General features: G+C 38.8%; 1 long non-coding RNA gene across 1 annotated transcript; it reads right to left on the reverse strand.

Annotated features, from left to right (window-relative positions):
• Positions 1-11,822: 11,822 nt before the first annotated feature.
• On the reverse strand, positions 11,823-59,167 carry LOC143693947 (uncharacterized). Its single transcript, XR_013182046.1, has 6 exons — positions 59,110-59,167; positions 53,280-53,350; positions 53,123-53,200; positions 41,965-47,428; positions 38,272-38,405; positions 11,823-12,247 (listed from the first exon to the last, which is right to left on the reverse strand). It is a non-coding gene; the product is annotated as an uncharacterized LOC143693947 (long non-coding RNA).
• Positions 59,168-66,851: the final 7,684 nt, after the last annotated feature.

The following is a 66,851-nucleotide window of genomic DNA, read 5'->3' on the forward strand; positions in this document are numbered from 1 at the left end:
GGTCATCTTATTCTTATTCTTAGCAACGGGATGAATGCCACAACTCTGCTGACATAGACAGCAAAGCAGCCATTTATAATAGTAAGAGAAGCATTCAATTTAATATCTGTGTTAGCTGCACATAGTTAGGCTTTTTGGACACGGTTGTTACAGGATCCTGCTCTGCTAATACTTCAGGACTTTACAGCATTTAGGCAAATTTTCATAGCATGTGTACTGGCATCCAGGTGCGACTTCTGTGCTATGGCAAATGAAACTGAGCTATACCTCTCTATATATACAGCTGGCCTCCAATTGAACTCTAATCATAATAAGGCTTTATGATGTGTATTTGAGGTAGTGCCGTTTTGTAATCTGTCCACCTCTCTCTTCTCTTACTTCAATTTTCAGGGGCATCCACACAGTGCAGATGAAATTCTGGTTCTGGATCAGAACCGATGAATTTGAGTGAATTAAATGTATTTAACTATTTCATTGTCAATGGAATTAAGGAGATGACTTGCAGCTTCCCTTTTGTTTCAGAAAATATAGATTAAGGGAATTTCTGGTGCCAGCATGATACACAAAACACAGTTTCTCTGTTCTAGGGTGAGAAGAGTGGCAGTGAATTATTCACGGCAACTAGTGGAGTGCCCAGAGACTTGCCCTCTGATAACCAGCGAGTTTGTGGAGAACAAAAATATGGCGTTGAATATTAAACAGAAAGGGGCAGGTGTTTTCTAATAAGCACCCTGCTGGATCCTGCCAAAGGGCCCCCACAGACCTTAACAGCTGAATCTGGAATGGGCTTCATTTCATCACAGAACCAGCTATTGCCACAGCAACGACTCTTGACTAATAATTCAAAGAAACAAAACAGAGATGCAAGTCAAATCCAGAAATTAGAGTATTTAATCGTTTAGAATAAGGGGAGATTTACCTAGCATTTTCAGTGGATGGATTCAGAGCAAAAATTCATCCAACATCTGCTAATGCCACATTTTAGTATTGCCTCTTCAATCAGAGTAAATTATATAGCTTAAGTGTTCATATCACCAATTAATCTCTTCTGAATCAGATCTGCATATTAGTTGCTTGAAATAGGCTTAATATAGCCATAATTGTACAAAACATGAATACCATTTTTCATAATAATTAGGTAGTCACTTTGCCCTTTTTCCCAATTTGTCTAAATGTTCATATTTACATTAGAAGTTAGCAGTTAATTTTATCTATATAACCCTTCTCAATTACTCCATTGATCTGTCAATAGAACCTTCAGCTTAAGGCACCAAACCTGTGCAAAGCACAAGGACTCAACGTTCACAGTATCAATTTCCTAAGAGGTCCATTTGAGAGGATTGGAACTCTGCTCCAACAAGCACACAGCAAGGAAGCAAATAAGATATTTCCCACTTTGGAAAAGGCTCAGTGGGAGGAACCAGGCACACTGACCATCAGATCCTTTCCTCCTAAGTTGAGAGCAGGCCAGGAGCTTGCTGTGAGAGGGCCATGGAGCCTTGCAGAGCAACTGCCTTGTGCCAAAACTACCCAAGCATTGCAGTGCTCTTCCATAGCACAATCTGAGTGCCTCATTTGCTACAAAGACCCCAAAAGTGACTAGGAGATAATTACTCTGACCTCTGCTTGTTGGACGTTGATAGAGAGAGAGTTGATAGCAGCACCACGAACTGTCCTCATGTTTCATTTCTTGATGTGCTGTAAACCTTTGACTTGCTGCCAAAATTTAAGGTTGCTTTATGAGATAATCCCAGCTAAGTTCACTTTCTACGCATCCTCCTGCCCTTCTGCTGGAGACAGGGGCATGATGTAGTTAGCTAAGAAAAGAAACACAAAAGCTTAAGGACTATGAATAATGATCTTGAATAAGTTCTTGCATTTGCAAAACAGAGATAATACTATTTGCCCTCATATTAAATTTATAAAATAGTTTTCCCCTGCTGGAGTCCCTAAATCCCTTATTAGACCACCAAGAATTCTCTTATACGTTTCCTGCTGGTTTTAATCGCCTATTCTCAATTTCAAGGATATTTTCCTAAAAAAAGAAACAACAAAACCAAACAAACAAAAATCTGCATTTCAGAAACAAACACAGTAGCACTCAGGAAGAGCATGAGACTTGGCTTGCAATATTAACTTAAAAGATACTCTAAATGCTTTATTAATCCATGGTGTTGACAGCTCGGAATGCCAAATTATCTGTGTTGCATTGAGCCATGAAACTATCCCATGAGATACTGAAGTCCACCTTGAGACAGCATTGAAGCCAAAGCTTTGATCCTCAAGGCTGACTTGAGTAAATCATTATTTTTAAACTCTTTAATCCCTCATGCATCCGTAGCACATAATTTTAGTAATGCATTTGACTTAAAGTACTTATTACTTCAGAATTCAATCCAACTTCTACTGCAAATAAAGTCAGAGCTCCCAGGGGCTTCAGAGAGAAGAATTACTCCTGCTCTACTGACAATTCTCCATTGAACTGATGAGACGACAAAAACTGGATGTCATCAGGGACCATCATTTTACATTCTTTAGGTGTTGTTTACTCTTTTACTGTATTTCAGTGCAGCATTTTCTGCAGAGGAGGAGCACAAGAATTAGAAATCCAGAGGTCTTTAATTTCAGTTCTTGCTCCCACACAGGATAATGAGATGACTGCTAGAAAATAACCACAGATATCACCCTTAGTAGCAGACAGCACCTTCCATCAGCTCAGATACACCAAGCTAAGGTTTGGGACCTTACCCACACTACTAAATAACGTTCAAGCTGTGTGGCATTGCCTCATCACTCTGCATAATGTTTTGCCAAGAGTCCCCCTTTTGGTCACCTGTGGTTGCCCCATAGCCTGATTTAATAAACATTATTTAATTGTGTATTATTCTCAATTCAGAGCATTTTAAATAATGCTATGGCAGTGTCACAACTCATCAAAACAACACTTTATCAGTACAAAATGCAGGCTATAGGTTGCATTATCTGTGGTTTAACAGAAGCCTTGAAGCTGCAAAACATCTTAGGATATCATTAGGGAGAGAGGAAAACAAAACTGGTCCTGACAACACAAAACAGTGCCAGACTGCAAAACAAGCATTAGCAGCCCCAAGGGTACATTTCCTGTCCCTAGTCTCTCCTGCAGTAGAGACACAGCCCTGGATCCCTACACACTCCAGCTGCCCTGGCCCATTCTGTAGGCTCTACCTTGTACAGGGCTGCCTCAGGCTGCCCCTCCCTGTAGGCATACGTCTTGTGCAGCCAAATGCAAGCTCAGTTTCTGCCTGTAATGCAATGATAATAACATTTACTCAATTTCTCTCCATAAAGTTCACCTTATCAATGCCAATATACCGTTCATTGTATTGAAAAAATATATCTTCTTTGTGAATACATATCTTCAATAAAGAGAGTAAACAGAGAGATGCTTTATATCACTGCAATTGCAAGCTGTACCTGTGATTTAGGCAGTCATTTGCCAAGTGCTGTAAAACACACCCACTTCTGAAACTGCCCTATCTATTAAGTGTCAGCTCAAAATCAAAGGCCAAAATGAGCTCCTGCTGGCAAAAATAATTAGTGCCCGAATATTGCTGCAGCATTCTGCTCTCTCTGCAGTTCCTGGAAGGACAGGTTGGAGAGGGAACACGGGGTGCTCACATGCAGGATAACCCCTCAAACAGAAGCTGCCTGTGGAAAGTATCACCAGCAAAGCTGAGAGGAGATGTCTGTGCATGATCAGAAATCCTGCACACTTACTGCCTGGCTGATCTATGTGTCTGTTAATTTTCATGGTGGTGGTGCTGTAAGTCAGACATCATTCCAGTTGAAGGAAGCTTATTTTGTACGATATGTAGTGTCCTGAAATAAAGCCTGTCACTGCTGTCTCAAGCTTACATTGCTACCAGGAGTCAGCGAATCTCAGTGAACTTGACAATGTCTTTGGAAAACAAATTTCTTGCTTCTCAGAAAAACATCACGTGCTGAGTGTGAAAAGGATGGATAATGCAATCCCTTGCTTTGCCTGCTCTGCTCTTTTCAACTCACTAAGTCTTCAAAAATCTCCTTGCTGGAAAAAATGAACTGAAATGTGGATGATCTGGTTCTGTTTACCAGAAGTATATAATTGCACATATGTGTCAGGGAACCTGTTTTCTAGATAGCATTTTTAAAAATCACAATCAGCTAAATGTTTCAGATTTTTGCTCTTGCTTTCACGGGATGAAAAATACAGATTTAGGTAGAGAAAAAGAATAATTTAAAAATAGTCGAACTTTACTAGCTTAAAGCATCATTATTATTCAGGGAACACTGTTTTCATTTAGTACTGCACACAGGGCAAGGGCAACAAATCCACTTAGATCAAGCAAGGGAAAGCATGTTTTCACCTGCCATCCTGAAAAAAAAAGATGAATGCTTGTCCTCTGGGTTATGTCAGGTAGACATCAACCCCTTAAAACAAACCTGTTTATATCAGCTGCAGAAAATTATAGTTCTTCTTTCACCACCACCACATAGTGGTGAAAAAATGACCCTCAATAGAGAGAAATAGTAGACACCAACCCTGCACTAATTTCTCAGTGAGCAGGTCAGTGTGCCTGCTTTTAGGAGTTTTAGATGCTGTACATCTCCCTGTTTACTTGAGAAGGACCTCATTTTTACCAAAAGAGACACTTCAGTATAATTAAATGTTTTTCATGGACTGCCTCTCAGTTGCTCTTTCTGTCACTAACTTCTCCTGTGGAAGATGCAGAAATCAGTGCTAACAAAAATTCTGACATCATTTCAATACATTGCAAACCTCCCTGCTTAGACATGTGTAGCTTAGCAGCACCTTTCAGTCTAGTTTTGCAACAGCAGGTTAAAAATATGACCTCTGAATCCTATTTGGCTGGCTAACAGACTGAAGGGTAAGAGGGAGACAAAAATCAGAGCTCTCCAGAAGTTTGACATGCTGAATTTACATATTGGTGGTATTGAAAAGATAGAAATAGGAAGGTAAAGCAAATGTAGTGAGACTGTCCTTTCACAGCTAAAATGAGCCATAAAATAATTATTAATGAAGAAATTCACTTCCTATGAATAAAGAATTAGCAACTGTAATTCTTATGTGAGAATCAATTAAGATCAGAATAATCGTAGTAATACATAAGTTTATATGACAAAAGAATTATCTTCAGCAGTTCATTAATATTAAAAAGTGTCATTAATATTACTTTAGAAAACGTTCTTGACATGTTTGTAGGTATACATTTTTATGTTTTCTGTGTAGTTGTAAGTCTTTAGCACTATAGAATCTGAGCACCCTACAACTTCCAAAGGAAGTCCATTGTTTTTTTACTTACTTTTCTTCAAGGATGGGGGAGTGTAAAGATCATGAAAAACAGTCAAAATGCTCTATATTTTGTCTATAGCTTTGCATATTCACAATAAACACAGTCCTAGTCTTCCTAGCATAATAATGTCAATCAAAAGCTTTGTTATTTCACAAAAAGAAATCCACAACCAACAACTGCTGAAGTCAAGTGAGAGAAATAAATGTGGCTCTAGATTCTATTTCCACCCATAAACTCTGCCACGAACGCAGCAAGGAGCAAGCTGAGCATGACCCAGAAATGATCGTGCTATTTGTACAGGGAGGTGCTCACCAGTCAACACACAGCAGAAGCTTCATGCTCTGCATTCTGTGCAGCAAGGGGATGCTGCAAGCTGCCATTCAAAAGAGTCTTTGGAACTGCAGGCAGCTGTGGGATTTGGGGAAAGCAGCGAGGTTGTAGAAGCCAGTTTATTAGCAAAGGCAAAGAAAGAGTCTGTGCAATTATCTTAACAAACTATGGGCTCACACCCATGTGAGGCCCAATTGCAGCCACAAGCTGAATGGAGAGAACTGAAGGCTGGTGAGACATTTCTTCTGTTGTTGGAAAAAATGTCACTGACTATCCAAGAGGCCTGAAGGACCAGGGCTAAATATCAACCAGAACAGGAAGACTAAGCTAGAAAGAAGTGCCAAAATTTCATAATGAAAATATGTGAACATGGGCAGCAGTTAAAGAGATTTATAAAATTTCTCTTCTTTTCTTTATCATCTCCATCATCCCTACTTCCCTCACAGTTTTGCTTATTTGAAATACCCTCTACCTCCAGTCATTGTCCTTCACTATTGTCTTAAAAATGCTTCAATCTTTTAAAGTCCACAGAATCTTACCGCAGCTAAGATATTAAATACATGCATCTTGAAGATGAAAGAACAAGTGAGAAGCCAGAGATGGAATAAATTAAATAATGGGAAAAATTCTGGCCATGAAAACAAAAGGTGGGTGAGCTTATCCCACTCTTAAAAATTCATGCACTTTTCCAACATCCTCTTTAATTCAGATTGCCTTTTGTGTCTGCTCTGTGCATATAATAAACTAAAAGATCACTCTAAAAACTGTTGTCATCGCTCCCATGAACCCTCTCAAATCTAAGGTAGCTTCTGCATTCTTTGTAGGATGCTGCTTAGAAAACAGATGTGATACATCATGTTACTTGGGAAATCTGAAAGATAGGGTGAATAGGGACATTCTTCACATTAATACTTGGCCAGCTGAAGCTAAGAATTGTACATGCAGAAATGCAAAAAAAAAAAATTTTGAAACACTTTTGAATTTAAATCATTACAGGAAGGGATGTGGGACTGTAGATTTTCTCCACTGACTTGGATACATAGATACATAAATCACACTGCTTTTTCAGAACCACCTCATAAAAAAATCAGACTCACATGTGCATCAAAGTGCCTTATTCAGAGTCAATAAGTTATTTAGCAATAGCACATTCTGAGGTGTGTGAACTCTACAATAGGCAATATATAGAAAAAGGGTAATATCCTTTTAAATAGTCCATGAGCTCTTTAACAACCTCCTTCTTGTTCTGTGTCCAGAAGGCTCATGAGAGCAGCTGCACACAAAAGGAGCTAGCCTTCACCTGCTCTGTGTGATTAATAAATGCATTTAGTGGTTATTACTGTAATTATCCATATAGGCAAAAAACTGTTCTGTTTGTGCAAGTCCTTATCAGGATCATATATAAAAAGAGAGTTAGATCATGCTAATATAGGAGACTATAGCTAGTATGACTATTAATATATGCTAAATTAATTCAATTTAATTATATTATAAAAGTACAGTATTTATATAATTGTATGATAAGCATATATTATATTGCAACCATGCCTATAAATAGAATATCACCCAGTTCCAGACATCAGTGTTTGCTTTGAGCTGCTCATGTTTGCTTGGAAAGGATGTTCCTGAGGCTGCTTTAAAATACAATCTCAATTTTGCTTCTTGCTCTTTGGACTCCTCACAGACCTTTGAATCTCGAGCAGATCACAGCATTCCACACTCTGAGAAGATTTACCACTTATAGTTAAAAGGCACCTCAAGATAAACTGGCCTTTCTGCTTAATTATAGTGCAGCATGGATGAATAATTCTGCACACCATGCAAGTACAGACAAGTATAGTGGAATATGTTGTCATCTTTTAACTACAAAATAATAATATAATGGAGGATGGTCAAGTCTCTAGTTCTTTTTTAGATGGATGGAAACAAAGTAAGGCATCTTTTTACACACAGGAGAAACACATCCTGCAGGACACTGTGTAGGTATTCTGTAGCTTGCACTAGAAGTGCACTCATATAACATGAGTAAATGTGAGAATTGTGCCTTTAGGTGAGTAGATGGAAAAGAAAAGCAAAGTTGGGGTTTTAATGGTGTTTGTGGCATCTTGGAACCCCATTCTGTAAAATGTGTATTTGAACTTGAACTTCCAAAGCTTTATTAGTGCACTTCTCATCTCAAAGCAAGGGATGACCTGTAACAAATAACATTCAGAAGACATTTATACACCCACTTGCAGTATGCACAAATAAAACTGATAGAAATATAATACCATTTTTAAGATTCTAATACACACATATCTCAAAATTGAGTTGTGCAGAAAAGAGACATATGGTTAAGAGCATAATTTCTTTCAAATGACATAAATTCTTATATTGGAATGAAAACATGGCATACTGTCTGTGCTAGATACTAAATTAATTCTATTTTTTATATACACAAATATTTCATAACTTTGCTAATTTAAAAGGTTTCTACCTTTCCAAGTTTCCCAGTTATTAAATTAAATACATTACTTACGAAAGGTTATCCATTGCCAAGACTGTTCACACAGGACCTAGGACTGCGTTCTTTATTAAGCATCAACCATTTTTATGTGGGCCTGGATGGCCTGAAAATAACAATACCTGGGGCTAGATCTGAGTTAGAGAACCTCTTCACAAGCTGGGATATCTCTGTGTTGCATCCTGGCAGTAAGTCTGAGTCTGCAGTAGAGGTGGAGGCCACACATACTTTGTCCTCTCTTTTCCTATGGAGGTAGCTGGTGCAGTATAGATTTTAGCCCTGAGCTGGTACAGATGTTTGACCAGCAAAGTAAAACACACTGCCCCAACAGCTATTGCACACCTCTTCCAAGGGAGAATTGGTTAGCCTCATGGAAATATCTCACAACTCCCACAAATCCAACACTCACAAAGCCAGCAGCACTATACTGCATATTTTGGACTGGAAGCATCAAAATACACAAGGAATTTTAGGCATGTGAACTAATGAGATCTATGCATAGCTCTCTTCTGGGTGAAATATCAGAAAGATACTTATAGTGTATCAAAAAATTCCCTAAGCTTCTCATGGACATGCCAAAATTTCAGCATAGAGACGCTAACATAAGAGAGTTGTTCAAACTCCAGCTATGTTCATCTTTCAGCTGCTTTGTTTACAGTTTTCACAAAACTCTTAGTCTTATTAGCATTTCTTTTTTATTATTAATTTGATTGACACCATATCAGTCACTACGAGACACCAAAAAATTACAGTCTCTGTTCCTAGAGACTGGCAGGAGCCGTCCTTTCACTGGCTTTAATATGAATGTCTCAGATTATTCTGTACAACAGCAAATACTTCATCAGACCCCAAACTGCTCACCAAAGATGCATTTGGAATCACAGAAAAAACTGCAGCTGCTTCAGAAACAGAAGATACATTGCCATGGTAGGAATCACAATACAGACAATGCTGAAAGAAAGAGAAAAAAAAAGCCAGTAGGGTTAAATTAAAAGTTCAGTCCAAACACTGCTTAGCAGTGTGAATACAATTGTCTGTCAGAAAAGGAGCATAATTTCCAACACTGTCAGTCATTTACCACAGAAAACTACAAAGTTGTGTTTTGAACTGGTCAGAGCCCAGGAGACTTCACATGAAATGAAAAGCAGAATGAAGAAATGCCAAGGAGGCAGCGAACTGTTTAAAGATCTTTCTGTTCAAGGAAAGGGAAAAAAAGGCAGATTGAGAGATATTTAAAGGTAAAAATAAGAAAAAATCAGAAAATAAATATAATATTAAATAATTTCTTATGTTCAAACATTCTAAGTGGCCTTGTGCACATAGTAATCTCATAAGTGCTGTCAAATAATGCTCACCAGTCAAAGCACTTTCCCAAGTTTTATTGCAATTCCTTAAATTTTATAGAGGCAGTTAAAAGGGATGTGAAGCAAAGGCAGCATTCTCTTAGCCTTTTATGATAGACCTCACAACTTGCTTTATTCTAAGGAAATAGCTATACCCATTTCCTACTATATACAATAATGGTGTTTAGGAAATAGTTACTTGAGTAAAATCAATTGTAAACCAGTATTCTTTTTATTTTATATCTGAATTGAACTCCAAAGATACATTGAGCATTAAATCCTCAACATTTCTTGGCCATGTAGAAAATTAGTAATGGGTAGGAGTATCATGGAGTAATGGCTAGGAGTAGCTGTTTTACTTCTAGAATTACTGCAAAAGACTTAGTAAGCCTGGGAAACAAAAAACAAATTCTAAGGGGAAAAAAAGCTATTTAGTCCAGAAATATAATCAGAGATAGAGCTTGGTGTTTAGATGAAAGATTCAAAATTTAGTCTTTCTTTATATTTATCTAGTCATTAGAAAGAAAAAATGCTTCTGGAATATCTTTACAGAACATAAAATCAAAGCACAGGTGAACAGCAAATCCAAACAAAAGGAGGAAGTGTTTGCTATTCAGATCTGCATCTCTGTGAGGAAGAGGCACTCACTATTCCAGGATGTGTGTGTCAGATGAATGTTAATCTGCCTTGTTAAGATACCTGGCCAGGTTTTCTTACATGTGACCCAAATAATACGGCTCTAATTTGCAGATGCAGCACTGTGCACAGGCATTCAGTCAAGGATTTCTAGAAGGTCAAACAAAAAGATGCCAACTTCTGCAGAACCTTAGCAAGAAGGGGATGCCTAACTCATCCAGGTGCCTTGGCAGACCCAGACTGGGGCAGAGGCAGCCCTGAATGCTGATGTTTCAGTTGTACATCGCAACAAACTACTTGAAAACAAAAAGTTAGCCTTTTAAACTTTTGCCTTAATTTCTTCTGCAATCATTCAACAGCTACCTAGTTTGCTATAAAAAATGCATCTGTCCTCATGAATATATTATTTTTAGAAAATGAAGTTTTTTATCTAGATAGAACTTTTCATCTCAGGAACGGAGTAAATTTCTCATTTCTAGCAGTGATATTGATTCCAGGACACAGGAATGGAAAGAACAGCTGCACCATGCTGGATCTCTGCCACATCATCAACTCTGCCACTGGCCAGTACCACTCTGCCTAGACCTGAGTGTAAGAAAATAAACATTTACCCACAATACTTCCCCAGCTTCCTGCAGTTTATTGAGGCAGATGTAAGAATTTTCTTTAGGCAGCCTTGCTTAAATTTTCTTTCATGAATCTATCAATTGCTCTATAAAACCTTAACATTTTTCAGTATCTTGTGTTGATAGCTTTCTTGGCTGAATTACCCATTATATTCAGAAAGGTTTCTTTTTGCTGTGAAACTCACACCTTCTAATTTCATTTCAGGTCTCCATGTTTTGCACTGGAAAGGATAATGAACTCTCTTACCTTCTTTATGTCAAGCTTCAGGGACTTCTAGCTTGTTGTCCCTTAGCCAGCTTTTCTCCTGACTAAACAGTGTTAGCATACTTAACTTCATATTATGGAAATTTTTCAATACCCATGATTATCTTTGTTATTCATCTCACTAACTTTTTAAGCTATTTTACATTTTATTTGAGACAGGGGAACCAGAATTGTTTAAAGCATTCAAGATCCAAGCCTAATGAGGATTTATACAGTGGTATAATAGCATTTCCTTAAAATTTTGAAGACAGCTTGCTTTCATCATATCAAAATATAGAGATAAAGCATCAGAACTTAGAATTCAGTATCTGTAAATAGATTTAGACAATATTCTTAAATATCCTTGCTGTCCTTAGGGCAATCTTATTTTCATATATATCCAAGAGAACCTACAAATCACTCCAATCCAATAACTAACAGAGAATGACCTGCATTACTCCCTGTTTTTTTCATAAGGCAAGAATCCCGGTCCTTCTGCTAACATCCATATTGTAGTTGCTGCTAATTTTTTCAAATTATTAAGTGATGAGATAAAACAATGATCAGCACATTAGAAGAACCATAAAATCAGGCAGAAGACAGTAATAACTCAATTTGTTCTTCACCCAGCCGCTGCTGAGGTCCAGTGTGGGACTGGCGTGGAACAACTGCTTCTCCTGTCAAGAAAAGTCAGTCAAGCTGATCAAAGACTACAAGGTTCATGAGTAAATTTCCCTTGCAAAGCCCTGCACCCAACAGGTGGCAAAAAAAAAAAAAGTGTTTCAGTTCTCATTCAGTTCTTTCAGGTATTTGCATAACCGAAACAAATTTTGTAGGACTGTTCTGCCTGGGCTCTGTAGCAGCTCTGGCAAATGGCAGAGCAGGTAATGCTCCACACTGAGGTGCTCTGGCTGTGACATTCCTCATGAAAACCTGATGAAAGTTGTTACATCTGCTCTATCAAGGCTGGCAGCAGCAGACTACATCTTCCACTGTGAATGTTGTAAAAGTGTTATTAGGTTGAATGGAGTATTTCATTTCATAAGCAAAAGGTGTTTGTGGTAATACACTGAATCATAATGCAGCTTCTCTTCCATGCATCCCTTCCTCGCAGCAAACTGCTGAGTTCTGTGTTGACAGGCCTCTTCAGACTGGAACTTTAACATCATCCTTCAGTTATCAAGCCCTCAGCAAACCACAGAAGGAATAATCAAAAGCCTTAAGGCTTTGTGCTGGAGGGAGAAGACAAAAGAGCTTTACTAAAATACACATACAGATGGTGTTCACACATTTATAGCACATCCAAACTGAGGTTGTCAACTGGTCTGCAAGATATAAAACCAGACTGTGATGTTCCAGGTTGCAAGGTCAGCCAACAAATACCCTGAGAACTCAGGGTATCCCTGAGTACCCTGGGTACTCCTCAGCACTGGAGAAAATCAAAGGGAAAATTAGCCAGCATTTCTCAGCTTTTGTGAGCTGCTCAAAATTGTTTTTTGGAGGGACATACATCATTTCTTCTTGTAAAGAATATCTATGGTACCAATTTCCTACCAACACTATACAAACTGAGACAAGAAGCAAATACCTGGAACTAGATATATATTATTTGGCTGAGCTGACTAAATGCAATAAAACTGAGCTGAATCCCAAGAGTATTTTAGTTATTGTGTATACACCACCTTTAACCACTTCTCAGTCCTTCTTCCAATAATTTAATATAAGTTTAAAGATTTGTGGGTCTTAAAAGAAATAAAAAAGTTAAAATTAAACCTAGCACTATGAGAATGTTTTCTAGAGAAAGAATAGTCAGGATATCTATCAGGCTGTTCTTACTCAGATGTCTAACAAATAAGGATTTATTTTTGGATGAAGCCCTGCACTGGAACGGAGAATGCTTACATTTAATCAGCAGCACTACCATCAGCTTCTTGCATGACCTAGGGCCAGTCAGTAAATTACTCTTTTATTCAATTCTAGTTAGTGAAGACAATAATAGCTAATTTTTCCTACTTGTGTTTATTTAGCAAGCCATTTGAGGCAGAGACCCTTTCCACCCTCATATATATAACGCACCTATTGCAGAAGAACTGTGATCATTTGTGCTGCTGTAATAGGAGTAATTGTACATATTATTTCCTCCAGGTATTCCCCTGTTCTTTGCAAGTAAACTCCTGGATCTACAGGATCACCATGTAGTCACCAGTAGAGGCAGGGTAAAACTGTGTACAAAGGAAAAAGCCCTGAGGCAATGTGAGTGTTGAGGAACATTCACAGTGTATATGACTGAAGCACATCTTGGCAAGATATTCCAGTTCATTTAAGCACCACATTAGCCTTGATTAACAGTCAACTTTTGCTATCAAATGCCACCTATTTAATTAAGTTATCCTGTAAATTACCCATAATAAGAAATGTTGTGGCTTAGATACAAGATGTAGCAGCTGTAGAGAAAGAATCTCTCAGACTGGTGACTGCAGTACAAAGGCTTGATGTGTGAAGATACCACAGTTACATGGTGGCTTTTATATTATTTTTATCCATTAAAAACAGAAAGCAGGTCCTAAAATTTACCCACTGTTTAAATTATTGTTCTTGCCCTATAGTATTTCCTTTTTCCAAAATATAGTCAAGAAATGCCTTCAGGGGTAATTTTTAGATCCTAAACAAAATTTAAGAAAATATTATTCTGAATGGTAACTACTATTAAGTATACTCTTGACAGTCGACACAAAAGAGCAAAGAAAATTTTTCAAGAAACTGACCTATCACTGTCTTCTCTATCTAGAAAATGAGATAAATGTGACCAAATGTCTTAGACAAAAGACTGGGAAGTAAAGGAATATGGATTCTTAAAATATATCAGCATGATTCTGACTCAACTTCCTTTAACTTCCCCCCCCCCCTCAGTAAGGCAGATCCCCTTCAAATCTCTGAAAATCATGTGGTCAAGTAGTTTAAAATCCTGTCATCTATATTTAGAGAGCTCAAAAAATTTCCTGTATAGACTTTCTGTTGTCATCAGCACAAACGTATGCTCTGGAATGTTACTGCAATGTCAGTCAAAATTAAAAAAGAAAAAAGAAAGGTGAAGTAAAAAAAAAAAGAAAAAAAGAAAATTTTTAAACTATGTAAAATATGGTATGATTTAATCTTATCAAAAGTTTGCAAGACTCATGAGCATTTTTACCTTGACTCATTAAAAAAGGTATTTTGGTTAACACAAAAGACTGAAATTAAAATACACCTGACAGGATGTCAGGGATTTCATGTTTGTAAAGTATAGGATATATTATTGACAATTGGCCTTTTGTATTTATATTTTAATGATCTCTAGTTGTGCTGATTCATTTCAGAATCCTAGAAAACTGCACTTGCAGAAAATCTTTTTCCTTCAGAATTATCACTAGCTGATACTGAAACCTGTATCCCAAGAGTTTTGTTCCATTGCTTCAGTGGATTTTCAACCTCTGTTTGTGATTGACTCTTTTGTCAGAATTTATGTAACCTAAAAATTGGATCTAAAAAGTGTGATATCGCACCATATTTTCTGAAACTATTCCTAAAATAACCCTTCACTAGGATATTCTATGTGATGAGAGTTTATGATACTATTTTAGATTGTAAGTTGTGAAATGAACTTCAGCATTCAAGCATTGCTTCTATATCCTATAAAGGGCAATGTTTGGAATATGAACAAAATTATGGTCTGTCACTACAAAATGACATTGTGTTATCAAGTAATATCTGGTAAGATGAAACAGTTGGATGGGGATAGAAACACTTTTGATATTCATCCAAAGTGAAGAAAATCATATCTGTTCTGACTGGTTGAAAATTGTTTTGAGCAATTTATCAGACTATCAATGTCAAAGTTAGTGTTGTGAAGTACAGATTGAGACAGTAATTTTGGTCTCAAAGACAAACTTTAATTCCAGCTATAAGAAAATATAATATTAACACACATTGTTGTAATTTAGACAGCTGTCAAATCAGTTGTGCCATGAAATGAGCTTTGAGAGTCGTTAACATGCGAAGATACTTTGTTAATTACATCAATGGTAAATGATGCACTGAGTATGCCTACCAATGAGAGCATCCTTAATGGAAAGCTGTAACATGTAAGCTAATGCTGTTTGTTTCATCTGAATGGCCCTCTCACTGAAATAGCTGACATATAAAATCACAATTTGCCATCAGAAAAGTTGCTTCAGCTGTTACTTATCCAGCTCATCACAGGCCTTTTTTAGGACATAGAATTCTGGTATTTTATAAATTTGTGTTTATTTAAGTAGAGCAATAACCTATGGGCAAACCAAATTTTGGTACAAGTGGTGACCTGGTACCCAACAAAACAAAAGAATTGCCTGACCCCAAAGGATTAATGATAGTAACCGTAAAAGACACCAATTTTTACACTTTTCTCTAGATCTGTCATAGCTATATACAAACTGAAATAGGTTTAAATCAGAAGATTTAGTGTTACATGCTTGGTAGAAAAAATGAACCATAGCTCATGTGATGATCACAATCATAGAATGTTTCACATCTTTGACATAGCTATGCTTTCTACAAGCTCTTTTGGCATTTATCAAGCTTTCCTTGGTACTGTTGAATTAGATTCTCTGCTTTGCTCTCCAGTTGTGCTCACCACCCCTTGTGAGTTCCTCAGACAGTCCCATTCTACAACTAGAACAAATTTTATAATTTTCAGCCATTTTAAGGTTGCTTTGCCTGCCTGTATCATGGTTTTCACAATACCATCTTTTAAAATTTCTTTCCATTTAATGCACTTGTGTGCATTCAGAAAAATCCTGTAGTTCACAATATTTTTTCATGTTTGTCCTTCTCTGTAAACCCACAATCTCTGGGCCATTTGTCCTAATGGTTCTCTACACTTCCTCATGCCCAGAATGTTAAATCCCTTCTATCATGCCAAAGGGCACCATTTGTTCTTCCTAATCCTATTGCAAATATCCCTTCTACTGCCACCATCTACCCATCTCATCTGCTGTTTTCTCTCTGCATCACTTAAAATAACAGTCACATATAGAAGACAAGAAAACTAAAATAATGCCTCAAAATTAACAAGATCTGTCCATTCACCTACATGAATTATTACTTTTATATTCCATCCCATAAAGCTGCTTTTTATAACCCCTTTCCGTTCTGCCACATAAAAAGGCAAAGTTCAACCAGAATTCCTCTGTCACCACTAGCAGCTCACTTTTCACATACTAATTCACACTGCAAATACATTGAAGCGAGGATTGTTGTATTTAAACACCTTTTACAGGTGTTTGGGGCTTAATTCCTCTCTGCCATGCCCTGATTCTCTACCCTAACATCACACAGCCCTTCTCTTTTACCTGTGAGAAGCCACAACACTGTTTCTACCATTGTCTCCCTGTTCCTTCTCAGAAGCAATGAAAATATAATGTTTGTTTATTCCATGAGCAAAGGTGAAAGAGGATGTCGGTCTAGAATTAGGGTGAAGAGAAAAGACTTTAAAACTGAAAGATCAAAAGGGTAGGCATCTCATTTAAAAGTGAGGGCTCATTTCAAAGCAATATAGGTCTCAGTTATAACCCTGTAAGATTTTTTAATTGACAGGGACCTAAGGAGCTGGGGAAGAAACCCCTCCCTTCAGAGAAACTGAAGTACCTAAAGGTGCTTGCTTATTTGTGTTATCCACCCAGTAGGATGGAGGCCAAGCACCCAACATAAAAGAGCTGCAGTATTAGAATTACAGAAAACAAACTATTGTAATGCTCCACTAAGTTATTTATGATCCAAAGATTAAAATTATGTACAGAGTCACACACACACTCCTGCACAAAGCTGGCCAGATTTGTGAGGTTAGATTGGTCTACTGGAATCAGCTATATAATTCAAGGCTCTCTGCAATGAAATTCTGGCCAACTTAAATATGCAAAGTTACATCAGAGTTGGAGATTGGGTTCAATTTGTATCACTAATGAACAATGAGATGAAGCAAAATAGATTAAAAATCATCTCACACTGAATGAGGTGTTCTCATTCTTGTGTTTCGCCCTCCACATGTGCACAGGAAACACCTCACAAATTACAGTTATAGATATAATGATAAAAACATACACAGGAAAAATTAACAGAATGGGGTCAGTATACAGAGAAATGTACTACACTTGATGTCTCCTATTTTATATTTTGTTATATTTTAAGTTTCACATCTTATATCCACCAGTGCATTCTTTATCTCATAAATGGAGCAAGAACTAGTTCTATGTCTGAATAAATTTCTTAGAAATTATTTTGAAGCATAAATTACAACATACTTTTTCTTCAGACTTTCTCACTATGTCTTTTAATTTTTATTAAAATAAGACAGTCCAAATAAAGTTTATTCAACCTAGAAGAAAACTGAATTCTACCAAGCCTGATGAGCATATGAGACCTATAACCTTTACCTGTTCTAATCTCAATTTCTGATCTATAAAATGTTCTACTCATGAATTCCTATTGATTGCTAACAATGTTTTTTTTCAAAGGAGATTATTTTCAGCATGCCTTTAATGGCAATATTCATACACACTGCAAGGACATTGAGCACTCTGAAATCCCCAATTGCTTTTTTCTTTCTAGGCCAGTCCTGTAGTGATGTTCTCCAGAAAAGCTGAAGAGGGGTTTAAAAGAGAGAACATTTTTCTCTGTTGTTCAGGCTTTGATTTTTGTCTGCTCAGTAGAATCACTAATACGCCTTGTTTCTCGTATGTTTTGAGGAGCTGAACATCAGAGTTCAGATTTCCAAGCACAAAAGATTAACACAGACCACTCCTATTGAACTCTTTCTATAGGCACCAGGCACAGAAGCACAGCAGGATGATTTGTTCTCAACAGTTCTCAGAGCCTGTTTATATACATATGTCTACAGAGGGGTTTCAAAATATCTAGTGCTTTTAGATGTTTTACTAACCTTCCATTTCATGGGGGACCATCCTTTTCCTTTTTCCCCAGAATGAAGAAAAGCCCCAACATAAGTTTTTATATATGTATAAGAACTTACTGCAAGAGGTAGGAGGATCTTGCATGAGAATTTAACTGAATTAGTCTTCAGTCTTGCACCTCATGTCTCCAATTGTCCTGTGTGCTGTGCATGACTACCCAAAGGGATGCCAAGGGACAACTGATGAACCATCACCAGGTCTAGAGGGTCTAGTAATGCATGTCTTCTGTTCTGTTCTGAGTGTGCAAAAGTGACTTCACTTCTCAAACTGGAGATTTATAGAGTATTGCCTCAAAATAAAACAGGGAATTAATTTGTTTCCTCTCCTGCCCACTGTGTGGCCTGATATTCAACATTGGACTAAACCCAAAACTTTGAAATAGACAGCTACTTTAAGCAAAGCAAATGCTCAGATCACTAGGTGTAGAGTAGATTATAGACTAGCAATCCAAGATCAAAAGGAAGAAAGCAATAAAATAACTTATTACTCTGTACTACTTTCCAATTTAAGTCTGCAATCCAATACAGCTAATTTATCAAAGTGTACAGAGTTGTGACAGATGGGGCAAAATGCCATCAGCTACAGACTTTGTTGACAGACTCATAGCTAGGAATTCTTAGAAAAATAACATCTGAGAAGCAGGACAAAAATCAAGCAATGGCAATTGGATTTCTTTTTCATAGGAGAGATGCTGAAGAGAAGTGTCATGGGAGAAACAGGAGATTACAAACCATGTACTCTGCATAACAAAGTCTTTTTTTCCCTGGAGTAGATGCCAGTCAAAGCTCATTCGCCAATGACATATGGTAAGCCGACTGTGTGACTTTATTTCTTCTGTCAATAGAGGAAATATAGGCAAGAAAGAGAAAGTTACAGATAAATGTACCACAGGATAGCTCCTCTGAGCAAAATCACCAGAAGGAAACATAGATGTATTACCAAAACACAATGTGAGAGGAATCACTCTCAGTTTGCAAATCTTCCCTTCCATCTCGCACACCTGCAAAGTTCTGGGACAGGAAGAAATTTGTGGAGTCAGTGGAACAGAAGAACTCTACAGTCATTGTCAGCTCTTCCCTGACCTCTCCAGTACTTTTCTTTATTGTGAGGGCAACCCTCTGCAATCCTTGTTATCTTCTTCAGTACAGCCAACCTCCTGCCAAGAAAGCTCCAGGGACAAGGACAGGACCTCTTCCTGAACGCAATAAAGAACAACAGGAAAAGTTTTATCCTGTAGACTGAGAATTCATCCAGGGGAAAAAATCCACTGCTCTCCCAGATAATGAGCTCTCCCAGTGCCCCAGACTGAACCAACTTGTTTCCTCAATAAAATTCTCAGTAGAGTTCATTTCAGGAGCTACTCTGTGAAAGTAATGCTGACAAGTCCATATACATTTGGCTCCCTTTATCCACTCATGTCATATTAAGGGCATGCAACACAAATTCTTTGTGCCATCATACAAATTGAGAACTGCAATGGGCTGTAAGGCTTATTTATGCAGTTCTTACATTGCTTCATGGTATCTGAATCAGGGGGGAAATATCAGGATATTTCCTGGAATCCAGGAGAGACCAAGACCAAGTGCCCAGCAGGATGAGCTAACCCTGAGGGGAGCATACTCAAGATACTCTGTACAATATGCTAGACCTTCTAAAATGCTGAAGAAACACAGAGCAGTGCTTCCCACAGTTTTGGGAGAGATTTGGCATGTATACATGATTCCCTGAAAGGCTGGAGCAGACTGTGCTGTCTTGTCCACTGCCCTTTCCTGCCAAAGCCTCTCACAGTGCTCACATAACCCACAGCCTACCAGTACTCCAGGTAGCACCTGGTTGTAAAACATAAACAGGATTTAGGAAGCAGAAAAACAACCTGGATGTTCCCCATTGTTGTTACACATCTCTGCAAGGTCAGGCAAGCACAGTACAACCTACAGACATTAACTTTGTGCCAGCTGCTCTCTTACTCCAGGAAAATAACATTGCTTTAATCTCATTTGCCAGAGTCTGATAAAAGAAAACCATTTATCATCCACTTTAAATGAATAAATCTCATTTAAAAATCATTGTGATGCAGCTTATATGTGATCTATATTGCTAACTTATCACTGCAAAAGCTGACAGGCCTAAAATAATATCTTCCAGATGCATATGGATATGGGGAAGTAAGATAGAATGCCACACTGCCCCTTTGCTTCACTCTGCTCTATGGTGGATGAAGTCAGGAACAACAACTGAAAAGCAGAGAGCAGCATCTTTGCATATTTCAGTCCTTTGAAAGGTGTTTCAGGGCCCTCCTGAAACAAAAGGAAAAGATGCTGTGGAAAACAAAATATTACTGAAGAGGTCAGCAGCATGTTTGAGTGTGTGTGTGCTGGTGGTGATGGTGAGTTGTCTGTCTAAGAAGCTAAAAATGTTACATGTTACAGCCTTGTTTCATCTGTGTACCCAGCTCTTTAGGAGCTACAGGATGAAAATTGTGGGTCAGTTTTTAGAGGGCCACAGGAGTTTTAGGATTGCCTACATATTGGACATGCAATGATGCCAGTCAAAGCTCATTTATGATGTGGTAAGCCAACCTGGTGACTTCATATTTCTTATGTAAATAGAGGTAACGTGGGTAAGAAACAGAAAGCTGCAGACACATATACTACAGGATATTCAGCCATGAAAACATTGCTGTAAAGTGGCACAGGAAACAAATTATGTATCAGGACCTCAACACTAATAAACCCATGGACTGCTAAATGTAAGGGTTCAGAATAGATAAAATCATGAATTTCCTATTAACCAGACACTTTATTCAGAGATCACATCTTGTTTTCAGACTTGGTAGAAATAATCCAATAAAATATGACCTGTAAAACCCAGGGACCTTTCCTGAGAATATGATGGTAAGGATTAAAATACCTTGAGTTTCTAGTGATTTGTGTTCTCTGTGCCCTGACCCTCCCTCATTTTATCTTGGGTGCACACACAAGCACAGAGTGGTTGAAGCTGGCATGGGTGTGTAAGTGCATTACAGCAAGTGTGTGGACAGGCACCCTCTGTGTAAAGGAAATGAGACAAACAAGGATGCCAGGATGTCAAATGTCCATAAAAGCATTCTGTATCCCTGTTTGGACCACTACACTTGTAAAGGCTGCTAATAATCCTATGTTCAGAAACATCTAAGAAATATTACAACAAAAAAGAGGGGGAAAAAAGAAAAAGAAAAAGAAAAAGGAGGGAAAAAAATCCAAACAAAAAAACAACAACAAAAAAAACCCCAAACCATTGAGGATCTATCTGAAAAATCCAAACATAACAGTCTATGCAGCAATTTGAATCCAGTGCAAAGAAAAGCACTGCCTCATGAAAGGCCTCTGTGTCTTTATGTATTTCTCTCTACTGAGGAAACTAATGGAGGATGCTTAATGCTGTACTTATCCATCTGTAAGATGGGAATTCTGGGCAGTGAAAAGTTACCAGAGAAACCAAAGGTGGTTTGTAATGTAAGAGAGAACTCTGGGAAGGAGATAAGAGAGGAACATTCTTTTCTAGCAGGAATGCTGGTCTAGCTCCAGGAAGGACTGAGGTTAAAGAGGAGCTAAACTGGGAGGATTCAGCAGCTTGGGAGACCAGACAGACTACAAAAAGCAATTCTGGACCATCCCAGAGGGACAGACCCAAGAGTCCAAAATACATTTCAGAGTAGTAAGAAAATTGAGGTATAGAAACATATCCAGGATTTATTGTTTTCTGGCTCTTTTTTAACCCCCAAGCAATCAAGGGTACTTGTCACTTCCAAAAGGCACATACAGAGCACTTACCTCAACTTCCCAGAGGAGTTATGGTCCAACTACATCTGCAGTTGAAATTGTGAGAACGGGTGCTAGACGTACACAAATGTTTGGAGATATTATGGCCAATTTTAGACCTAAGATAAGAAGTCATCAGAGACACAAGGGAAGAAACAACACTACAGTCCATTTGTAGAGACAAAAGCTTTCAGTAGGTGAGCTCCATAAAATAGGATCCAGCAGTCTCCCAAGTGTCAGTACTGCAAAGACTTGATTAGATCCCTGACAATCATTAGATACCTCTTTTCAAAAGAAAGATGCTCTGGATTATTCAACTACACAGTTAACCAAGACTCAGAAACATCCTTAATTAACTTTCAAGGACATTGCATGTACTCCAACCACTTAACAATGCCTCCCATTCAACTTCTGACATGAATATTTTCTGTTAAGTGTTATGAGAATATTAGGAACAAAATAAAATTATGCAAATGTGTCTCTGTGTCTTTCTATCAGTACCTGTGTTACCAATTTCCATTATACAGTGGAAACAATACAGTTTCATTTTTCTGGTATTGCTTCTCATGCAGTCCCTGCAAGTCATTTTGCTTTTCACCAAATATTTGCACCACCCCATACAATTGTGTATTCGAAAAATCTAGAGTACCAAAGCATCCAGCCACTCTAATTTTACACACAAATACAGCATGCAGTACAGATACAATCTCAGCTCCATTTTCTTAGGTGTTTCATCTTGTTCTGTGCTGGTGACAATGAAGTTTCTAACTGAGTTCACACCAAATAAAATGCTTGTCAGTAAAGTGGGGCTTTTCTGAGTGGATGCAGCACAATGGGCACAAATTCTCAGCACAGTAGCCACTCAGGTTAATTGCCTCTACAGACACGCTGCACAAAGCAGGAGGTAACCTTCTCCACCTCACATAAACCAGCTCATATGAGCTGTGCTGTTAGTGCACACTGGAGTGGTCTCACAGAGACAGCGTGGCATGCCTATAGCACTTTTCACTCAATCTTCTCACCAACTCCTCATATAGGTAATCTCTAAGAGACACCTGGTACAGGCTGGGAATAAGAGAAATAACACGACAGCAGATTATCCACAGTCTAGGCAAGAACAGGTCCATAGAGAACTTGAGAGATCTACTGTACGACTTCTCTAATCTGCTTAGGGCAAGCTAAATAGCTGTTAGCAAGTCTCTAGACAAAAGCTGACCAAAAAAATGTTTTTAAATGTAGGATAGGGACTTGTTTATAGCCCACATCCATCATTTTAAAAGTGGAGGAAGAAGACAAAAAAGAACAGTATGTCTGCCTTTGTCTTCCTTTCCTTTAACAGAGAATGAATGTTATTAACTTCCTTATTATGTTCACTGTTTGAATCTAAGTTCAAAAACAGCTCTTCTGAGATAAGGTCAAGGTCATGCTCCACCTTATTGTTATGGAAACAGCACACAGGGTCAGGACTCATGTCTTGTTGAGATTTTGCTTTCTCATTGCAAGGTCACAGCTTCTGATAGCTTAATGCTTCATAAAGAAACTACTGGAATGATTGCACACTGAAATCAATAATATTTTTCTCACCACTGATAGAGATGTTGAAGTAGATTTCATAGAACTAATTGATTGGAGGGAATGTGGAGCAGTAAAGATTAGAGAGAAAGCAAAAATTTTATAAAGTGCCACAATCTTAGCATGTACAAGAAAGATCATTAACTTTTCTACACCGTTCGCACTAATCAAAAACCGAGGTCAGAAATGCAACAAAAGGTAGAACAAACAGTGCCCAAGCATTGCAGCCCTCTGCAGCGATTTTGAAGACACAGTAACAAATACTTTTGCTGTTATTTTGTTTTCACTTTTAATTAGGGACTGTTTACGGTTATCATCCAAAATGAATTGAAACTTTTACTAGATACAAGTTTAAAGTTTAAGATCCTGATAGACTTAGAGGCATAAATGAAAAGAAAAACCACTTTCCAAAAATCTTTCTTAGGTGATCTTTTAATGATGCATTAAATTTCTGCATACTGCTGAAAACTGGCAATTAGTCAATTTTAGATATGAACAGATAAAAATGGGGTTGTCATGATGCCAAGCAGCACTGACACTGAGAACACAAATACCAACATGACAAGCTTTATAGTTCTGTTATTCTTATTATTATTCCACTCAGTCTTTCTGGTCTATTGCACCTAGGCATGCAGGTCAGCTTTACATGATGATGTGTAAAATGAGAAAGAATTCTTATAAATCAAAACCATAATAATTTACAAGTGTTTGGTTGAAAGGCAGACATGTTTTTCTTCTTCTGAGCAAGACCACTTAAATGAGCTCCAGATTTTTCTACACTCTAAATATAAACTACTCTGCTCCCAATTCTTAGTTTTAACAAACTTTTACTGTAGGACAAAACCAGCAACCATGGGAAAGAAAAGACACAAACTGAAGTGATGAACTAGATCTCCTAAAGCAGAAATTTGCTACAGCTTTTGCAGACATGCTCATGCAGCCCTAAACAAGGCTGTGAGTGAATACATGAGTTCTTTTTGTTTAGGCACACCAGCAAGGCTAATCAGCTCTTGGCAAGTTATACCCCAAGGTTCCTATATTGCTTCCAGTAGCCCAGTAACTCATGATCTCACAGACACATCCTTATGATATCCTCTGTGACCTCATTAGAAAATTGCCTCATTCTGTGTGTTAAATAATATTCAGGCTGCTGTGCCTCAGGCCTGCACTACACCACTTGTCTTGTTCTGGAAGTCAGAAACTGAAACGTGTGCTAGTCCCTCATTTTAAATGGGCAAGATTTCCTTTGATAAATAAGAACCTTTTTCTTCTGCTGGGACCACCTAATTCGGGTGCCAGATGGTTCTCATCACCACACAGCAAGGAAAAATCTAAATATTGGGGGAATGAAAGGCAGCACTCAGACAGGATATAGCAGTGATCCAAAAGGATTGGCGGCCATTGTACTAAACAATGTTCCAAGTGGTACAGAGAGGCAAAATTTAAATAAAATCCAGATTCCACTTAGCCTCATGGCAACATTTTCAGAAAAGATCTCATCTTAAAAAGAAAATGTTGAAGGCACAACTAGTTCAAACCTGTCACAAAAATCCTGTGGAAGAAATAAGTTATATGTAAGAATAATCAATAGGACTGGAATCATTTGGACTCTCAGCCTGCACTCTGTTCCCTGTTCTTAAGGTTTTAAGTGAGGACATCCCTTGAAAAGAAATGGCACTCCCAAAAGGCAGGTGTCCTCCCATGTGACTATAAGATTGAAAAGAAATATTTAAAAATGCAAGTGATCTGAAATTTGGTACTGGGGAAAGTAAATGGTCTTTTTTGAGGAGAGAGAGAACCTGTTTATTTTCTTCTAGCTCACATGTTTAACAGAATGATCCGTGACTAAGGAACCTAATGTAATTAGGGAACTGAATGACCTAGTAGCAAATGCATCTTAAATGGAGTTGAATGCTGAATAATGAAAGGAACAGGATGAGCTCCTTGCATGCTCTGATGGCTTGTGCCCATAATCATTTAGAAAAAAAATTAGACATCTTTCTGAATAGCACAAAGTCCAATGGCAGTATGAAAATCACAAATAACCTCTTAGCCTTCATTTAGAAACAGATAACAACCAATCTGGAAAACATCAAAGTGCCATTATATGAAATCAACAGCACAATCACATTTGCTTTCTGGTCATCCAATATCTCCAAAACCAAAGCACAAGTAGTACAGAACAGGAAAGGGCAATAAAAACAACTAAATACACAGAAATATCTCCATTTTGGAACAGATTGAAAACAAAGAAAAAGAAATACAGTTTTTGTTTGAAAAGCAAAAGAACTCAAAACCTGGGAATATAACATATCCATGAAATAAGTAATGTATAAAAAATGCAGTAACTGGATCCTAGCTAATAAGGAAACATCCTAAAACAGAAGAGATTTTTAAAACTGATAAAACACGTGAAATTCAGTTCCACGAGATATTATTGAAATAAAGATTTCACTAGGATCAAAAAGAAGCTACCTGAAAAAATTACATTTCAGTAACACCAATCTGTTTGCTTTCAGATATCAGTGTGCACTGAGATACAACTGCAAATCTTCCAATGAAAGATTAGATTCTAATCTTTCTCTAAAAGATGCAGTTTTGGATACTGCTGGTCTTAGGAAATATAGCTCTAAATGGATCTTGAGGCTGGTCAAGATCCCAGTGTTACTTGGGAAATTTAATAGTGTAATGTGTCCACTAATAAATTAGAATAATTTGGAAATATTAACTTGGAAATTACCCATTTGCTTCAGAGGGGAAAAAAAAAAGCTAAATGCAAAATATAACATCCCAGTGAGTTGTTTTTCAAAAAGGAAATTAACCAAAACAAACAAATAACACTCCCACAAAGAAAATATAGGGAGCATGATTCATATCAATGAAGTCTTGTTGCTTTGAGTTGCTTAGCACAAACAACTTTTGCCAATATGTTCAAGACCTACAAATCATGAAAACTTCTGAAAAATATGATTTATAAAAACTCCTCAAAATGCAGTGCTTTAGCTAATTGCTAAAAAGGTTAATAGTTTCTCATGTCTCCCCCACCAAGGTTAGCAGTTGATCTCATCTGTAATTGAGCTACTACTTCATGTAGTGAAGCACACTCTCAAGGTGTTCAACTTTTTATGAAAGTTCAGAACAAGGTTTAATGATTTCAGTTTTTCTACCCCCTTCGGCTTAATGTAGGAAGCTTCACACAGTATAATTGAAATAAATGAGATATTAAACCCTGAAAGTCAAGGTACATATAATTAAAAAGTAATCACTGCTCACTTCAGCTACCTGCTAGGACATCATCTTATAAGTCTCAAAAGACACATCATTTTAAGTGACTCATTTCTGCCTGCCCTTTATTTACAAATTACCAGCACTACTGAAGTTTGTCTACTTTGATTATTCCACAGGCACCACCTAATAGAGAGGTTTGAGCTTCCCAAGCTTATTTGAGAGAGCTTCACAGATCAGACTCAAACCAAGGACTCAGAGATAAAATGCTGTAAAGCCACCTACTGGAAAATCAATATCTCAGATGTAATGAGTTGTAAGACAAGTAAATTAGAGTACAGATTACTCTATCAATTGGAACATATAACTTTTCTCTGTAATTAAGTATTTCATATGTGATGCACTGCATTTGGCACTGGTTGCTTTGTCTAATTACTGTACATTTTATTTTAAATGAACAAGAAACTTCCTAAAATACCTCAGCTTCCATCTCCAAAGGTGCATGAGCCAAAAGAGGCTCTGGAGTAACGAGAAACATTTCCTGCCCTAGCAGGAGCTGGCATTGGAAATAAAGTGTGCTGTATAATTAATGTGCCTGTCCTTTCTCACTTCAGCCCTGCTACTGATATGAAAACAGTTACTTTTAGAATAGCTCTAATCATCACTTACCCAAATCACAGAAACAGCATGCATATGGAAGGCAACATGAAAAATTATACCTCAAATCCATAACTCAAGGAAATATTTCTATTTAAAAGTACAGCTAAGAGGAATACACAATTTCTTCATGTTATTCTTAAAACATTCATTGATTAAGAGCTTGCAAATCCTATTCCAGTTGACTAAGGCACCTAAAATCTGTTACACCTGTACTGGCATGGGAATATGCTGTGAGCTCAGGACATGCACAGGCAATTACATCAACTTCAGAAGAGGAAGATCTTGGGGTGGGATGGGATTCTGGACAGAAACTACTCTGAACACTTGAGATACCTATACCATAGCTAGAGCTTCCATAGTGTTGAAGACGAAGAAAGAGTTTGGAATTTGTCCATGTTACAACAGAAGCGTGAGGGACCAGCAATATTTTGAGACTGAGAGTTCTTATGTTGTGCAAACCACTGATCTCAGAATGGAGACACCAGAGATTATATGGTATTTGCATGCCAAGAGGTGGTCTGTGGATATGAGTAGTGCCTGAAATCTTAGATCTAAGAGTCTGAAATTTTTCAACTATCTCTAATCAGATTAAAACGCAGAAGACTGATAGATAGGATGCTGGCATTTGAACAGATTTGCAACTTGCATCTGTTTTTTAAGAACAGGCTAGGAGACTGCAGATGCATGCGTATGGAGGGTTATACACCAGAAGGACCAACTGGAAATACCCTATCACCATGTATGCATTGATACATACTTTTTACAAAAGATATTTCATATTATTCTGTGACTTTCAGTTACTGTATAGAGAAAGGTTTTGCTCACTCTAAGAATAAAAACGAACTGAATATCTGCAGTTCTAAAGAATGTCTTTGTGGACAGAGATGAAAAGTTCACTTTTTTGTGTTGTTCATTTATTCTTTATCTCCGTCCGACTGCTGCATCTGATCCACTACCCAGAGAAATCAAAGTGAGATTTTTCTGATCAGTGCTCTGCTGATGGTGACAGATGTAATCAAAGAATGGGAGTTTATTGCATTACAAAGTGTTGGGATTTAGTAACAGATCAGATCAAACCAGTTAGGGGAAGTGGCACAGATCACCATTTAAAGTGCATTGCCTTCCTCTTGAGTAAAACCTGGCCATTTGTCAAGGAAGAAAACTTTTCATATTTTGATACCCATTTTGTCCTTTCAAACAAAGTCATGTAAAAAAACCACAGGTGCATGAGAAAACAGTTTGTGGACTGTCTGTTAAGAGAGAATTATTATGATTTTATTTAACATGCACTGTAGAGAAGATTTTTTTTTTGTCTAGGAACCAAAAAATATTCTAGACCAAAGCCCTCCTGTAGCACCAGTAACAGAGAAATCTGTGGACTTCTGAGCTACACTTTCCTTCCTTCTAAATTCATTCTACATTCCTTGAGTGATGTAAAGAGGTCATGGTGTTAATTAAGATAGGGTCATTTCCCATCTTCAAAAATCTTTACTCAAACATTTTCTAGACACCTAATTGGGAGCTGGTGTGTCTCCTTCAGGCCTAACTACACCATGCAATGAGGTAACACACAAGAGTTTCTAGGAAGAGAATCTAAAAGCATGACACAGAGCTGTGTGTGGTAACTAGCTCAGGTCAAGAATATGTGTCTGATGAGCTCAGGCACCACACTGGAACAATGTGCCCATCTTGCTTCTGAGACTGGCTCAAACATAGCATGACACATTCTCTCAAACATTTCACAAGGCACGTGTCCTTATTCTTTCAAACCTCCTTACAATCAAAAATAATCCATTTCCATCAAGAGAGACATAAGTCAATAAAGCAAGGACAGCTTTAGGATGATTTTGAGAATCATGGTTTAAAGGATCTAAAAAAGCAGCAGCATAATTTTGCATTATAATTCAGCTGATGGGAATCACGACTTCTTCACATGACAAGTCTCGCCAAAATCAGAAAGATCATAAGGATTTTAAGCACTGATATCCCACACAAGAGCACATGGACCAACTGCTGAGACTACACACTGTCACACTAAAAATCAATAGATGTGCTTTCACAGCCCCCTTTCTACTCTGGTGCTACCAGTTGCTGAATTTGAGCTACATATTGCAGTCTTGTAGGATATTCAAACAGGAGCAAATACACAGAGAAAGAAAATAACTTGCCTGCTCATGCTTTTAAAAATGCTTTTTTTCTGTGATCTTAAATAGTGGTAATGATTCTCTGCAATCCTGACCTTTAGTCAGTAAGCTGCATTGCACACCAGTTTTCAACAATTAGCATTTTATAGTTACATACACACTGTGCTAAAGAGCTGATAGTGTAATTTTCAACTTTATACTGAATATATATGTCTTCTTTTTAAAGTGAGAAAACTATTTTTTTTATTACTAACCTGAGGAAACAAACAAATACAAAATAAAATGAAAACAGCACTGTATTTTTCTTTTAACCACAGCATTGCTAAGCAAAGCCAGATTTGCCACAAACTGGCCAGATCAAATGCAGAAGTTCCAAGTACTTTGTCTCCATTGGGACTAGACCTATAAAAAGTGGAACAAGCCACACTCCTTAGAGTGAAACTGCAGGAGACAAAGGTTCTGCCACACTCATGCAAAAGCCAGGGAGCTGGGCACACAGAGTGATCTCTCCACCTGAGCAGACACCAGCTCAAAGTCAAGATACATAATAGAGAAGAACTTCAAAACTTTCCCAGTCATTCAGCACTCAGCAGGACTTAAGGTACAACTCACCTGCTAACCTTGAATAGCAGAAAATCAGATTACATAAGGAGGATCATAACACCTTTGAGTACTCTGATCCTAGAAGAATAAGAATTCAGGTGATTCAACCTGCCCACCCCTTATGCTACTTCCATCCAGTCTGCTGCTAAAATTAGATGCCTTTGTCACTCTGCATGTAAGCTTCCACAGTACAAACACTGTTAAAAAAGGGAAGATGCATAGCTTGGAATGTTCTAATTTTGCACATCAAACTTCATAAAAATCTATTCACTTTATTCCTAGCAGCAATGTAGATATTTTCCTGAGTATTAATCATAGGATCTAATCTTTGTGTCAGGTTCAACCAAGCCCTGAAACCCTGAAGAAGGCACAGGCAAAGTCATTTATGCTTTAATGCAAAGGAACTAGGGAGAGTATTCAGGAAAAGTAATCCTAATTCACTTTTTAATAAGATTAGTTAAACTGCATTAAGTTGGCAAGTGGATGCTTTTACTCAGAATGAAAGTGGCCTTAACTTGGTTTAGTTTAATTGTCTTTGGAAGAAGTTCAGGAATTAATCTGTTTTAACTAATCCACCTATTAAATCCATTAATTACTTCCAATTCTTGAGTTGTCCTGTGCAGACAAAACCATTTTCACCTTAATTGTCAGAGTCTGAGCTTGAAGATCTAGTTGGAACAGCTTAAGGAGCACATTCCAGATACAGATTAGTATCTCCATGGCTAAACCTCATTAAATAATTCTGTGATCTTAATACAATTCTATTGCAGAACAAAGGAGATTAATCACCTTCAGTAGTCTACAGAACAGGTCATGTGTACACTAAACACAAGAGACTCATTTCAGGCAGGCAACAGATATTCTGTTGCTCAAGGTCCATTTTAGCTGACAATGGTTGGAGTTTTTATGGGTGAGATTGTTCTATCAGCTGAACTGGTACATTGAAAATATTGAAAACAGACCTCAAAGGAAGAAAATATAGAACATTTCTCTCTGACTTTGTATTCACCTCCTCTCTGACTTTACATTCACCTCCTTTATATTGGCCTCCTATCAGGTTTCTAAGAGTTTCTCCTAGAGCAGCTGATATGCAAACAGGATAGATAGTCTCAGGCAGAAACTTCCAGGTGGCCCTGGGGCAGCAATACATCACCTGGTGCAGGTATGAGCCTTGCTCAGTATTTTCAAAGCTTTTCCATCTATCACCTGAAGGAAGGTCAAATAGATTGATTATTTTGCCGTTCTTCAGAGGATGGAAATTACCATTAGATTAGGGGAAATCTGAACAAGTGACACAAATGCAAATGGAAATTCACTCAAGGAAAGGCATACTGAATTCAAGCTTTCTGCAGTTACTCATTTGGGTTTTGTGACACTTGTCAGCCAGGTATCACAAGCTTGCTGCAGGGAACAAGTAGGCAACAGCCTTACTCTAGCCAACCCAGCCCAAATATTACTTGTAGTTTACACATGAAAATGCTTCTGGAAGCACTCATATCTCCACATTTCTCATTTTCCCAGCCCTCTCAGGGAAGGGCTTCTACTCTCACCGCCTTACATCTTCACTGACCCCAGAAGGCAGGACTGGGTGCAGCTGGGGCCAAGCCACTTTACTTTCCAGAGGACCTGTTTAACCTGTTTCATCTGTGGTGCAGATTCCAGCACAAAACTTAGAAAAGCACAAGGATATGGGAAAGACACTAAACCAGATCTACTCTTAGCAGGAAAATTGTCTCAAACCCATTCATGGCATGATGGTCTCAGCCTGCCTACCATGTCACAGAGCCAATGAGCTGATGCCTAAAACACAACTAATGACACATTTCACTACTCAGAGGGGTGTGGGACCTATTCAACTAGAGACTGAGCAGTGTCTGTCCTATCTGAACATTGCCAGATAAAAACATCACTGTTCAGCCTGTGTGGTTCTGACAGACTGAATGGGAGAAATCCTCTAATGCCACTATGAGCTCCTAGATCATCATGAGGCCAGGGAGATGCCTTGTTCCTGGTTTGCTGAATGTGCACAGCACCTTCTTTCACTGCAGAGTCTGCCTAGATACCCTCTGAAGGTGCAGAACTGATGCAACTGATACATTTTTTCTAACACTTTTTGGCTACATCCAGTTGCCACAGAACTAAAGCCATCATGACATTGTCCCAACCAATGAAAGTAAACACACTTATTCATCTAGGAAGTTAACTCTAGAAGATTGTACCAGGCCTAGAAAAGATATAGTTTGGTTTGGTGTAGCCTTCTCCAAGATTGTTAAACTTCTACAACAGCAAAACCCTGAATTTAGCACTGAAAAGACTTTCTATTTTAAAGAATATTTGTGACAGCAAAAACTACTATCTTACACACACACAGGCAAGTGCTATTGCTGGGGTTTCTTTATTGACTTAGAAAGAGACACATTTTCTGCTAGCCTGACATTAAAGCAACAAAATAAGAGCCTTGCCTACCCTGTAAACAAAATATATTGACCATAAAAGCCAAACTCTGTGATTAATAGAGAAATAAAATCTTATGTCTTAATCATATTATTACCTGACTGTCAGTTACAGCAGTGGGCTGCAGTAAAGTTAATTTTCCTCACACTAGATAGTGTGGGGCTGGGGTTTGGATTTATCCTGAAAACCATGTTGATAACAGAGGGGTGGTTTTGCTACTGCTCAGATGTGCTCACACAGGCCTTTTCTGCTTCTCACACCACCCCCACAGTGAGTGGGCTGGGGGTGCACAAGGAACTGGGAGGGGACACAGCTGGGACAGCTGGTGATACAGCCAACAGACCAAAGGGACATTCCATGCTGTATGCCATGATGTTCAGCATACAAAAAAATAGGGGGGAAGAAGGAGGAAAGGGAAAAGATTTGAAGCATTGTTGTTTGTCTTCCCAGGTAACCATTAGATGTGATGGAACCCTGTTTTCCTGGGGATGGCTGAACCCCTGCCTGCCCACAGGAAGCAGTGAATTGATTCCTTGCTTTTCTTTGCTTGTGTGTGCAGTTTTTCTTTACCTATTAAACTGTCTTCATCTCAACCCATGAGTTTTCACACTCTTACTCTTCCAATTCTCTCCCCCATTCCACTGGGTGGGGGAAGAATTAGTAAGTGGCTGTGTGGTAGCAGGAACCAGCTGAATCAATGGAGGATAAGCCATACAAGAAATGCAAGTGCAGCAGTGACAGGACCCAAGCTGGCTTTGCTGCCCAATAACTGCATGCAACATTTCACTTTTCCTGTCCTGAATGACCACCATGAGTAGCAGACAACAGGAAAACAATGCTCGCAGTCTACAGCAGGCTACAGCAAGATATTGCTGTACTTATATGCAAGTGACAGGTAACAGACTATCTCCATAACCCTCTAGTGCCTTGACAATCTCCAGCCCATCTCCTTTAGCTTTGGGATGGAAAAAGAGCAAGAAGAAATCTGCAATTAACAAGATTTTTCTAAGTCTGGTGTTCTCTATCTTCTGCACAAGAGAGAAGAAGAAGGGTGAAGGTATTTTCCATGAGAAAGAATTAGGTGAGGGAAGAGGAATGACTCTCAAAAGTGCTGTTACAGGTGGATGATTCACCATGTACATTCTCACCCACAAGTTGTCTATGTTTCAAATACATTTTATGTAGACATATAAAAGATATTTCCTGACAACATAATGCAATACAAGATTTCATACTAAGACCCCATTAAGCAAGAGAGATACACAGGAATTTGCTACATTAAGTAACTCAGATGCTGTGATTTTCACAAATTTAACAGAATATAAACTCACATTTTTTTGAGTTTGTTGAGTAAAAGCAAAGATTTTTTTGTTTGCTGCTTTTTTCTGTGCCAGGCCGGAAGGCCCACAGGACCTATGGTTGTGGAGGCACTGGGCTCAGCAATGCAAAAGAATATCTTCTCTCATACTTTTCTTGCACTCTTTCATGGGAAGGGTTAAAACACAAGTTACTCACTACTCCCACAAAATCTGCCTCTGCAGGCCTATGAAGCCAAAATGCAGCTGCCAAGGTATATGAACAAGAATCAAATCTCAGTGCAAGTCCTGGATGACATTGAAGCTCCTTTGCATGAAAAAGTCATTCCTAGTTACCTTCTGCCTTCTTAGCAGTAGCTCCTATCTTCATACTTTAATCAGCCTTAGCACTTTTCCCTATAACCTAAGGACAACAGATCAGCTCCCCAAAATGCCTAATCCCCTCAGCCACCAGGCTCCTTCCTGCCTGTGCCTAAACTCACTGGAGCTTCTGAGCCTTTTGTTCCATTGCCTTTCTAGATCTCAGATTTGCAAAGCTATCCACACAGCTTCTAACCAGATATTTTCCAGACTTCCTCCCTTCCATCACAAATCATACCAATCATACACCTTCTCACGGCCCAGCAATCCTTTTTCAGCATCTCTTGCAACTGTATTTCCTTTATCCTCAGCTTTTCCGTGTTCCATTAAAGATGCAACCTGCTTCCTCACTCTCCTTTTTCTCTTCTGCACTTTTTGTTGCTTACAATTTCTTCTTTATCTTTTCACAAATGGTTCAATATGCCCTTTTCTCCTCTCTCTCAGAGGCTGTGTATGCTTCTGTTCTCCAATCATGCTACACTCTGAACTTTCTCTCTTGCATTTGATTTTGAAGCTTCATTCCACAAAAACTAAACAAAAGGCAGAAAAGAGAGCAAGCACTAGTAAAGCCCTGATCAGAGCTCCATACATCCTTCAGCAAAGTTTAGCCTCTAAGGAGGGCAAACAGACCCCATTCAGGTAACACACCTGGAAGAGGAAATGACTGCACTCTTGGCTCTCACATCAATGTCAGACAGACACTGCTGTGCTCCACGAAGCCAGGCATTACTCCCAGTGTAGATTATAAACACCACATAAGCAGAAAAACCTTAACACAGGACAAAATGACTTACTTAATATTAGTAAAGCATCCTGAAAAATAAATTCCCAGAAGACTAATGCTCTTCCAGGTGTGTGGCCTGCAGCAGGAGCCCTTCAGGTATCCAGCTGAGGCAGTCAATAACCGCTTTGAAAGACACTCCTGCCCATGGTGAATTATCGCTTAATTAGACGGAGCCAGGATGTTCCATCACATGAGCAATGCTTTATGAATAAAATCAAGTATATCCTGCTTTCTAAGCATTCATCTCACTGCAGCACAAAACCTGGGAAGTGACAGTTTGCTACCAGGAGGAAATCTACCCAAAAGAGATATCTCTTATGTTTCAAAAAAGAGTGCAGCTATAAACAGCTCAAACAACTCAATAGTCTGCAGTGCTGTCAATCATAAATGCTTATGTGGTGCAGGAGCAGAGAAGAGCTCCAGTCAATATCAGGGCCCTACTGTGATGAGCTGTGTCGATGTGGGAAAACAGCCTGGCCAGAGTTTCCCCACAAAAGCAGCTCCATGGGCCCTCTCCTCTTGTGCTCACTCTAATGCCCCAGCAAGGAGGCCTTTCTACTAATCCACTTCCAAACTAGCTTGAAGCAATTTCAGAAAGATCCTCTGTTTGGATTAAGAATGGCCACATGAGGAGCTGGTGCAAAAATAGCTGGCATGCTTCAAAGTCACATTCTAGATTGTTTTGAAACAGCTTTCACGTACAAATGTGTACTTTAAAATAAAATTTCTGCCTTGAAGGATTTATTATCCAAAAATCCAATCTTGCAAACACTTATACACCTTCTCAGCTTGTGATACATAATTAAATCCTTCCTGTGTGTTTTAAGAAGCTTGCATAAAGTTTCATGATCGGAAATGCTATGAACAGTTTTTAATTTCTGAGTTAATTGGAGGTGATCTCCCTCACGTCAAACTCCTAACAACAGGTCAATAAATTCACTAGGAGGTCTTTTCAAGCAACATTTAAATTTCCAGTTCATAAGAGAAGACTCTAAAATCAGCATATACTTGAGTGAATATTGCACTTCTCAAGAGGATACTTCCCACATTTCAAATGCTTTGCTAGATCAAATACTATAAAGACACATGTTAACACTTTAATTATTTGGTTAGTCCAATAATTACTGAGAGCTTTCTATAAAAAAATTGCACAACATTAATTCCCTGGTTAGTTTAAGTCTTAAAAAGGTAATGCAAAGGGTGAACAGGAGGATGAAGGAAGATTGTAAATAATACCACTGCTGAAAGGTTTAGTAACTTGTGCAATGTAGGAAAAATCCTACAAAGAAGGGAAGGGAAGGGAAGGGAAGGGAAGGGAAGGGAAGGGAAGGGAAGGGAAGGGAAGGGAAGGGAAGGGAAGGGAAGGGAAGGGAAGGGAAGGGAAGGGAAGGGAAGGGAAGGGAAGGGAAGGGAAGGGAAGGGAAGGGAAGGGAAGGGAAGGGAAGGGAAGGGAAGGGAAGGGAAGGGAAGGGAAGGGAAGGGAAGGGAAGGGAAGGGAAGGGAAGGGAAGGGATCCTGTTCCTTGTCCTTCTGACCACATGGTTTTGGATGCAGGCCAGGATAGGATTGGCTTTCTGGGCAGCAAGCCCACATTCCCAGCTCTTGTCCAGCCTCTCATCCACCAGCACATCCAAGTCCTTCTCACTAGGGATATAGAATAGAGATGCTGATAGTGAAAAATTATTCCAGCTTCATTCAGTACAGGGTTGAGAGCATCAAGTGCCACAAATGGGTGGCACCATCCACATGAGGAAGTAACCCAGCTGAGAGCAGATGGTGCACTAATTCCAATGAGCAGCTCTATTGGTAGCTCTCTGCCAAAGGTGCTGACTGGACAAAGCTGCTGTTCTCCAAAAGAAGGCCCTGAGCAAATGCAGTCAGAGGCTCTCTAGGAATGAGTGGGAGATGGACTGTATGACACTGAAGGTACAGACACTAAAGGCAGATGTGGATGATGTGTACTGGACTATTTATCTTTCTATGGGAACTGTCATGACTGATGTGTCATGTGAAATCTCCTTTGAAAACTGGTAATATACTGGAGACCATGAATTTAGAGAATGCATGGTAATTCATCTCTTCTATAACACTAAATATGTGACATTAATAGCTCCCACAGGATACTAAAATATAAATTCCTCAGCCCACCCTGGAGACGAGAAGCTAGCCAGCCAGCTGGCCCCCCTGTCTGTCTCCAGATCCAGACACCAAGCCCCCACATTTATATTCCAAGCCTCAATTCTCAATTATATAGACCATGGAGGATTGAAGACACTCAAGCCTTTGAAAAAGATGAGAGTAGATTAAGTTCCTGCAGGGAAGAGGATGAGAGTCCTATTTGCTAGTCAGTGCAAACTTTGAAGCTGAGGCAGTAAAAGTAAGTGGGGAGTGACAGTGGAGGGAGACTGTCCAGAACACAGACACATTTAGGCTCTGCTAGAGAAAAGATAAGTGTGGCTACCCACTTACTTAGACTAACTGGATTGTCTGTGTGTCTGTTTATAACATTTCCTTCCATATTGGCACAAAAATGTATGGCCTTAAGTTTTGCTTGGCCTTGTTTGGCTGGTTGAGTTTGTCTGAAGCTGTCTAAAGGTGGCTTGGGGAAAACCCTCTGAACTGAGCAGAGTAAAAATTGTAGCGTGACAATGACAATTGTGGACCTGAAGGCATTTTTAGGAGACCCAGTGCTGCAGGTACTTCTTGCTACACTGTTAATGACCCTGATTTGCAGTTGGTACCATTACTGCCAAGCCTTGGAAAATGTGTTCCCTGTGGCAAATGCAAATCAGCATTTCTCTTGCAAAGAGCAGATGGATGAGCAGTAACCTGGGACTCTAGGCAAAGCCTGAGGCATCACATCTGGGAAATTTCCAGTTATTTTTCTTTTCCCTGCTTCCATAATTTAGGGACAGCTTAAAAGAAGCCAGGCAAATACTGACGTAACCTAAGTAACCTTTCTGAAAATCATATGGTTACACTGCTTTACTAGTAACACTATAAACCAACCTTTGTTTGTTAATAGAAGCAACTGTTGATACTTCTTGTTTCCCTTCAGTGGTGATAAATGCCTTTGTTTCTCAGCATACTTCCTACTGAACCCTCCAGAGTACTGCAGATTAATCAGCTGGGATTGCAAGAAGAAAGAGGGGCAAGAGCTGCTGCTCTAGAGGCCACTGGATTTAGCATGGTAGTCTCTGTCCTGGTTTACATTGTGTGATCTTTCAACATTCATATATACAGTGGGAGACACCTTGGACTAGCTGGTTATGAAAATAACTGAGGTTTTTATCTCACAGTCTACAGCTGCCCATCTTGGATAGAGAGCCACCACTCTCCAAGTGAGCCTTACCTTAGAACAAGATTTTGTTGTTTAGCACCTGTTGTTCCTCACCAGCTACCATCGAGGTTTCTTTGGGTTACAACAGCTCTGCCAGGCATGTGCTTTTCCTGGGAACTTTGTGCCAGCAGCCCCACAGAAACAGTCTGCATGAAAAATTCATTTGCATCAAATCTCTGCAGCATCTCTTTTATCAAAGCAAGTGCTTGTATGCTCAACCAGCATAAGCCACAGATGGGAGGTTTTAGACAATCAGCTGCAAGATTAGGAAGAAAACCAAATACATATCCTGCTTATGCATTTCTGAATGAAAAAAAAAAAAAATCCAGTAGCATAGGAATAGTAAGAAGCAAGTCACCAGTGTCCATCAACTATTCTATCAACTTCAGTAACAGAACATGGATATTTATTTGGGAGGAAAACACATTGCTATATAGTCTGCTTTGATTAATTCACCACATAAATCCTTTTTTACAGGAATTTTCAAGAGGTATTGAAAGCATTATTAGACATGTCAAGGCTAGAACTGTCAGAACTACAGTGTGGGGGAGCCTCAATTGAACAAGGCAGAGTGTAACACATTAAAAACCCACTGAATCTAAAGGTTTTAACTTCCTTATAGGAATTTAACTTTCTTATAGGAATTCAAAACTCTAATTTGTTCCTAATCCCCCTCTTGCTGATCAGAAAAGCACCTTCCCTTTAGAACATTATTTTTATTTCATTTCTGGCTATGATTTCTCCAAGCACCTTTGCCAGTTGGATGTCTCAGGTCAGATGGATTTTCAAGAATGACTGGACTGCTGGTAAACTTACAGCTTCTTATAGTGTTAATATTGCCTCAATAATTATATATCACTCAAAGACCCAGAAATAAACATGATTTTTTTCACAGAGGTGATAGCATACAAAGAAGATCCAAATTGATTTGCAGTCCTGTGGATGATGAGAGGGTATCCCACAGACTGAATAAGCAGCAACACTGTTTAGGAGTTCCTAAGAAACCTACAAAAACTGTAGAAACACCAGGAAGAGCCATTAGACCCTTGCAAGGAAAAGGAACTTTATGTGCTGTTGCTACTAATAGACCAAAATAAAAATGAATAAAATTAGAAATAAAGTTTTGATAAGATGCTCTCAGTTTTTATTTCAAATTTCTTCCAGTTCCTAAATGTAGTTTTTGTGATGCTAATCTATATTTTAGAAGCTACACAGCATTTTCATTAAACAATTTCCTGTCTTAAAAAATATTTACTTCATGTGCAAAATATAACAAACATTATAAAGCTGGAAAGGTCTCCATTTTTTGTTTATATATGAAAATATATCTCTTTTATGTGGTTGTTTTATTACAATACCCCATGGAGGCAATCCACTGGTTGCTGAATGCTCTCATTCTCCCCCACACATTGTGCTCCCTAGCTGCATTTTCTCTTCCATCATTAAAGATCTTCTCTCACAAGGGATGAGACTGTCGTAGTCCCATTATGAGGAAAGGAAAATATGAGCCAACAGGGAAATATTTTTGAATCCAAAATATAACTGATTTGAATTAAATGTTCCATATTCAAGTGTTTTGATGAAACCCTTTTTTCAAGACAACATAAACAAACTAAAGCCTCCACAGAACTATGCTCTAAAATGTTGTCAATAATGTATCTGACAATGTATCAACAGTGTAAAGTATCTATAAACAAGGTGAAGTTTTGTCTGCCAGTATCTAAAGGTGGGTTGCCAAGAGGATGGAGCCAGGCTGTTCTTGGTGGTGCCAAGCAATAGGAAAAGAGGCAACAGCCAGAAAGTGATGCACAGGAAGTTCCACCTGAGCACAAGGAAGAACTCACTGGCTGCGTGACTGTGCACTGGAACAGGTGGCCCAGAAAGGTCGTGGAGTGTCCCCACTGGAGATATTCCTGAACCACCTGGACACAATCCTGTGCCATGTGCTCTGGGATGGCCCTGCTTGAGCAGGGAGCTTGAGTAGATGACCCCACTTTGATCCTTTCCAACCTGACCCATTCCGTGATTCTGTGAATGGCAAACAATGAAACACCACTGTGTTTGCCTATATAAATGTCATAGGTAAGCTAGAAAACCCCAAATTCAGTCATAATAGACCCAGATATTCCTGTAATATCAATGATACTACTGAAATTCTTACTTTTATAACCTAAATCATAGTAGGTCATATTCAATTTATTCAGGCACAATTTGTTCTTCCCATAGGAGCATCTGTGAGAGGGACTGATGGAAAGAGACAAGTATCCCATTCCTTATTCTGTTTTCTTCTACTAAACCAAATATATTTACCTAAGGTAGGTAAATATCAGCATAGTAAAACCTGAGAGCCACTGCAGCCAGGGAATGCTAAACTCTTTGCCTTCCCCAGAAAGAGAGCAAACAGGATCTGTGAGAAACAGCAAATGAATGACTCAGATTCTCCAGCATAAAGCAAACATGCCCCCTGAGTGTGTCCCACAAGTCTTTTGGGCACTAAAAGCTTTCTTCACCACAGCATTCCAATTGAGAAAAGGTGCAATGCTGCAAAGAGGTAGAAGAATGGTAAATTTTGAAGGAATAATGTCATAATAACCCTACTAAGATTCCTTTCCTCTGTTAGTGCTACATCCACGTGTTCTTAAAAAGAGGCATTTTTTATTCTCTTGTGGTTTTTTAACATATATACTCCTTGTTTCTCTCTTCCCACACAGTTTGGCAGGTAGTTTCTTTTCCTTATTTTGTTTCTCTTTCATCTGTCGGCTTTCAGGAACAAGAACCGTGTTTGTGTTTTGAATTTATAGCACAGTAAGAACATATTGAATTTAAAGCCATAATCTAACGTAAAGACATTAAATCACCACAAAAAATAAAAGGCTGATATAAATTGTCCTAGACTGCATAGCTGTAAATGCAAGAAATATGAGTCAAGATTAAGTTGTAGTGGCATTTTGGCTGTCTCAATATAGACTAAAGAGAGATGGAACACCTGCTCTGATCTTCACAAATTGAATTTCAGCTCCTCTGAAGATTTTGAGCTCTCATCTGCATTAGTAAAGGACATCATAGTTAATGTAAATTGGACATTTATTCACATAGCAGAGTAGAAAATGTGCAATATGCCTGCACACAATCAGTGCAAGCAACTGTGCTACCAACAAGAAAACACAAACGACACCCTAATTACAAGAAACTGCTACTAAGTAACTTCCACATCAATGTTATACTTCTCATGCTTTGCACGCAGTCAATGACATTACTTTAACACTTTTTTTCAGAAACTACCGATAATCCAGTAAGCGGGAAATACTAATTTTTCAGATACAAAATAGTAGTGAGATGACAGTCATATCTCTCACACTGAGACAGTGGGAAAAGCAGAGATTGTTTGACCCTGTATTTCTGAAAGTAGTTCTGAGAGCCCTTGCACTCCAGCAGACCTGAACTGACATCTTTTCACCACCACAGATTGCTCACTATTCCCTGGCTACAGCAAATCCTTGTCCAACATCTGTACATGCACATGTATGTGGCTGTGAACAGGTAGATAAGCCAATGTGAAATATATTAAAATTCCTGCAAAGCAATTCATCCAATAGTAACAAATGTATACAGACTTCAAACACATCATGCAGGTTAGAATTGGCAGGGAGGCTCTGATAAGTGAGTGAAACAGTGAAAAAAATCTTTTCCAGAACAAAAACTTACCTTAAGATAACTTCAGAAGTATCTTTCATATCATCTTGAGATGAGACACATTTCTTTACTCAATTTATTTCCCTGTGGTGGGTCCATTCTGAAGCTCAAGCAAAATAGCAGCCCCACCGAGAGAAAAGGAAAAAGAAAGGAAAAGTAAATGTCTTATTCAAGGAACAGAGATACTTTAACAATGACCAGAGCATCTCTGAATGAATGTTGAAGGCACATTTTTGATCCAAGTTATTTAATCTTATTTAAGAAAGATTGATACAGCTATCAAAGTTATTATATATGATAACTGTAATTTTCATGGAAATAAAGAGTGTTCATCAAGTCATTTGACTCTGCCAGTCCTCCTTTACTCACAGGAAAATGAGTAAGAACATGGTTTAACAATGAAGAGAAGCCTCTCCTCACCACCACCAGACTATTCTTCTCGAGCACCCCGACAGGTCTACACACACTTTTGTCTTTACACTTCAGCAATAACACAGCTGTTCCCCAAATGTGTTCAACAACTGTTCTCTGATACCATCAGTTTCACAGTGTCAATGGATCCTAAAATAGCTGGAACATTATGTCCTTTACTATTCTATCTTCCCGCCTGGCTGCCAGATTGTTCTATTTCCCTTTTTTTTTTTTTTTGATGGATTAAGTAGAATCACAGCAATTTGTTGATTTGAAAACTAAGCAACTCCTTTAAACTGTCTCTCTGCTCATCCACTGCTGTCACTGACTCTACCTGAATTCATTTTGGAGCCTGCACTACAAAAGCTTCATTCATGAGGGATTTGCATATGCAAGCAGTGTTGATGAATCCAATAAAATAGACTGATTTCATATCCAGAGACAACTTTGCAGATTTACTTTTGGTTCAGCTTCTGGCACTGACCCTCTTCACTTTTCTTCTTGCCTGTCTTTTTAGGGGCATGGACTGATTCTGCAAACATTTTATTTGTGCAGGATGTCCTTTCACAAGCTCCTCTCTCAGTGGACTGTGCAGGAATGCCAGCAATTGCTCTAGCTTTGCACTCTTCCAAGCTTTGTCAGCAGCAATGGGGCTCTACTCAAGCTCCAGCGTGATTTTTCTTGAAACCAGCAGAGAAAATAGGCCCTATTCCATTGCCAGAAACCAGGACAAAATTATTTAACAAGAGACTTGACACTAGAAAATCCTTCTTCTCTGTGACTTACAAGCTCCCTTCTGCTCCATTCAGAGGTGTGTGGGACAACAGGCCAGCTGTTAAGCTTTGTCTATGACAGTTTTCCAGTCAGGGGGCATAACTACAGTCATGTTGCACTCTCTCACACAGAAAGATGAAGAAAACACAGGTTGGTTACCCCAGAACCCCCAAATGAAACAAATATTGCACTGGGTAGAGAAGGGAACATCAGCAAGGTCAGCTCACTCTGCCTCTTCCCCTCATTCACCAATAGATGGTGGCAAAGGCCCCCTCCGAAGCTGCCACTGGACTTGCACAGTTGTTTTTTCAGTTCTTCTCATAACATAGAAAATGGGAAAGGCAGATGCAGACATCTCCTTTGCAACAATCACCTATAAAGAAGTTAATAATTTTGTCTAATATTATTACATACCTGTAATAATTGCTCTGTTAATGCCAGCTTTCTTTATCTTCGGATAGGAACATATTTGTTTCTTCTTTTGTAAAGTAACAGTAGGGTTTCCCTTTAATTTCATGCAACAGAGCATTGAGAGGAACATCAAAACAAGCTCTTCTGAAATAGGTTAAGAAATGGTGCTTGCTCCTAGGAACTAAGCACATATCTGCCTGAAAGGGAGGAGGGACTTGAGAAGAAAGAAAATTATTTCAAATTCTTGTTGCAGAATGCAGCATTTTGAAGAGCAGGCTGCTCTTTTCCAAACTGCCAACAGTCAAGGCAACTTCACATCACTTCAAGAGACTCCACAGAGCTGCCTGACACTTTTGGCCACCCGTGTCAGGCTCCACAGAGTTCTGATGGCTCAGGGGAGCCAAGTATCAGAGCCTTATAAAGCACTACTTGGTGACAAAAGTAGCAAACACTATTTTATTTTGATTGCAAGGCTTTTTAAGTACCATGCTTATGCTTCAGGGAGTGTTGTAAGAAACCTTCCTCCACCTGACCCAGGAAGAGAGCAGGACAGGTAGAGCACTAAGGGTGGCTGCAGAGCCACTAGCACACATGATACAGAGAGCAGGAGCTCTGGATGTTTGTAAAGCACCTGTTCTGATACCACCTGAAGTAAACCAGATGTGCTGGCCCAGTTATATATCACACAATAATATCCTGCCTATCCTAACATGACACTGTTTGCACTTCATGATGATATTCACCACCTCATCTCATGATCCTGTGTGAGCCTGCCAGCAAATGACTGTCACATTCCACATCAGCTCTTGAGAGATGGCCAAGGTTTTTTAATCTTTAATGTGAGAACAAAGACCTTTGAGTTCCTTGGGTTCAAATCAGTTTAAATTAAAAAAAAAAAAAAGTTATTTTAGTCTATTTGCTGTCAGGTTCACCTCTGAACACCCTGTGCTAGTTTCTTTTATCACATACCTTTGTAGAGCACTTCACAAAGATATTTCTGTATTTGTATAATCCACACAGATTCTTTTTAGTTCTTTGCTTATTTGCAGTAACTCATCTCCAAGCTGGAGATCTCTGATCAGTTTATTTGTTTAAGTACCAGTCTGTAAGTATAAATAACGCCTTGTGCATCAAGTTTTCCATCTTGAAAATAACAGCAAAAAGATATTTACATATCATTTTCCTCCTTGCAAGCACAGTGAAACTTTCCCTAATATTTTGCCCAGTTAATAATATTTTGATTTTTGTATGGAGGCTCTAAATTAGTTTTTCTAAATTATAAACCTTTCCCTCCTGAGTTTGAAATATAGGTATACAGAGAATCCAAAAAGACATTCCTAGTGACCCATGAGGCTCTACTTCTTACCAAGAGACAGGAAAAGCACATAAACCAGATATCTTTTGTGTTGGATTAGAAAAGCTTCAGACATCCCTTACAACCTGAATTATTCTCGAAATCTATGACTCTGTAATTCATTCACTTATTAGTTTACGCCTCTGGATTAAGTATGAGAGAAGGATTATATTCCTAAGAAAGAGTAAATTCAAAACAGAGCAGGTGGATAAATAGTTCAGTTTCTGTTCTTATCAGTCCTGAGCGGATATAAACATAAAAACTTATAAAATACTCAGGTTCCCAAAAGGCAGTACAGTGCAGGTATAAATACTTTGCCAGGAGATCATCACAGATAACACACAAATCTCCTAACACTGAAAGCCTGGACAGGTCCTTTTTCACCTCAGTAAGCTATTCCTGTCTTACTGAGTCTTCAGGGTGAGCTTTTCATTGTCCACATGAGATAAGGTGGCATCTCTACTAACTTAAATAGTGGGTGCTTAGCTGTAGGATACATTGCAGTGCCTTCATTCATGCCCTCCAGAACCAGCTTATACTCTTCGATATCATCATGCCTTTGTCTGAGACAAGAGGATGCCAAGAATTTGAACTGGGATTTTTCTATTGCTGTTACTATTGTCACTAGTGCTAGTAGCAGAAGTAGCACAGCAGGTTGGAGGGAACCCAGTTATGTTCCCAGCCACCATCTTATTTATTCTTCATCAGCTATTACAGAATTTTTGGACAGATTTCTGATGAGAAAATGTATTGCTGAGGGTTTCAATATATATCAAAATGGACAACAGTAGCAAAGAAAACCAAGAATGGCCCAACCACTAAGGCAAAAAATAACGAGAGGGCTCAAACAGTTGAGAAAAAAAAAAAACAGGTTAGGGGGCAGTGCACTGGACTGAACACTTTTTGCCACTGTACTTAAAAGTGATTCCTTGGGAAGTGTGGATTAGGGCAGTTTTGGGGACAAATAACAACAGCCTGAGGGCAAGAAGTGAAAACACACCTTCAGAAGTCCTATGGTTTCCAAAGCCACCAACTGTGCTCCAGTATGATATGCAACAAAGACATACTTTACACATGGTTTTCCCACCAGCAGTGTTTTCTGGGTCCAGACTATTGCTTCAATCTAAAAAGCTTCAACATCTGCCAGCTGGTTTGGGAGTAGTGGTGGGAGCACCATGGCTGCAGTTCATGTAGGTAGGAAAAAGGAAATGCTTGTTTATTTTTTGAAGTCAGGGCACACAAAGGAGGGAGCAGCATTCAGCCTGAAGAGAAATACTGGTAAGTTCAGTATAGTGAGTATAATTATTTGTAAAAGCTCAGTGTTCAAACCAATGCCTATTTAAGTCAATGGGCGTTTTTCATTGACTTGGGATGATAGATAAAATGGGCCATTAGTGCACTTTTTAAAAGCTCTGCTGAACAAATACATCACTAGGTGTTTCAGGACTTTTTTATGCCTTGCCTTTTTTATGTCTTTAATGCCTTGCCTTCTCTCTCAAATAATGCATTTATTTCTAGTCTTGTCCTTTACTGCAGCTTGTATTGTCACACTTCCACCTGCACCACAGCAGGAGAAGAATTCTCAGCCTCTTTTCCTCCTAGTCATAACAGAGCATCTGCTCCATTAGTGGCCTCATACCACTGCAGCTCTGAATGGTAAGAAACTTTATCAGAGTATACAAAGGTAGTTTAGAGAACATCCTCATACTGTATAATTTATGAGCTTTAAAATATTCCACTTTTTTTTCTTCAAAATTCTGATGAAACTGTTTTGCTACAGAATTTCAGTTACTCTCACTTTGAAGCACGGCAGGGTGAAACAAGTGGGCAATAACTATGGATTCATCAAATGAAAAGTATTTGGAACTTTTCTACTCATGATGGACACTTCCCAGAGGAGGAAGAAGAGAAAAAGAAACAACTTTAAGAGAGTCATCTGCATTATGCCCAATTGCCATTCCATTCAGTCTTCTAAAAAGGTCTTGTTATCTGATAGATAATTATTAGATAATATCTAATCTGATATTATGATTTAATAGCTACAATTAGGTAAAAGTAGATACCATGGAGAAAACACAGAGCACACAGCAGCAATAAAATTTAGCAGCAATAAAATACAGCTGTGGGTTGTCATTTGCTGCCCACATACTGCAAATTTGTTGGTAACTCCATATGTGTTGAGCACCCTGGATTCAATTTACAGAGAAACAGAGCCAAAAAAAGCCACTGTCTGTAGCTGTCCAGACCAGGAATGCCTCCCACCTGCAATGGCAATGACTTGTTTGCTTTTCAATTTTAAAATTTTCTGTTTACTTGAGATGCAAAACCATTGTCTATAGGAGGGAGCAGAGCATGAACAGACAGGTCAATGAGAAATGCAGTTTACCCACCTGTCACTGCTGGGCTAGACTAACAAATACAGATTGCTGAAACCTGTTGATTTACTTGCCATTGCACCACTGGAATAGAAATGCTCCAAACTAAGCAGTCCTTCTGCAGCATCATTCCCCATAACAGCTGGAATTCCTGCAAAGAAAACATTATTATTTCTTATTAGTACACAGAAGAGGTAGGTCAGCATTTCCAGAAGCATCTTGGTTAGTTAAAAGGATGCGTGCTGGTGAATACCATTTTTACTTGAAACACAATATGCAGCACTTAAAAGGAAAACCTTTGAACTGAAGAATAATCTGATTTTCAGAAACATTGACTGAAATGTTACTGAAAACAAAATGTTGGAAATGAGAAATTTTCAGATAACACTGCCTTTCAGCTCCCCTGTGCTTCATGAGGCAGCAGTGAGTCACAGCACAAAGACCTTAGTGACAAAGCAGGACTTGTTGACACAGCAGTATCACAATTCAAAAATGTGTGGCACCACATAATTAGAAAATTTATAGCTGCTGGTTCTGCCATGGTGTCTCTATTCAGTGCTAACTGTTTCTGCCCCATGTAAGCCTGGGGTAGTAGTGGCAGATCAGCAAACAGCTGAGGAGGAACTGGGGTGGCTCTGCCGCCCAGTTAACTGGATCCCCTCTTTTCCTTGCCCAGGAAGAACATCAGTGCTGCCACCCTTGTGAGCCTGGGAGGACCTACAGGTCTGGGGAAGAGAGGAAAGAAGATAGGAGGGAGGGATCTAACACTTTTGAACCCTGTACTGCAGCCTTCTGGCAGTCTGTGAGTCTCTCTTGTGACAAGTCCCATCCCACCAGTTTTTCCCCCCAAGCCTACTAATTCCTAGACTGAAATCAACTGCATTGCAACAATTTGTGGCAGCATATCCCTCCTATTATCAGCATTATTATAGATTCACTAGGTAGGTACTGCCCCTCCCTAAGTCACCTACTTCCTACACCAGTAGCAAACAAACAAAAATGGAGAATGCATGACTCCAGGAAGGGTGGCAGCAGGCGGGACACATGCAATGCAAAACACCTTTTTTGTTATTAGTGAAAGAATATACCAATTCATCTTGAATTAAATAATGAGGCTTTCTATTTGCCTGAATCACAGCTTTTTGCTGATACCCTCTCTACTCACCATTTCAGAGTTTCTGATTTTCCATCTGGGAATTTAACAAACAACATAATTTGCTTCATAAATCTTTGTTAAGATTTTTTGAATGCTGGCTATATCCCCACACACAGGCACATAAATGCACTCCCATTTCCACAGTAGAGTACTGCATCTCACAGCAGGAGAATGAAGGGGGAGAAAACCAGCTGTAGCACACTCCTCAGAAAATGAATGTTTCTAAAGCTGATATATATTCAGCTTTCCCATGAATTTTGTGGTTTCTCAGAATGAAGCCAGCTCTACCTTCCTTGTCAAGGAGCAAAAATAAAATTTTTACAGGAAATTAAATATTTGAACTGTTCTGAGACCTCCCACTTTCAAAAATCCTTCGCTTGAAGTAGAAAGATAGGTGAGCGTGGGAGGGCTTGTAACAGCAACAAGAGGAAATCAAGGTATTACCCATTCTTATTTAAAAACTGTTGCAAGTTATTCCAGAACAGCAGGTGTTTGCTCCCTCTCTCAATCCCTCTCCCCAGCTCCCATATCATCATTACTGAAATCAATCACAACACACTGTCTTACCACAAAAGTTAAAACTCTGACCTTCATACTCTTCCCCCACCAAGGACAAGCAGCTCTCAAGGCAAAACTGTCAGTGTGCCCTTATAAGAGTCTATAAACAAACTAAGGATTACAAGCTCCTAATGAGGTCTTTGAGGCTTTGCAGACCAGGCTTCTCAAATTGCTGTTCTCTGAACAAAGGAATCTTGCTAATCGTTGGATTTGTGCTTTCCAATTTTCAGAAATTCACGGGTGTTGTTCAAATTACATTATCTGCTTTTAGATTTCTTTCTTAAAGAGCTGAACAGAACTATCTGTCCCTTCTCTTGGCCCTGCTTCAGGAAAGTGTTTGGTCACATAGTAAGTCAGCTCTTATTCATAAATTCATAGGCATGAGTCTGAAAATATTGCATGCAAATCCCAATGGAATTTCAGTATACATTGCCTGAAAAGTAAATTTCCTCCACCAAAGCTTTGCAAATGGATTCAGCAATATAATTTTCTAGAATATGGAGAATTCTGCCTGCTGGACAAGCATCTCAGAAGGTGTTATTTTGAAGGTTTTGTTCTTTCCCTGTGTTAAGTTTCCTTTCCTAAGTTTAGATATGCTGAGGTAGCAGGTCCCTATAATGCTGTCTAGAGAGTTGCAGAAATCTCTTATTCTTGCTGTGCTTTGACCTCATCTGATTTCATTTACATATTCTGCAGATTTTCAGCTTGGCCTGTCAAATTTGCTTGATATATGCCTAACACTCTCCCTGGGTTCTCTTCCAAGGGTTTTATCACCTCTGTTTACTTCAGTGCACCTACTTCTCAATAACAGTTTTGTTCTTACACAGAAAAAGAGCTCTTTCCTTGCCCCTCCTCTTCAGCCCAGCTGTCCTCCATAGACGTGGCTGCTCCCAATTGCACGGGAATTTGCCTTTGAGTAGACGAGGCTTTTTTACAACAACAAACACCACAGAGTGTGAATCAAACCCAAAGGGTGTTTGACTGAGAATTTAGAAAGTTAAACTGCTGAAATATGTAGTTTATAATTAAAGTACTGAGAAAGCCTTTACTGAAGAATCACTAGAGCAACACTATAATTACGCTGTCCTTCACATCCTGCCATTAGCATTTCTAGAAGTGACATAATAATAATGTGGTCTTTTTTTCTCTTTAGGAACTGTCAGCTCTCTTTATAGGATTCAAGTAAGTTTATAAAGAATATAAATTTCTTAAATGGGAAATGCAAATGATGATTTTTGTGTAGAGGACATGACAATCACATTAGTAAGCTCATGAATATCATGCCCATATATGTTTCAAGTCTGTAGAGTAGAATTCCTTTTTCTTTTTCCATTTTTTCCCTATCTATTCAGAGTTCAAGAAAATAAAAAAAAAATTAAAAAAAACTAAAAAGTTTTTTTGAGCTGTACTGTTAAGTGTTCAAACCTTATATTTTTGTAGGAACATAGACTGCCTGCATTTCCAGGAGCACAGAGAGAGAGCCTATTTCAATCAATTAGAATCATTGAATTATCAAGCTTGGAAAAGTCCATCTCAGATCATCTAATCCAAGCATGAGAAAGGGAGATCCTGATCCCAGATACCAAAAAGACTCTATGGCAGATAACAACCTGCTGAAAATAATAGAAACATTTTGGGGGATGTCCCAAGGATATCCTTTAGGCTGCATGTTTCTTCTCTCTCATAGCACAGAGAGCGCTGCAGCAGCAGCTGCAGCTGGTGAGTGCCGGGGAGCCTAATTGGACACGTATCCTCTGACCACCCCATCCCTCAGGAGATGCCATTTGATTGGCATTCCTACACACTCAGAAGAGGTAAAAGGCAGTATATGGCCCTGTGTTACTGCTTTGGGGACTGCAGTGACCCCGCTGATTCTGAAGGAGAGCTGATACACATTCAAAGCACAAGCTCTCAGGAGTTGTGGCTCACATGAGGCCTTAGCAGCCAGTTCTGTTCTGTTGATTCCCAGTCAATTCTAAATGTTGATACAAGAGAAACGTGTTTATGAAAAGTGCATTTTTTGTCAAGCAAGCAGCACAAGTATAATGGAGTTGAAATGAGATACTTGAATGTTTTAAATCTTTTCTGGAGTGTGGAAGAGAAATAACTGCTAAAACAGATCTAAATGCATTCTCTAGTAGATTTTAATAACTGACTGCTTGAGAATAAATTATATTCAAAAATAAACTATGTCGTCTTGGCTAAATTGCGTGAAATTATATGGTTAGGATATTTCAAGATCATCAGATGTTACATTGAGGGCAAATATATCTCATTATAACAGTTCTGGGGGAAGGCAAGTGTTTCATGTCTGACAGACAGATAGCATTTACCTGTTATATATGTACATATAACATATTGACTTACTAAGGATAAGCAAGATGGAGTAAAGTAAAATTACTGGGAAAATGTGAATTAGATGTGAACCAAATCTCCATTTACCAAGCTAGTGTAGCACCAAGCTCATACCATAAACTTTAACAAAGTCAGTGTATACTTATTTGAGTCTAGTACTACCTAAGCCTAGCTATATTTCTTTCATAAATCTCACCAGCTGAGAGCAGCAATAGAAATAAGTCACAGCTGAAAAAACATGCCAGGAAAAATGCTGCTGATAAAACCTTGTCGTTTTTCCTCTATTTAGAAGCCTGGCCCAGAACCTGTGTAATGAAAGTGGCCAGGGGCTCTCACTCCCTTCCAGCCAAACCTCCTTCTTCCACAACAGAAGTCACAGTGGTAAAAGATGGTCTTCTGTGTAAGACTCTTTCAGGCTGTATACAGCGGAAGAGATCATTTGTCATTATACCACAATTAAATCAAGTTGCAGATCAAAAATCTGTATATAACCCAAACTTCTCTTTTATCTCATATGTAACAAAGGCTTTAAACTCAAGCCTTTGTTACATATGTGATAAAAGAGAAGTTTGGGTTATATACAGACTTTGGGTTATATACTACTTTGGGTTAACTCAAAGTAGTTGTTTTTTAAGACCAGGGAATTAGATCAAACCAGGAGAACTCAGTTGTCCATCCAGTCATTCTGGCTGCAGGCTAGTCTACATCAGCTGGGAGGGGAAAGAGTTCTAATATAGTTTATATTAGTTTATAGTTCTAAATCCCTGCAGCTTCATGATGGAGTTCTCCCAAATGAACTAGCAAGTTTCTGCCAACTGGAGAAACCCTTCCAAAAGGGCATCATGATGAGTTGAAGCAGGGGAAGGAAGACTTCACATGGTTGTATCTGTATATGTCAGATACCATTTTTTACATTTCATCAGTCTTCCCACTGCTGTGCTGACCTTTGGTATGTCACACCATGTCAAGTTTGTCAGATTACCTACCTGCCCTGTAGAGCACCAGAGTCAAGCTGACCAGCTGCTCACTCACTCTTTTTAAAAGCTGGTATGCAAGTCCATGCACTCCACTGGTGGTCACACACTCCTAAAAGCTGATAATCCTACTCAACATCACAGCAATCATGTACTGTGCAACTGCCTAGAATGATGCAGGGACCCCAGATTTCTCAGGCAGAATTTCTCAGGCATTATTCTCCTGAGAGAGTAAATAATTTGCCTTTAAAAGTTGTCACTGCAGCACAAAATGCTGTGAAGTACATGTAAATAAAGGTAGGACAGAGTATTTGCCTAGGACATATCTTAGGTAATGCCAAGAAGTGCTACTTTTAAAACAGCACAGGAGAGAAGAAGGTCTTCTGATAATTGTGCAGGTCCTCATCTTACCCCAGGTTGGACATCATAGAAAATGCTGACACTGATGCTGAAAACCAGCATTGGAATTCTGACGAGTTAGAGATTAACGTTAGAATAATTTTGCTATGAAGGAGCCAAAATATAACACAGAGAGAGGGAGAGAGTCCCAAACTCAACAGGATTGTGGAGGAGACCTGGCAGTAGATGCTGCATTAAAGTGCTTGAATGGTTGATCTAAACAAAGACAGACCCTCTGTGCCTGACAGAGGCTGAGTTTCAGGCAGGTGTTAGTGAAAACCCTTTCTGAACTTATTTGGCTCTATCCTCATATTCTCACTTGTATGCTGGAAAATTCGCATCAGCAGCAATTATTTTCCTTCTATTTTCAGATCCCCCAGCCCTCGGCAGCATTAGCACTTACCTCTCAGCTGTCTCCTTTCATTTGGCTGGCAGCCAGGGCACACTCCTTCTGCACTCCAAGTGCCCCGTGTAAGGCTTCCTATGACAAAGCAAGAGAGGATAAGTTGGAAAGCCCAGGATCAGTCATGGATTAATGAGCCTTTGGCAGACCTTTGTACCTTCTGTTTCAAGCGCGAGGCAAAATCCTTTGATCTTCCCTGATCTGCATATTTACGTAGAATCATGTAAACTGAAAAAGAAAACAAATAAATAAAATCCCTCAGGTCCATCAAAATAAGAGACCTAATTGGACAAGATTTGTCTCCTAGAAGAAGAACCTGACAATAAGTATGTCAGAGACAAATAAGATATATGGCTTAATACACTAATAGAAGGCTGTCATGTGCCACAGGGATGAGCACAGTCTAACAGCTTGGGAAAATGGAATCATCCTTAGTAGCAAAACTTTCAACACATACTACAGTCTGTATGTACATTATATATTTATAGATAGATAAAAATATGTTTGTTTCCTCCTTCTTCTTAATTAAAGGTATGATTTTTCAAAATTGCCTGAGTGACTTTCCCACTTGAATTTAATTGAATTGCATAATTACTGAAGCTGACAGCATGAGGCCAAATGCTGCTTTTGAAATCATTGACTGCTCTGGGAATTTTGTGTGTTCAGAAGACCACAGACTTTTCCAGAGGCTGAATCTGCAATGTCTGCATAAATGTAGCAGCCTGGGCTGGCCTTTTGGAGCCAGCCATCATTATTACACCCTCCCAGGGACTGTTGACAAAGCCTTCAACATGTACAGCATTTGAAAAAAAACCTCATCCTTTACAGAAATGGTCTATTCTCCAGATATCTGTTCTGTGCTTTCCCCCAGCACCTCTCCATGGTTTGGAGAGAGCGTCACAAACAGGGCAGGTGCTCCACTGAAAAATAGCAGAGTTTATGATTCCTCTGCCTCTCCTGCAACAGTGGCATTTTCAAATCACAACCAAACACATTAGAGAAACACTGCCATGGTCTGTGACTGTGCTAGTTCTAACAAAGACCACTGAACATTTCCTTCTGACCATGCAGCCATGTGGCTTTAACAGGTATCAGTCCAGAAGGCCTTTTTACAATGAAAAAAGTGGATGCCTTGTAGACTTCCACCAGGATTCATTTTTCCTGAGGTGGGAAAACTGGTTGGAAAAAATCAGCTTTTATTAGGAAAGGACAATAATGTGGTCATGATAACAGAATCCAGCAGAAAGAAAGAAACAAGCAGATTGTGCCTTGCTTGTGGATTGTCCCCTGCATCTACTTGTTTATGCATTCCCTAACCTGCTTTGGCCACAACACCCACTTGGACATGAACAGTTTACATTGCAAATGTAGCTGGACGGGATTCATTTTGATAGAAGAGGGTTAGGCATTGCTGGCAGCCCTGAATGAGTGATAGCATCTCACACCACAAAGGGTGGTGATAAGCAGTTGTGGCATGAGCTTCTATTGGTATCTGCTTCCTACTGCAAGCAGAACACAGCATCTCTCTCTAGGTTTAAGAGTTAACTTGTTTAAAACTGGTAAAACAGTACTAATTATTTATTTTTATTTAATGCAATAGAGCACAAAACTGATGCCATGAGCCAGCAAGTAAGAGAATGAAGTGCAGACCCTTGGGTTACACGACATTCTTATATGCCACAAAGATGGGGGGAAGGGATTCAAGCTGCTGAAGCATCTGGTAATAGCATTTGTGGAGTATGAATGGGGAACCAAATCCCAGCCTGCTTTACTCATGTGAGTAGTTTTGTGCAGATCTGTTCTTAAAATAATCATCAATTCCCGCTCAGTGGTTCCCCCCATAAATTAGTTCCTATGATGTATAACAGCAACTAAAAGAAGAATTGAACAGGGGAAATTAACTTGCTTTTCAGTAGCAGAAATTTATCAAGGCCACACTTTTTACTGGGACAAAAACAATTCATTTAAGCCTTGTCAAGATTTCTAATTAAAAATCCTCTGCTCCCAACTGCAACTCACAAATACTGTGCTTAATTTGGAAGTTAATAATATTTCCATGCATTTCTGCTACACTCGGCTATTGCAGCTATGACTCTAGTCTGATAACAAGAGCATTGTACCCAAGCCAGCAGCAAATTACTTTCTTCATTTCTGTGTAAAAATGAAGCTTACTTTGTAAAAGGGGGATGGGGAGATTTGAAGCTGTATTTATTGTCTGGGTTTCAGCTCTATTGTATGAGATAAGAAAGATTTGTCTCATTATTTGTGGGTTAATGCATCAGATATTGCAGATACGAAAAGATACAACTATTTATTGGGACTCAAGCACCTTACACCAGGCCACCTGCTGCCTGGCAGGTCTGCTACCCTGAAGTGTTTGTGTGAACAGCTTGGGCCACAGATCACAGCAGTGGAAGACCAGCTAGCCCACAAATAGAGCTCAACTCTGCTTTTCATTAGCTGTGAGTTGGAAGAGATCTCTTCCTTCAAAGGCTTGGGTAGTGCAGGCCCTCATCATGTTCAAGGACCAATTTTCTGTTCAAGCAGAATATGAGTAAGATTATTCTGTTCTGTGATGAATGACTACAATTTCATAGGTGAATTCAGGCCTATGAACCCTTTGACTGGGTTTTCAATGAAAACCACACTATGAATGTGAAAGAATAAAACTTTCAATCTTCACCAACATGTAACAGCTCATCTTAACTTCCTCTAATTCTAGTGGACTATTACACTGAAGAACTCAATCTGTGACAAATCTCCAATAAAGTCAAAACTCAGCACCTCTCTTTCATGTCTTAGAAGTGTTTCACTTTGAAGCAATTCATATTGTGTTCATTATACACCAGTTAACATCATGTGTCTCCACCATCTCCTCTTTGCCTACCAGTTTTATCCTTGCTTATAATCTGTGAGACAAGAACACATATAAGAACATTTGCTGACCATACAATGAGAGCCACAAGCATTTATTTTCCTGTACATTAGCTCCTTATGTCTGTAGCCAATATATTGCCAGAGGTCTTAGGGGATATTGCTTTAAAATAGACAGTTTTAAGGAGAGATATGAGAGAAAAACAGGAGGCATTTTCTGATATCTACAGCAAAGAGCTTTCTAATTATCAGAATCAAAAACAACAGGAGCCATGAGCTTAAAAAAATCAGACTAGATGTAGCGTAGGATGGGATTCCTGCATGACCACAAGGCCATCATTAAATTTGACCCAAACCATACCTTCCAATATAAAAACTAAAAACCAGACTTCATTTTCCCAATGTTAAAAAAAAGAAACACGAAAAAAGCCTCTTAAAAGGAGGACCAGACTTTCTGTTCTTAGTTTTATATAAGTTGGCTATAAATATATCCAACAGTCAAAAAGCAACTGAAGAAATGGCAGTTTAAACATTAAGGAGGAAAAGCCTCAGTACAATGATTTTGTCCCTTTTTTAAAGCCAAATTTAGATATTATCTGTCCTTGAAGTTTCAGTTTCATTTTTTGTTTATCTTTCCGTTTAAGCACCTTAGGAATAATTAAGAACTGAAATCAAGTTAGAACTAGTTATTAGTGAGACTTTTTTCTTCTGTAATCTGTGAAGACTGGCATACACACCAATTTTTGAACTCAGAGTTCCAATGTACATGTAACAGACAGGGGAGCTAGGTCCTTCCTAGCTAATGCTGCTAATTCTCTCTTTAAAAATCATTAAGATACAACATAAGAAAACTCCTCATGTTGTCATCACCTGGACAAAAGCCACCTGTGGCTTCCAATGGTTTCAGATCAGGTTGAAAATCCTGAGACAGCACCATCTCTTGAGTTTGATGACCTATGATTCTTTAGCACTCGTGGCAACATGCTGTCACTGTGAAAGTCACATCAACCATGGATTCCAGGCAGTCCTAGAAGCCAGGCTGCCTTTGGAGGCACAAGAGAAACTCCAGTGGACTATGTGGCTTTTGCTGTTATCAGTTTGCTCTTAATGCACAAGGAAAGAGAGGAAAAGAATCAGTCTCAGCTCTGCCACTCTACATAATATTCTCTGGCTTTTTTTTCCTTCTTTCTTTTTTTCAAATTTAAATACTGTACACCTCATGTGATGGTTCTTTTTACTTATTAAAATTCTAAGATGTATTTTATTTTTCCACTCTGTAAAAGAAAAATAATAGGTGTCTTGGGCTATTGACCTGATATTACTTGTGTAAATAGGTTCATGTTGGAAGACCACAGCTTGACATTCTGTGTGCTGCTATGTAGTTTTTAGGGATGTAACTTTGTTAGGTAAAGCACAGCTAGACAGTTGTAATGAAAAAAGAATTATAACTGACAGAAATAGCAGAACTAATTTAGCCAAAAGCATTTACCCAGCAACTTCCTAAAACATTGAAGGAGCCAAAGCTCACAACTGTCCTTCAGCCACAAACTTCAAACAATCTGGAAAATGCTCTCCACCTCATAACACTCATTCATCTCAGTCTAAAGAGGCTGCAGCACAACTGCTCCTCTGAGACAATCTGACCTTGAGCTCTGAGATCCTGCAGCCCACACCAGCACACTTAATTCCCTACTCCTCCTCTTGAAAACTCCTGCTCAAGTGAGCAGCTAAACTGGAAGCAAAAACAGTGCCATTTCTGTAACTTTTTGTTATTTTCTATGCATTAAGAATCACTCTTTCATGTAGACAATGAATATCCAAATTTCTTCATACATTTCTAATTATTACATAGCATTTGATGGATACCTGAGTTCCATCCATCCTGACCTGAATCATAAGCATAGGAAATGCACTTTGAAACTCAATAGTCTAACTGAATTCATATTCATTCTGTTGAGCATGAAAATAAGCAAGACTGCTGCAGAAGGTTCAGAAACTCTGTAAAGGGCTTCATTATGTATTTCAGCTATTGTAAAACATTAAATTAATAATTTCAAACCTTCTTCCTACATATGACATCCCATTAAAAAGAGCTCCAAAATTTGTCACTTCCTCTCCTACTGCTGTTTGTTGGGGAGCTGACGTCAGAAATTCAGTTTCTCTGGAGTTACAGGTTTATGTTCTTGCCACAAATGAAAGACTTACTGATACTGAAACAGCTTTTAAAAAAAGAGTTTTGTTCAAAAGTATAAGCAAACTTGCATATATAAAACCAGCAAAAATATCTAGCTTCCATAAATTTTGTGATGATGATTATAATAGTAATAATACATTTTCAGCTTTTGGACTAAGATCTGTATCTAACCACAACTCAGAAGGGCACCTAATGCAAAGAACACATTAACTCCATTTCTATATGAAGCAGGTGGTTCCCTCCACCTTTCCTCTGAAACATCTGTTGCTGGCCACATTCAGAGACAAGTTTGCAGAGCAGATTGATATCAAGCCTAATTTGGTATGGTAAATCCTCTGAGACAAATTCCACCCATAGCATGCAGATGTATCGTGACTCTGAAGTCAACAATTTGGCATAATTTATATCATTATTGATTTGTCCCAGCTTGGCTGGATAAGGGTTTTGAGGTTTTATTGCAGTCCTTTTCCTTTTTAAGTAGGACTTTATTGGGTTTTAATAAAAAAAATATACACAATTTTGTTTCCTTTAGCATATTAACTCCTGAATATACAAATAGGTTTTATGCAAAGAGACTGAATTCAAACATGGGGAAAAATGCCCTGTTTCTGGGATGGCCACATTAGTCATGTCAAGCAGTATGGTGCAGTACTATAGCCAGGAATCTTCTATATCTGTAAGTGCCTGTTCTCTAGATCTCACAGCACAGTTGTTTCCCCTTCACCAAGTGCTGCCATGACCTACAAACAAAACTGAGAAGTGTTGTCTCCAGCTGTATTGCTCAACGTAAGGAACACTTCATCACTAAGAATGCTTTTGACCACCTGCAGCCTTCCCCAACACTCATAAATGCATCTTTTCCTTCCTTCACAAATGCACAGAGAAGGGAATTTAAAGCAGAAGCTGTGATTTTTTTTACCTGGGAACAATTTGAGCACTTGCGACCTGTGTAGACAGGAAGCACACAGATGGTCCAGTAAGTCCTGGGAACAAAGAAAGAAAGAAAGGAGAGGAATTAATAGTCTTGTCCTCATCCTCCTCTGTCTTTTGGGAAGGCACACATAGATTCTGATTTCTTTCCCAAATAGAACTGATTTATTTTTATTTATTGTCTGCTAGGAAAGATAGAGTTCATGTTAGAATTAGCAAATACTTTTTTATTTTATGAGAACTATAATCCTGTTTCTCAAATTCCATGAAATTACCTGTTTTCTGGAATTTGGGAAATAACTAATGGTCACACAACCATCTCCTCTGCAGGCCCTCGTTTACATGTACAGCTGGCAATGATAACACCACAAAACGGCTGTCATACAAAGGTAACCTTAAAAACCAAAGAGTTTGTATAGTTAAGCTGGTGACAGACCACTCAAAACTGAAACCAAGCCTCCGTGAATTCAATTGCAAGCTGTAGATACAATCAATCTATATCTTACTGTTGTTTCTGGATTAAAAATGGATTCCTCCATGCATCCTGCATACAGCAAATACCAAGTATTCATTACAATCAATAGAGTGTATTATATTGTGACCTCTCAGCTGTAGCAAGATCTTTCACCCAGCAGAAATCATTCTATGTGAAGGGCCCTTGAGCACAAATTGAATGAAAGTAGACTGCAATCGAGGGAAATTATAGACATAACTGCTGTAGAAACGAAGTCAACTCTTTCTCTGCATGCTCACAGCAAACAGTGCAGATGCTCTCTACTATCAGCATTGATGTAGGTGCCAAAATTCCTTTCTGCTGAAGGAGTACTAATAAAAATTCCTTTTTCCTAAATGGATGTGTCATCAGTACTACATAAAGACAAAAACAAGCCTTGAAAATACAATAGGAGCCCAGGTACCAATTTTATCTACTATTGACGTTGTATTACAAATCAGTGTCTAATGACAGACACTTCAGTTATGAATAAGAATTCACACATTGCCTGCCTAAGTGATATATGTGGAGTTGTACTAAGTACACTTAAATGTCTCCTGCTCCAAGAAGTTTGACAGAACCACACTTTCAAAAACCCAAAACACGTGCTTTCTTAGAAAACTGAACAATTTCTTTTTCCTCCCAACTGCTTTTTCAACATAGATTTTACAACTTTTTTTTTTCTACAAAGCCAATAAAACCAAGTCACTCTTCAAGGCAGTAAAACATCGGAATCCAAGCTAGCTTGACAATAGCCAAGAAGTTAAGAACAGATAATGGAATCTGCCAACAGCTACCAATTAAAAATACAAAATATTATTACTTATGGTCATGTTTATCAGAGAGGACTCACTAGCTGGTAAAATGTACCACCGTTAGGAAGACTCATAAGGGCAGAGATACTGTTCTTTTGAGCAGAGACAACAACTTCAAGGCTCTAAGCCTTTAAATAGAAGATCCAGTTTAGCAAAGATTTTGAGCTCTCTAGGAGAATAAATAGGTCCTTCACAAAGGTAGAAACCTCTAAGTTTTCCCAAAAAAAAAGAATGAAAAATGCACAGTTCCCCTCTGGGATCAAAGGCATTAACTGTAGATCACTGAAGGAGCACAGGCCACTTTATTTCAAAGACAGCAGTGAATAAGTAAAAAAAAAAATAGAAACTTTAGAAAATTGTTCAAATCTATTTAAGGATATTTCAATTTCAAAAAATGTACTTCACAAACATATCAACTAAAAGAATCCTCCTTTAATGCTAACTCTCGGTACGTGTTAAAAATTAATTTACAGTGCTGACTTCCTAAAGAGAAAAATGCAAGTAAAAAGAAAACATGTTGTCTTAATTGAAGTGCTTGCAGGAAACATACCCATTTGCATCAATAAGAAACAGCATGCTCTGGGGACCGGGACAGATGGATGACAGGCAAATGGTGAGAAGTCTGAATTGATCATCTCTAACATCACTTTAGGATTCCCTTCTCTTTCCATTCTGAAATTATTAAAAACTGAGAAATGCAGAAAAATATTAGAGGAACGGAAACATCTTTTTGCCCATGGAAAAATAAATGCAAGAACATACCATCTTTTTTATTTATGGCCCCATCTCTTTACGGATTTAGGAAATATTTGCATACATATATATAATTTTTCCTATTAAAGATTTTGAAAAAATGTAAAGGAAATTCAATTTACTATTTATCTTATCATGGCTGAGTCCCTTTCACAGGGAATCATCAATCTGCAGTAATTGGACCCAACAGCTCCATCCCACACATTTCCAAGCCAGCTGAATCTGGCAAGATTCTAAATACTGCCTTTACTCTGGGTGTCTTCTGGAAAATTTCTGGATACAGAAGTCCTCTCTAAAGCTCTCTGGAAGGGATATTTTAGTCCTGAAGCTCAGGACCAGGAACCAGTGGTAAGGTCCAACTCAAGTCTGCTGATAGGCATGGTTTCGCAGAATTACACCTAGTCGTAGCTGTTCTGGTTCATGATAAAAATAAATTAATAAACAAATCATTCAATAGAATTTTCTACAAACACTTACTTCAATTTTAGCTAGTGCCAGAGCATTGCAACACTTGCAAAAAATACCCCACAAATACTTGAAAATACTGTAAAAACATATTCCTCCTGTTATGAGTAGAAAAGCTGCCCATTTTTTTAAAAGTTGCAGAGTTAACAGGTTGGGCCAGTTGCTGCCAGGGTGGAGTTCTAACTGTTTGTTATTGTAATCACCTGTCATTTTCGTTAACTACCTGTCCTTGATGCTTAAGAATTCCCCTTTTGTCAAGTGGCACCCTGCTGCTCCCTGGAGGACGGCACCCTGATGGTGAAGAGGAGGGGACATTGAGTCGGCATGCAAATGACCTCAGAACCAGCATGCAATGGGAGAGACCCCTCACCAAACCTAGCCAAAAACCCCTAAAAACAACGAGCCAACACAAAAGTGACAAATCAAAGTGATGACTAGGTGTGAGGAACAGAATCTAGTGTCTGCTAAGATCCTTTTTACCCCTCACCCTAAACACAGATGTCAGCTGGATGGAGGACCTTGAATGTTGAAGCAAAAGCCAGTGAATTTCCTGATGCTCTTGTGAGGAGAGACCATCCCAGCTGTGCCCACAGACCAGTGAACAAAGCTGTGCTCCTCCAAGTCACTCCTGGGAGCAGCAGCATGAGCATGGACCTGTCAGTTCTCCCCACCTGAGCTGATTGCTTTTAATAAAGGCATTAAAAAGGAGAAAGGTCCCCTGCCTGTGTTTATTTCACTCTGAGCCCTTCCTTTGCAGAAGGATGTTGGACTAACCTTCTTTTCTTTTACAGATATATCTCCTTTACAGCATTGGAGCACTATCATTTTTCTTCATCATCTACTTGAAATTTTCCCATGTTGTCCCTGTCTCTCCTTCTTTATCAGCAGCTGAGCAGAGCTCACATAAAAATCAGTGATTCTGCTAGTAGCAACCCTTCTATTCTACCACAATAGAAACATCTGCTGAGACCTTGATTGGCCTCTTACTGCTTCCTAGATGCATTCACCACTACCATAAAATAGATACTTTTCCTCTACAGTGAAGGTCACAGTCATAAATGATGCTCATAAAACAAAGAGAAGCTCTTGTTCTGACAGGGGCATGTTCCCCACACCATTGCTCCTGTCTTTCTGTACCAGAGAATCAACAGACTCTGCTGAAGGAGAGCTCCTTCAGCAGAGCACAGGCCCTCTGTTATCCTAACAGCACCAGGCTGCTTCCAATCTCAGTGTCAGCCACCTGTGGCACCCCTGTGTGGTACTGCCCAGGTGCTTTCTGGCCATCAAACTGCTGCTCCTCCCTGCTTTTGCTAATTGGAATTTAGGGGAGCAGGATGGGTGTTGCATGCAATTACCTGAGCATCTCTACCTTTGGGCCTGCAGTCAAAAAAAAAACCCAACATTTTGTGCTAATGGTTCCTTACAAAGAGCATTGTCATACACAATAATTCATCAGCACAGTAATACAAACATGAAATTAAGGCATAAGGAGCCTCTCTAATGCAATGATCCATAAAACAGATAACTTCACAAGATATTGTCGAGGGCTTTCAGGCTAGAGAACACCAATACTCCTTCTTGAAACAAGAAGTCAATACTTATCCCTGGGCTCTTCATTTGTCAATTCTTCACAAATCTCTGTGCAGCCACAATATGGGTCCCAGCTAATTTTAAAACACCTTGTAAACTGAACCTTGTCTGAAGCTGAGCTCTGCAGATCTGGTGCTGAGGTCAACTCACCAAACATCCAAGCCCCCAGCTATATAATCAATCATGAAGTCAGAATTTCAGGCTGTGGGTATTTTAAAGAGTGTTTTACTTAAAACAGTACTGAAACACTCTTAGCCACCTGACCTGCTGGTCCTAGTAATAAATAGATCCTCTCAGCCAAACCCTGCTGTCACAAAGAGATTAATTTAAATTAAAATAACCCCTTCTTCCTCTTCTCATCAGTTACCACAAAATAGATCAGCTTATAAGACATAAACCAAAGAGCAAGTCAGAAGCAATTAAGGAAGATTTTGTGCATGCTCAGAGGTGGCCACATATGAGACTTGAGAATAAAATTCTGAAAAATTGATCACACCACAACTCACAAAACCTGTAATCTGAACATCACAATTTCTTTTCCCTCCCCACTAACAAATCAGTTCCTTAAGAGTAGAGAATTATATCTTTGTCTATTAATTACATAGAAAATATTTGCACCCTCTATGTATTATTTTCTGAGTTACACCTTGTTATTGGCTCCTTTCAGATTGCTCAATACCTGCACCAATTGCCTCCATTCCTTGCTGCTGACTCTCATGACTCTTGCCATTAATTTGTTGCCTAAAGAAATCATTCTGGAAACCTCCTGAAATATCTCACTTTCTTGGTTCATAAAATTAGGCACTTCTACAAAAAGGGCTGCAGCTTCATCAAACAGCCAAGTTCTAAACAGGATTACTTGAGTCTTGATTTGATGCCTTTAGGCTCTACACTGCCATGTAAAGGAATCATTAATAAAGCAAGTGTAATTTTTACACCTAGAACAATTCACTCTTCAGTTGGGAAAAAAAGCATTCCAATTAATTCAAGCTAAATTCCCAAGAATCCCTGGGAAAAGGGCCAAGTAGTAAAAATAAAACCATTTCAGCACAAGACCAAAGAAAGCAAAGTAGAACAGGTTTTGATCTTATCCTTTAGACAGCTGTTGACCTACAGCAAAACAAATTATAATCACTTTTAACTAATCAGACTGCTGCCTTTTTCAGTCTTACTTTTTCTTTATCTCTGCAAATATAAGGAGTAGGTGGAATACTGGATTCCTTACTGTGGTCACCTTGTCCCACAACTTCAGAAAAAATACAAGAGCCTTATTTTCATAAGCAATCAACAAAACAATATTATCTAGGAATAAACTTTTACCTTTACCACAAGACAGGAGAAATTTCACTCTACCTTCTCCATAGTAGAATTATTAAATCGCTTCAGCTGAGAAGCTTTGTGACTAGAGGGCAGTTTGTAATTTGCTTAAATGGAGTACAAACTGAGAAGCAAGATACCAAATAAGTGCACTTAACTAAGTATAAGTAAAGCATATCTGGAAGATGGGGCATAGGAGGTGTCAGAGAGAGAAATCAAACATTCATGTCTTAGTATTTCTTCACCTCAAGAAGCTATCAAAAGGATCCTGTTAATATGTCAACATTTTTACTTGGAATTAATTTCAGCCTCCTCTCTCTTGAAACACTGTTGGGTAGGGCTTTTTTTTTTTTCCTGGGGAATTAGAAGAACAGGTCTATAAAATTCCTTCCAGGCTGAACAGCAAGAACAGCAGCTGCAGGAGGTATGAGTGGCTTCTTGGCAGAAAAGCATTCTGTCATACATCAGACCCACACTCATTAGTATTAGTGAGCATTGCTGCAGTCAGAATTAACTGTTATGCCCAGGACTCACAGATATTTTAGCCTCTAACAATGAGAAAGCATGTGTCATTTAACACTGAAACAGTGGTGGCATCAGCTTAGCTGCACTCCTAATTCTTTTGAACAGGATGCAAAACTAATGCCCTCCTGTTAGTTTAGCTGAAGACTTACAAAACATTAAATAGAAAATATAACACAGTCCTGTAATGGGGCGAAATAAAGAAGAACCTGATGCGAACAAAAAAGCAAAAAAACCCAAGATCATTATTTGGACCTGCTTCTGCACAGTACTGAGCACAGGCTGAACATTACTAAGCATTAAGAGGTGGTCTCATTACCATTCAGGTAACATCTAACAGAATCAGGCCTTTTACAAGGGGACAGTAGCTACAGAAAAGGTCATAGTAGCATTTTTAATCAGTACATCTCAAAGCACCACAAGAAAGATGCTGGTATCATTATGCCTGTTTTACAGATTAGGAAATTGAGGCAAAAAGCTTTGTCAAGATTTGACAAGCTACTATTAGAGCTAAAAACAGAACCTAGTTCTCTTAAATCCTCATTTAGTCTTGTCATGAGCTTTTCAGGAGAAAAAGGAGACAGTTGTTCTTGGACAATGATAAAGACCTGAATTTTCAGAGGTGCAATCAGCAAGGGAGACAGACACTTAAAGCCTACAGAAAAAAAGCACTTATTTTTCCCTTCTTACAGCCAACACAGTCACCAGATCAATAAGCAGCCTGGAGTGCTAGGACCGTGTTTCTTGGCCTGGATTCAGATGGCATCCCAGACAAACAAATCCAACTGTCCCCAGTGGGCTGTTCTGAAGCTAGTGGGATTCCCCTCAGACAGAAAAGTTGTATGCACAGGACAAGTTATAGGATCAAGACATAATAGCAAGATGAATTATTAATTTTAAAATGTTTAAAATTGCATCATCCCTTTAAATATAAACTATTTCCTATTTAGTCTTGACAGTACTCTCATTAAATGCTAATAGATGATTCTGTAATAAACAGAACCTTAAAAATTAATCACATTTATATACCTTGGGATGTCATGAGTAACAGTGTTTTGCAACTCAGGAGTGTACAGAATCTTCTTTTTATGATGCATTGACAACTCCTTCTTGGTGTCGAACACCACTTCATTATACTTCATGTCACAAATTTTTTTCTTTTGAAGCAAAATTTGCAGTTATTCTGTAAATTTCAAATGTTAGTTGTACAATTTTTCTTTATGAGGATCCAAGAAAATCTCTTCAGATTGAGCTTTTTGTTGTAGGCAGAGCAATCACTTCCATGTGAGCCATAACAATGATAAACCTGAGGTATTTTTTCTTACATGCTAAAGTGATATACCACTCCCTTAATTAGAAATGCAAATATGCAGGCTGAAGAGAAAAACTGTAAACAAGTAATGCTTTCAGAAGGTCACGGCCCACTCTAGGTGCACAGACCATAATTTGCTTCAAGCAAAGCTGCTGGTAAAAGCTGAGGTAGTGATTCATTAAATATGTTGTTCAAAGATACTTTGAAATCCTTCAGTCAAAGGCACCATGCAATCTCACAAACAATTACATCCAAAAATCACTGTTATCAGCTACTACAATAATAGAAATTACATTAACACAGAGTGTAGACCTACCAGTGGAAACAAACTTGAATTTCAGAGTCCTAAAATGAGATTCTGGTGTTGGGACAGAGGCAGATGACTCAGCCATTAAAAATGCAGTACTGGCTCAGCTTTTCTTTTCCTCTGGAACAAAACCTTGGAGCCATACTATGGGGTACAT

This window comes from Agelaius phoeniceus, chromosome 1, assembly GCF_051311805.1.
Source record: "Agelaius phoeniceus isolate bAgePho1 chromosome 1, bAgePho1.hap1, whole genome shotgun sequence".
Classification (NCBI taxonomy): domain Eukaryota; kingdom Metazoa; phylum Chordata; class Aves; order Passeriformes; family Icteridae; genus Agelaius; species Agelaius phoeniceus.